We start from the raw sequence: 72,089 nt of genomic DNA, 5'->3' as shown, positions 1-72,089 counted from the left end.
CTTTGTACCTCATCACACCACTTCACGGACTCAAATATTTGACAATTGATGAAGATAAACTAAAGGGGCCTTCATTAGCTACCAACCACCGTGACAAGCTTCTTTCAGCGAAAGGCTGGTGAATTTTGGAACTTATTATCTACTTAAAAACTGCAGGAAAGCAGAAAAATACTTCAGTGAACTTTAGAATAGAGAAAGCCAGAAGCTTTGCATGGAAGCCGGGGTCAGGAAAAAAAAACAAAAAACAAAAAAAAAACACCATGGTTTGCTATCTAAGGCTGCACTTGTTAAAAATGTAGGGAAAGACAGGCAGACGGATTTATCCAATAAAGGAAGGAAAATATTATCACATTCTCATAGGCACCATCATTAATGACCGTCTGTTAAATTTAGAGGTAATTACAGAAATGAAGAGAGGGTGGAAGAAGTCCAGGGCTGTGCAGAGGCTGAACTTAGTGTGGTTGCTGGGCTGCCAGAGTGATAGCCTCTGCTCTAGGATAAAGTCAGGTGCTGCACTGAGCAAGTGTCTTGAGAAATGCATGGAACTTTGCTCTGGCATAAACCCCAGCAAATCCTCTGACTTTCAGGGACCTCATTGCTCTACTAAGCTATGCAGACCTTGTGCCAAGGAAAACAAGTGCTAATATGACCAACGGGCATCAGGGAAGAGTAGGGAAGATGCAGATTTGAAGTATGATAGTCTGTGCTTAACTATGGTGAGATGTTGGGCAACTTGTAGCTTTGATTTCCTTATCTATGAAATGTAACTTACTAATTCATGTTGCATGTAATTTTTTGTGTGAGGAATAAATGAGAGAAGCATTTGGTACAAATATTGATCATTATTTTACAAAATGGCTGTAGCAAGAATTTTGCTCTATGTATTCATATTTAATGTGAACCTAAAGCTCCATTTCTTGTGTAACAGAAAGATAAAAACTCTAAAACAATAAACAAACAAATATAAGAAAATGTTGAAGTGTTACATTTTCTTTTATGAGACTTTGGTTTCCATTAGCTTAGTGAGCATGGGCTATCCTGACAGCCATAATGGACCAAACACCCTCAGCACCCAGAGACCATGCAACATAGAATTACCCAGGCAGGCCCTTGACTACCTTGGCCCTGACCCGACATCACTTTCCTTTCTGGTTAAATAATGTGACTGGTTAAACAACAATGGTGAGTGGACCTCTTTAAATGGGTCCTGAGTTTATTTGGGATCCTAGCGTTTTATTATTGAACATGATGTTGGCTTTTGTTTAGACATAACTCTAATTAAACATTTAAGCAAGACATTTAAAGAAGAAAACGACAACATTAAATCGTTACTAGCTTTAAGAGATGATGCATTTGTCTTTTAACCTACCTATCATCTATCCGTGGCCACATGTATACACACATACAAACACATGTGCATTTACATTAGGGCTGCTCAAATGTTCAGCCATAATTCTGATATTCTGCCCATATTGACAATTTGGTTTTGTCTTGACTTGGGGCCTTTGGAAAGCTGAATGAATATCTGAGTGGGCTGCTTTCTGGCCTTAGTTAGTGTGTAATCAGTGGTCAAATAATCATGTAGGCTACTACGATATCTAACAACCAAAACAGTGTCAATAATACAAACAAGATGTATCTTTTGAACATGCTGCAATATCTTTTAATATTCACTTTCTGTAAGGATAAGCATTCCGCATTATTTTGAACAAATGCTTTATTTTTTGTTTTATATTTTGTACGTTGATCTGCTACTGGTCACATATAAAATAGTAAGATATTTTTCCAGCTTTACTGAGGTATAATTAAGAAGCAAAAATTGTATACATTTAAGGTATACAACCTGATATTTTGATATACATTGTGAAATGATTACCACAATCAAGCTAATTAACATATCTCCTCACATAGTTACAATTTTTTTGTGCCTGATGAGGCACAAAACACTTAGGATCAACTCTCTTAGCATATTTCAAGTATACAATACAATATTATTAACTATAGTTTTTAAATGATGCAATAATTAATGATTATGAGTTATTTTTATGTGAAAAAGTAATAATTAAAAGCTTGCCCATGATTAATAAAATAGATTAATAGTTATTATAAATATGAAGAGTGGATTATTTAGTTAGACCATTTTTAGACCAAGAACTGTAAATTCTTTTGAAATGCAACTGAAACAATAAAAGCATATCATAATTCCAAACTTCATAAAATTCTTTTGTGCTAACATTTATATTAGCCAAAGTAAACTTTAGGAACTGTATTTATCTTTAGCTATTTAAATTCATTTAGAACAGGCATCCTCCAAATAAAAGTGTATTTAGAGAATTTGTGACTTCTTATTAGGATGCATTAAAAGCAGAATGTCAACTTTGCTCATTCAAAATTTCACAAGAAAGAAAAATCAAAATCAATGTCAAAATTATGTACAATAGCATCCATAATGAATCATGTAAATTCCAGACGTAAGAGCATAAAGGAAGGAAAAAAGTTTAGAGAAAGCAAGATACTGCCCCAAATATCTCTAATGACCTCAGGCGCAAAAGCCTGCATGGTATTGCAAGTGTCCGGTGTTGTGGCCACAAGTGTGATCTGGCTGCGGAGACTCCTGGAAATTACTGCCCCTACAACGTGAAGTCATACTTAAAATGTGACATTAATAGTTTTTAATTACAAAATAAACATTCTAAAATAACTTTCCATAATTATTCTATAAGCCTTTAGTCTGTTTTCTGTTGGTGACATCAACCATCAGCCTTGACTTTGGCCAGTCTATATATTAAATACATACATTTATACACACACACACACACACACACACATAATATTGCTGTGGAATATCTGCTTTTTCCTTTTCTGTCAAGTTTTATTCCTTTGTTTTAAATCAGAAAGAAATCTCAGGTTTTTATTGTTTTGTTTTGTCTTATTTGTTTTTTTTTTTTTTTGTTTTTTGAGACAGAGTCTCACTCTGTCACCCAGGCTGGAGTGCAGTGGCATGATGATGTCGGCTCACTGCAACCGTCACCTCCCAGGTTCAAGCGATTCTCCTGCCTCAGCTTCCCAAGTAGCTAGGATTACAGTTGCGTGCCCCCACAACTGGCTAATTTTTTGTATTTTTAGTAGAGACGGGGTTTCACCGTGTTAGCCAGGATGGTCTCGATCTCCTGACCTCGTGATCTGCCAACCTCGGCCTCCCAAAGTGCTAGGATTACAGGTGTGAGCCACCATGCCCGTTTCTTTTTGCATTTATTTAGGTCTTCACATCGTTTTTATCCTTTGATCTCTTAAGGTACTCCTCAAGTCTATACTCTAGACTTGATTGCTCAGGGTTATTCTTTTTTAATTTTGTTTAACTTTATTACATTTTTAATTTGTATTGTTTTTATCATTATTTGTGAGACTGGTCCTTAATTTGCTTTTCTGTGCCATTTTGTCAGTTATTTAAATCAAGTCTATTCTAGATTCAAAAAAATATTGCTTTTCTTATATAGGTCTAAATGAGTACAGAAAGGATCATTTGCAAGAGGGCTTGTTACTGTTGCTTCAGAAAGTTGTTCACAATCCTTGCCAAGTTCATACTGCATACTCTGACTCTGCATTTTGGATCTTCGGTGCTGACAGAAGTCTCCATCTTCTCTGCCCCACCTCCTATTGGCCACAGGCTCTCACTGCACAACCCTGTCTTTCACGGAAGCACCACCAAAGTCCAAAGTCTTATGCCTTTATTGTTGCTGCCTGTACCTGGGAAACCTTTAACTTCAATGTCTATCTACTACAATTCTAGTTACTCTTCAATATCCAATTTAGACATTCCCTACCGTGTGCAGGTCTAATATCCCTAGTCCATCTGGGAAACTAGGGAGAGAAAAGAATTAAGATGCTTTTATAATACTACCCCACTTCTAGTGAGGCATATTCTTAATCTCTTAAGTGACAACCTAGTAGAAATTGCAAGTGGCACCAGCATTTTGTATGTCTGCCATTTATAAACCACAGAACAAAAGGGTAGAATGGAGTCTTTCTCAACATGATAACTACACAAGAGCAAAGTCAGTGTTTAGTGGTACACACTGGGTTCATTGCTATATTCTCTGGATATGGAACAAATGAGCCACTTGAGGCAATACTTATTAAGTAAAATAATAGATATGAAATGCACTGGTAAATGAATTAGTGAAGGAATGGGCATAGACCTAAGCAGCCTATTGTATGCATGAGATCAGAGGTTAAGCTTATGGATGTTGTAGTGTGTCAACAAATGCATGCACTCCCTCACCCCATCACACAAATATATATACACATACGGTTTTGTTTTAGTCTACATTAGCCAATTATTTTTCTTTTAGTATGTTTATGCTATGCATAACAGTATAAATTGGTTTTTCAGAATATATGAGAATATAGGCATGAACGCATCTTTTGAATTAGATGTTATGTTTATTAACAGAAATATATTATGCATATAATTAAAAAACTACCAAGTTAAAAATTCTCTAAATTAATTATAAAACATAAAAGAAAATAAAGAAAAACGTAGGTGAATATCAGATCTTAGGTTAGAATTAAGTCTTTATGATAGTAGCAGAAAAAAATCATGTTTTGACAACATTTAAAATTATAAAATTTTCTCTAGTATATTAATATATTTATAAATATTATGCATACAAGACAAATTAATGAAAAAGAATAGAAGGAGCAAAAATAAACCCACACAAATTTGCCCAACTTATTTTTGATAAAAGTCCAAAAGCAGTTCCACAGAGAGAAGAGAACCTTTACAACAAATGGTTCTGGAGAGAGTGAAAACTCATGAGCAAAACTGAAAATGAAAAACCAACAACAACAAAAAAACCTTTCTTAGCTGAGTCTTATACCTTACTCAAAAATTAACTCGAAAGGGTTCACAGACTTAAACGTAAAATACATAATTATAAAACCTCTAGGGGAAAAAATATAGGAGAAAATCTTTGATATCTAAGGTTAAGCATTGGGATCTTAGAACTGACACAAAAAGCACAATCTATATAAAGAAAAAATGATAAATGGAGCTTCAAACAAAGACTTCTCTACTAAAGATTTTACTAAAAGTCTGGAAAGACAAGCTACAAACTAGGAGTAAATATTTACTAAATACATATCTTACAGTGGGCTAGTATCTAGGATGTATGAGGAACTCTCAAAACTTAACAGTAATAAAAGCAACCTGCCCAATTAGAATATGGACAAAAGATACAAAGAGACTTTTCACCAGAGAGAATAGATACATATATGACAAATGAGTGCATAAAAATGATGTTCAACATTAGCAGTTAAAGAACTATAAATTAAAACCTGAAACCACGATGAGATATGCTATACTGTTATCTGAATGGCTAAAATAAAATATAGTCCTAAGGCACCAAACATTTGCAAGGATGAAGAAAAACAGAATCACTCATACATTGATGGTGAGAATGTAAAACGGTATGGCCACTCTGGAAAAGAGTTTGTCACTTTCTTAAAAATCTAGACATGCAACTACCACAAGACCCACCAACAGACTGCACTCTTGGGCATTTATTCCGGAGAAACAAAGATTATTTACACACAAAAACCGGTAGATGAATGTTTATAAAAGTTTTATTTGTAATAGCCCCCAAACTGAGCAACCAAGGTTTCCTTCATTTGGCAACTGTTAAATGAACTGTTGTACATCCATACCACAGAATACGACTCAACAATCAAAAGGAACAAACTACTAATGAATGTGACAATCTGAATGAATATTCAGAGAATTATTCTGAAGGGAGAAAGCCAATCCCAGCTGGTTACATATATTGCTCCATTTATATAACATTCTTGAAATAATAAAATGATAGACATGGAAAACAGATTAGTGATTGTCAGGGGTTATCGAGGGATTTGGTGCAGGAATATAAGTGGTTGTAGCTACAAAAAGGCAACACGAGGGATCAATGTGGTGATGGAGGTGTTTTGCCTTTGACTGTATCAAGGTTGATATTCTGGTTAAAATTTTGTACTGTACTTTTGCAATATGCTACCAATGGGAGAAACTGTAATGTGCACATACATGGTCTTTATTATTTCTTACAATTGTATCTAAATCTATAGTCATATCCAAATAAAGAGTTTGAGTTAGTTGACTGTCTAAAAACTATTATCATTTTATTGTATGTAAAACAAAATTCATAACAAAAATCGTACAAAATATGAGAGAGAAATTAGAAGAATATTGTGGTTTGATTCTCGTAAAGTTATTTGAAGGTAAACTAAACTATATTAAAGTTAGATATGGTAACTCTTAGGACAACCACTAGAGAAAAGGCAGTAGAGGAAGAAAAGTAAACTAAAAATTACTATATTAATCCAAAAAGAGGCAGAAAAAGAGTTGAACGGGGAGAATGGCTAACATGTTAGTAAGTACAACTGAAAATATTAGGTAGATTAAAAGAAAACCATTTCAAGTTAAGATGAAGGAAAGAATCTAAAGAGCTGTGAGACAAAAGCACCAGGTAACCTATAGAGGAAAACCTATCAGGTTAACAGCAGATTTCTCAGCAGAAACCCTACAAGCTAGAAGGGATTGGGGCCCTATCTTCAGCCTCCTTAAACAAAATGATTACCAGCCAAGAATTTGTATCCAGTGAAACTAAGTATCATATATGAAGGTAAGATATAGTTTTTTTCAGACAAACAAATGCTGAGAGAATTCGCCATTACCCAGACACCACTACAAGAACTGCTAAAAGAAGCTCTAAATCTTGAAACAAATCCTGAAACACATCGAAACAGAACGTCTTTAAAGCATGTAAATCACATAGGGCCTATTAAAAAAAATGCAAGTTAAAAAGCAAAAACAAACAAACAAAAAACCAAAGTACACAGGCAACAAAGAGCACGATGAATGCAATGGTACTTCACATTTCAATACTAACATTGAATGTAAATGTTAAGGACTAAATGCTCCTCTTAAAAGATAGAGAACTACACAATGGGTAACAACTCATCAACCAACCATCTACTGCCTTCAGGAACCTCACCTAACACTTAAAAGACTTAAAGACTTTACTTAAAGTAAAGGGGTAGAAAAAGGTATTTCATGCAAATAAACAACAGAAGCCAGCAGGAGTACCTACTCTTATATCAGACAAAACAAACTTTAAAGCAACAGCAGTTAAAAGAGACAAAGAGGGACATTATATAATGGTAAAAGGTCTTGTTCAACAGGAAAATATCACAATTCTAAACATATATGCACTTAACACTGGAGCTCCCAAATGTATACAACAATTATTAACAGACCTAATAAATGAGATAGGCAGCAACACAATAATAGTGGCGGACTTTAATATTCCACTGACAGCACTAGACAGGTCATCAAGACAGAGAGTCAGCAAAGAAACAATGGATTTAAACTATACCTTGGAACAAATGGACTTAACAGATATATACAGAAGATTTCATCTGACAACCACAGAATACACATTCTATTCAACAGCCCATGGAACTTTCTCCAAGATAGACCATATGATAGGCCATAAAACAAGAACCAATAAATTTAAGTAAATGAAATTATATCAAGCACTCTCTCAGACTACAGTGGAATAAAACTGGAAATGAACTCCAAAACGGACCTTCAAAGCCATGCAAATACATGGAAATTAAATAATCTGCACCTGAATGAGCATTGGGTCAAAAACAAAATCAAGATGGAAATTAAAAAATTCTTCGAACTGAATGACAGTAATGACACAACCTATCAAAACCTCTGGGATACAGCAAAGGCAGTGCTAAGAGGAAAGTTCATAGTCCTAAACACCTACATCAAAAAGACTGAAAGAGCACAAACTGACACTCTAAGGTCACAACTCAAGGAATTAGAGACATAAGTACAAACTAAACACAAACCCAGCAGAAGAAAGGAAATAACTAAGGTCAGAGCAGAATTAAATGAAATTGAAACAAAGAAAAAACAATATAAAAGATAAATGAATCAAAAAGCTCTTTCTTTGAAAAGATAAATAAAATTAATAGACCATTGGCAAGATTAACCAAGAAAAGAAGAGAGAAAATCCAAATAACCTCACTAAGAAACAAAACAAGAGATATTACAACTGACACCACTGAAATACAAATGATCATTAAAGACTGCTATAAACACCTTTATACACATAAATTAGAAAACCTAGAAGAGATGGATAAATTCCTGGAAAAAAGACAACCCTCCTAGCTTAAATCAGGAAGAATTAAGATACTCTGAACAGACAAACAATAAGCAGTGAGACTGAAATGGTAATTTAAAAATTACTAATAAAAAAAATGTCCAGGACCAGACGGATTCACAGCAGAATTCTACCAGATATTCAAAAATGAATTGACACCAATTCTTTTGACACTATTCCACAAGATAGAGAAAGAAGGAACCCTCCCCAGTTCAGTCTATGAAGCCAGCCTCAAGCTAATACCAAAACCAGGAAAGGACATAAGTAAAACAGACAGATATCATTGATGAACATAAATGCTAAAATTCTTGCTAACGAAATCCAACAACATATCAAAAAGATAATCCACCATGATTAAGTGGGTTTCATACTAGGGATGCAGACATGATTTAACATACACAAGTCAATAAATGTGATACACCACATAAACAGAATTAAAAACAAAAACCACATGATAATCTCAATAGATGCAGAAAAAGCATTCTACAAAATCCAGCATCCCTTTATGATTAAAACTCCTGGGCCAGGTGCAGTAGCTCATGCCTGTAATCCCAGCGCTTTGGGAGGCCGAGGTAGGTGGATCACTTGAGGTCAGGAGTTCAAAACTAGTCTGCTCAACATGGTGAAACCTGGTCTCTACTAAAAATACAAAAATCAACTCAGTGTGGTGCTGTACGCCTGTAAACCCAGCTACTCGGGAGGCTGAGGTGGGAGAATTACTTGAACCAAGGAGGTGCAGGTTGTGGGGTGAGCCAAGATTGGCCACTGCACTCCAGCCTCGGTGTCAGGGAGAAACTCTGACTCAAAAAACAAAACAAAACAAAACAAAAAACAAAAAACCCCCAAAACCTCCTAGCAAAATTGGCATACAGGGAATATACCTTAATTTAATAAAAGCCATCTATGACTAACCCACAGCCAACATAATACTGAATGAGGAAAAGTTAAAAGTATTCCCTCTGAAAACTAAAACAAGACAAGGATGCTCACTCTCGCCACTCTCTTCAACATAATACTAGAAGTCCTAGCCAAGGAAATCAGACCAGAGAAAGAAATAAAGGGCATCCAAATTGGTAAAGAGGAAGTCAAACTGTCACTGTTTGCTGAAGATATGATCATTTACCTTGAAAACACTAAGGACTCCTCCAGAAAGCTCTTAGAACTGATAAAAGAATTCAGTGACGTTTCTGGATACAAGATTAATGTACACAAATCAGTGGCTCTTCTATACACCATCAGTGACCAAGTGGAGAACTGAATCGAGAACTCAACCCTTTTTAAAATAGCTGCAAAAAATATAATAAAACAAAATACTTAGGAATATATGTAACCAAGGAGTTGAAAGACCTCTACAAGAAAATCCACAAAACACTGCTGAAAGAAATCATAGACGACACGAACAAATGGAAACACATCCCATGCTCATGATTGGGTAGAATCAATGTTGTGAAAATGAGCATACTGCCAAAAGCAATACACAAATCCAATGCAATCTCCATCAAAATACCACCATCATTCTTCACAGAATTAGAAAAAACAACTCTAAAATTCATATGGAACCAAAAAAGAGCCCATATAGCCAAAGCAAAGCTAAGCAAAAAACAAACCTGGAGACATCGTATTACCTGATTTCAAACTAAACTATAAGGCCATGGTCACCAAAATGCATGGTACTAGTGCAAAAATAGGCACATAGACCAATGGAACAGAATAGAGAAGCCAGAAATAAACTCAAATACTTATAGCCAGCTGATCTTTGACAAAGCAAAAAACATAAAGTGGAGAAAGGACACCCTTTTCAACAAATGGTGCTGGGATAATTGGCTAGACACATGTAGGAGAATGAAACTGGATCTGCATCACTCACCTTATACAAAAATCAACTCAAGATAGATTAAGGACTTAAACCTAAGACCTGAAACTGTAAAAATTCTAAAAGATAACATTGGAAAAACCCTTCTAGACATCAGCTTAGGCAAAGATTTCATGACCAAGAAACCAAAAGCAAATGCAATAAAAAAAAAAAAGGTAAGTAGCTGGGACTAAATTAAACTAACGAGCTTTTGCACAGCAAAAGGAACAGTCAGCAGAGTAAACAGACAACACACAGAGTGGGAGAATATCTTCACAATGTACACATCTGATGAAGGACTAATATCTAGAATCTACAACGAACTCAAACAAACCAGTAAGAGAAAAACAATCCCATTGAAAAATGAGCTATGGACATGAATAGACAATTCTCAAAAGAAGATATACAAGTGGCCAACAAACATGTGAAAAAATGCTCAACATTACTAATGATCAGGGAAATGCAAATCAAAACCACAATGTGATACCACCTCACTCCTGCAAGAATGGCCATAATCAAAAATTCCAAAAACAGCAGATGCTGGTGTGGATGCAGTGAACAGGGAACAGTTCTACACTGCTGGTGGGAATGTAAACTAGTACAGCTGCTACGGAGAAGAGTGTGGACATTTCTTAAAGAACTAAAAGTAGAACTACCATTTGATCCAGCAATCCCACTCCTGGATTTCTACCCAGAAGGTAAAACATTCAAAAAGATATTTGCATATTTATAACATTGCATTTCACAATTGCAAAATCGTGGAACCAACCACAAATACTATCCAATCAACGAGTGGATAAAGAAACTGTGGTATATATATATATATATGTATATATATAATGGAATACTATGCAGCCATAAAAAGGAATGAATTAACAGCATTTGCAGGGAGTGGAATGAAGTTAGGAGACTATTATTCTTTTTTTTTTTTTTCTTTTTTCTTGAGATGAGTCTGGCTCATGCGCCCGAGCTGGAGTGCAGTGGCCTGATCTCAGCTCCTGCAAGCTCCACCTCAGGTTCACGCCATTCTCCTGCCTCAGCCTCCCCGAGTAGCTGGGACTGCAGAGCATCGCCACCCTCGCCCGGCTAGTTTTTGTATTTTTTAGTAGAGGCGGGGTTTCACTGTGTTAGCCAGGATGGTGCTCGATCTTCTGACCTCGTGATCCGCGCGTACCAGCACCCAAAGTGCTGGGATTACAGGCTTGAGCCCACGGCCCTTCCCGGCCTGGGGGCTCTTTTTTGAGACTGGGTCTGGCTCTGGCCAGCCCAGGCTGGAGTCTTGATCTTGAATCAGCTCACTGCAAGCTCCGCCTCGGGTTCACGCCATTCTCCTGCCTCAGCCCTCCCAGTAGGCAAGCGCCCGCTCCCCACTCGCCCGGCCTAGTTTTGTATTTTTTTAGTAGAGACAGGGTTTCACCGTGTAGGATGGTCTCGATCTGACCTCGAAGCGGTCGCCCGTCGGCCTCCCCAAAGTGCTGGGATTACAGGCAGGCCACGGCGCCCGGCGGGAACTCTTATTCTAAGTGAAGTAACTCAGGAATGGAAAACCAAACATCTTATGTGCTCACTGATATGTGGGAGCTAAGCTATGAGAATGCAAGGACATAAAAATGATGCAGTGGACTTTGGGGACTTGTGGGGAAGAGTGACATGGGAGTGAGGGATAGAAGACTACAAATATGGTGCAGTGTATACTGCTTAGGTGATGGGCGCACCAAAATCCCACAAATCATCACTAAAGAACTTACTCATGTAACCAAATACCACCTGTACCCCAATAACTTATGAAAAAATTTAAAAGATAAAAATATAAATAAATTTCTGAAAGTCCTGCATATCTCAGTTGTTGTGAAAATTAAATAAAAATATATATGACAATCCTTAGAAAAGTCTTGTAGTGTATTGTATGAATTATATAACTGATGTTAATTGAAATTAAATAATCTCCTGGAAAATTTTTGTTTGATTAAAATAAAATGATTCGATTCAAAAATAAATAAATAAATAAATAAATAAATGGACATAGTTTAAAAATAAAAGGCTGGGAAAACAAAGCAAATACTCACGAAGAGAAAGCTAGAGTAGGTATGCTAATATCAGGTAAAGTATACACCACTCCTATTCACCATAGTATTGGAAGTTCTGGCCAGGGAAATCAGGCAAGAGAAAGAAATAAAGAGTACTCAAATAGGGAGAGAGGAATTCAAATTGTCTCTGTTTGCAGATGACATGATTCTATATTTAGAAAAACCCCATCGTCTCAGCCCCAAAACTCTTTAAGCTTGATAAGCAACTTCAGCAAAGTCTCAGGATACAAAATCAATGTGCAAAAATCACAAGCGGTCCTATACATCAACAGTACACAAGCAGAGAGCCAAATCATTAATGAACTCCCATTCACTATTGCTACAAAGAGAATAAAATACCTACGAATACAGCTAACAGGGGAAGTGAAGAACCTCTTCAAGGGGAACTACAAACTACTGCTCAGGAAAATAAGAGAAGACATAAACAAATGGAAAAACATCCCATCTTCATGGATAGGAAGAATCAATATCATGAAAATGGCCACACTGTATAGCCAAGGCAATCCTAAGCAAAAAGAACAAAGCTGGAGGCATCGTGCTACCTGATTTCAAACTATTCTGCAAGGCTACAGTAACCAAAACAGCATGGTACTGGTATCAAAACAGACATGTAGACCAAAAGAACAGAACGGAGACCTCAGAAGTAACACCACACATCTATAATCATCTGATCTTTGACAAACCTGACAAAAACAAGCAATGGGGAGAGGATTCCTTATTTAATAAATGGTGCTGGCTGGGAAAACTGGCTAGCCATATGCAGAAAACTAAAACTGGACCCTTCCTTACACCTTATACAAAACAAAAATTAACTCAAGATGGATTAAAGACTTAAATGTAAGACCTAACACCATAAAAACCCTAGAAAAAATCCTAGGCAATACCATTCAGGACATAGGCATGGGAAAGACTTCATGACAAAAACACCAAATCCAATTGCAACAAAGCCAAAATTGACAAACAGCATCTAATTAAACTAAAGAGCTTCTGCACAGCAAAAGAAACTAGCATCGGAGTGAACAGGCCACCTTCAGAATGGGAGAAAATTTTTGCAATCTACCCATCTGACAAAGTCTAATATCCAGAATTTACAAAGAACTTAAATAAATTTACAAGAAAAGAACAAACAACCCCATCACAAAGTGGGCAAAGGATATGGAAAGATACTTCTCAAAAGAAGACATGTATGTAGACAAACAACATGAAGAAAAAAGCTCATCATCACTGATCATTAGAGGAATGCAAATCAAAACCACAATGAGATATCATCTCAGGCCAGTCAGAATCACAATTATTAAAAGGTCAAGAAACAACAGATGGTGGTGAGGCTGTGGAAAAATTGCTTTTACACTGTTGGCGGGGGTAAATTAGTTCAACCATTGTAGAAGACAGTGTGGTAATTCCTCAAGGATCTAGAACCAGAAATATCATTCGACTCAGCAATCCCATTACTGGGTATATACCCAAAGGAATAGAACTCATTCCACTATAAAGACACATGCACACTTAGCAAAGACATGGAACTAACCCCAATGCCCATAAATGATAGACTGGATAAAGAAAATGTGTTACATATACACCATGGAATACCATGGAGCCATAAAAAAAATGAGATCATGTTCTTTGCAGGACCATAGATGAAGCTGGAAGTCATCACCCTCAGCATACCAACACAGGACCAGAAAACCAATACCACATGTACTCACTCATAAGTGAGAGTTAAATAATGAGAACACGTGGACACAAGCAAGGGAACATCACACACCAGGGCCTGTTGGGGGGTACGGGCAAGGTGGGGGAAAGCATTAGGATAAATACCTAATGCACGTGGGGCTCAAAACCTAGATGATGGATTGATAGGTGGAGCAAACCACCATGGCACATGTATACTTATGTAACAAAGCTTCACATCTGCATATGTATCCCGGAACTTAAAGTAAAATGAAATAAAATACTTCCAGAAATAAAAGAAAAATTTATATAATCAGAAGGGCATTAACTTATCAAGAAAACATAACATACCTTAAAAAAGACCTTCAAAATACATAACACGAAAATTTATAGAAATGACAGGAGAAATATATTCTGGACCATAAAATAAACTTTGCATAATTCTAATTATTTTAAATTTGTTTAAGTGTTTTTCCTGACTATAAATGAGAAATCAGTAATAGGAAGATGTCATGTAATCCCAGTGCTTTGGGAGCCCAAGGTAGGAGGATAACTTGAGGCTGGGAGTTTGAGACCAGCCTGGGCAAAATAGTGAGATCCCATCCTATAAAATATATATATTTTAAAATTTACTAGGTATGATGGCACATACTTGTAGTCCCAGCTACACGGGAGGCTGAGGCAAGAGGATAACCTGAGCCTAGGAGTTCAAGGTTAGAGTGAGCTATGATCATAGCACTGTACTCCAGCCTGGGCAACAGAACAAGAGACACTTTCTCAAAAAAGAAAAAAAGACAATTGTGTGAAAAAAATCCAAATAATTAAATGATATGCTTAGAAATAACCAATACCTGGAAAAGGGAGTAACAAGGGAAAATAGGTAACATTTTGGAGGAAAATGAAGGAAACAATCTAATTTTAAAAGGACAAAAAAATCTGAGCAGACATCTTACCAAAGAAGATATATAGAGGGCAAATAAACATAAGATACTCAACTTCATATGTCATTAAGGAATTACAAATTTTAAGGTGAGAGAGATGCTGCTACGCACCCATGAGAACGGTAAAACTCCAAATAATGACAACACCAAATGCTGGTGAGAATGTGGGGCAACAAGAACTCTCATTCATTGTGAGTGGGAATGCAAAATGGTACAGTCACTTTGGAAAATAGTTTGGAAGTGTATTAGTTCATTCTCTCATTGTTTAAATACCTGAGACTGGGTAATTTACAAAGAAAAGAGGTTTAATTGGCTCACAGTTCTTCGGGTTGTATAGGAAGCAAGATGCTGTCATCTGCTTGGCTTCTGGGAGGCCTCAGGACACCTACAATCATGTCAGAAGGTGAAGAGGGAATCAGCACTTCACACTGTTGGAGAAGGAGGAAGAGAGAGACCGGGGAGGTGCCAAAACTTATAAACAACCAGATCGCAGAATTTACTCACTATCATGACAACAGTACCAAGGAGAAAATCTGTCCCAGTCAGCCACCTCCCATCAGGCCCCACCTCCAACATTGGGGATTATATTTCAACATGACTACTGGTAGGGACACTGATCCAAACCATACCAGGCAATATGTTACAAAACTAAACACAATCCTGTTACATGATCCAGTAATCATGCTCCTTGGTAAGTTAAAAACATATGTTTGGCCTGGCGTGGTGGCTCGCACCTGTAATCCTAGCACTTTTGCGGGGCCGAGGCAGACAGATCACGAGGTCCGGAGTTTGAGACCAGCCTGACCAATATGGTGAAACCCCCATCTCCACTAAAAATACAAAACTTAGCCAGGTGTGGTAGCGTATGCCAGCAATCTCAGCTACTCCAGAGGCTGAGGCAGGAGAATGGCTTGAACCCGAGAGGCAAGGTTGCAGTGAGCCAAGATTGCACCACCGCACTCCAGCCTGGGCAACAGAGTGAGATTCCATCTGAAAAAAACAAACAAAAAAGACCTATGTTCACACAAAAACCTGCACACAAATGTCTATTCATTATGCTTTATTTCTTCATTTGCTTTATTCATTATTGTCAGAACTTGGAAGCCACCAAGTTATTCTTGATAGGTGACTAGATAAACAAACTGTGATGATCCACACAGTAGAATATTATTCAGTGATTAAAAAGCAATGAAAGCCAGGCATAGTGGTAAATGCTTACAATCCCAGCTACTCAGGAAGCTGAGGTGGGAGGATCACTTGAGCTCAGTAGTTTGAGTCCAGGCTGAACCACATAACAACATATACTCTGTCTTAAAAATAATAATAATAATAATAATAATAAACAATAAGTTATCATAAAGGAATTTTAAAATCTTAAATGTATTGCATATTGCTAAGGTAAATGAGCTAATCTGAAAAGGTCACATGCTATATGATTCCCACTACATGACATTCTGGAAAGGCAAAACTATGATACAGTAAAATGATCAATGGTTGCCAAAAGTTCAAGGGGAGGGTGGAAAAGAAGGCTAAATAGGTGCAGCACAGAAAATTTCTAGGACAGTGAATCTATTTTATGTGATACTGTAATGATGGATACATGTCATTATACATTTGTCAAAACCCACAGAATGCAGAGCACAAAGAGTGAGCCATAATGTAAACTATGGACTTTAGTTAATAATAACATATTATTATTGCCTCATAAATTGTAACAAATGTTCCTCACTAACACAATAATTCAAAAATAGGGAAAAATGAGGAGAAGGGGTGAGAGAGTATATGGAAAATTTTACAATTTTTCTGTAGATTCAAAATTGCTACAAAATACTCATTAAACAATTGTGGTATGCAATCAAACAATATTTACAGGTGAATTTCTAGAACTGAAGGCTTTTGTTGGAAAAAAGATTTTAGATCAACAATCTAAGCTTTTACCTTAAGAAACTTGAAAAATTGAGACAAATATACTATTATTAGCATAATAAATCTAGTAACATAAAAGTGTAATGCATCGTGACCAAGTGGGGTTTATGCCAGCAATGTATGGTTTATTCAGCATTCAAAAATCAATCAATGCAAATGAACCATATCAATAGACTAAAAGAACACTACATTATTATTTTAATGGATGCAAAAAAGCCTTGAAAAATGCAGCATCCTTTCATAATAAAAACTTCCAGTACCCTAATATTCAACAGAAACTTCCTCAACATGATAAAGGACATCCATAAAAACTCATACAGCTAGCATCATACTTAATGGTGAATGAACGCTTTCCTGCTAAGATAGATAAGACAGCCAGATATATCCTCTCATCACTCCAATTCAACATTACTACTAGAGGTCCTAAACAGTGCACTAAGACAAAAAGGAAGAAAACAGTTAAACACAAACAGATTGAAAAGAGAAGAAATAAAACTGTTTTTACTCACAGACTGACATGAAATCCCTAAGGTACATATAAATAAGCTACTGAAACTCACAATAATTTTAGACAGTTCTCAAGATAAAAGGTCAATATACAAAAACCGACTGCATTTCTACAAACTAACAGGAAACAAGTAGAAACCAAAACTTAAAGACTAGGACTATTATAACAGAATTTTACAAATCACTAAATTCTTAGGAACAAATCTAATAAAATTTACCCAGAATTTGTAGGCTGAAAAGCGTAAACCACTGAAGAGAAAAATCAAAAGAGACCAAAATGGAAAGATATACCATCTTCATCCATCAGAAGTCTCAATTTTGTTAAGATGTCAATTCTCCCCAAACTGATTTATATATAGATTCAAAGGCCTCCAAATCAATATTTCAGCAAGCTTCTTCTTAAATAAATTGACAAATTGTCTTTAAAAATTTCAATGTAAAGAACAAAGGGCCAATAGTATCAAAATATTTTTGAAAAAGAAAAATAAATTCAGGGAACTGACACACTGCCTGATTTCGAGACTTACTATAAAGCTACGATAATTAAGACAAGGTAAGTATTGATGAAAGGATTAATAAAATCAACGAAAACAAAGAGTCCAAAATAACCTACACCTACTCTTTTCAACAAGAGGGCCAATATAATATAATGAAGAAAGGATAGTCATTTTAAGAAAGGTGCTAGAAATTGGATATCATGTGTAAATATATGAATGCTGACTGATACTCCACACCATACACAAAAATCAGCTCAAAATAAATTTATCCCTAAATGTAAAACCTCAGACTATAAAATCTATCCTAGAAAATATGGAAGAAAATTTTGGAATTCACTAAGCAAAGATTCTTAAGCACAACACCAAATGCATGAATAATGAAAAAAAAATTGACAAATTGTAGATTACGTTCACAGCTTTTGCTCTTCAAAGTACACTGCTGAGAATGGAAAGCCAAATCATAGACTGGGAAAAATATATTTGCAAATACATATCTGCTAAAAGACATATTCTGTGTATATTTAAAAAGCTCTTAAAACTCAATAAATGGAAAACAAAATCCCTAATGATAATTGGACAAAAGATTTGAACAGAAACTTTACTGATGTTTTCTCTATACCAAAGAAGAGGCAGGGATAGCACATATGCACATGATAAGTTGTTCAAGATTATTATTAGTAATCAAAAAACAGATTAAATCCATGCTAAACTACCAGTACACATCTATTGGAAAGATTAAACTAAAACAACAACAAAAACTCTGGTAATAAATACTAAGTGCTGGCAAGGAGCTAAACAATGACACTCATAAATTTTTATATTTATATTATCATTGTAATGTAATTTTCTTAGATACTGTCTTTTCCACCACCTTTGCTGATGAAAAGGGCAGTTCCTAAAAAGTTAAACACACCGGGCATGGTGGCTCATGTCTGTGATATCAACACTTAGGAAGGCCGAGGTGGACGGATCACGAGGTCGGGAGTTCAAGACCAGCCTGACCAACATGATGAAACCCGTCTCTACTAAAAATACAAAAATTAGCGGGCATGGTGGTGTGTGCCTGTAATCCCAGCTATTACGGAGGCTGAGGCAAGAGAATCTCTGGAACCCAGGAGGCTGAGGTTACAGTGAGCTGAGATCACGCCAGTGTACTCCACCGTGGGGACAGAAAGAGACTGTGTCTCAAAAAAAAAAAAAAAAAAAAAAGTTAAACACATGATTAGCAATTCCACTCCTGGGAGAATGAAGGCAAATGTCCATATGGCTAAATATATTTGAATGGTGTGGCAGATTTTATACTTACCAAATCTGAAAACAGACCAGATATCTATCAACCAGTGAATGAAAAATTAATGGTACATACATACCAGCAATAGGATACTGTTAGGTAGTAAAGAGGAAGCAATGGCCGATCCATGCAACACCGATCACTCTCAAAAGCACTGTGGCAAGTGAAAATAGGACCAAAAAGGTGAAGGGGCAGCTGCAAAAATTCAACATTCATATCTCTTTCAGGAGCTTCTGCTTCGGGGATCATAATCCACTGGCAGCCTCTGTGTGGCCCTTTTGGATCAGTCCTCACGTTCACGCTTGTTACCTGAGAAAAAACTTAAATTTGCTTTGGAATACAACTACTGCAGATTTGACATTCTGCATTTAGAAATGGAAAAAAAATCTGTAAGGAAAGTAACTGACTATTTCTCTCTACTGAGAATAATTTGAACTTTTAGCCTCTCACTGAAGTTAATCACACTTGATCTCTTGAGAAAAAAAATGCTTTTAACATGAAAAAATGCTCCACTGAGATTTATCAAACTCTATTTTAATTGTAATTGATTTATACCAAAAGATAAAATGAGTTAATCAGGGCATGCTATTAGAAATACTAGCATGGGAAGAAAGCAGGGAGGTCGTGGGACTGGAGAGGTGGGGACCCTGAGAGGTGGTGGTTCGGAGACTAGGCGACGGGGCGAGACGAGGCCGGTAGGTGGTGGGAGGCGGCCAGGCCGGAGCCAGCGGGAGGGCCAGGACCGGAGGTCCTCACCCTGCGGTGCCCACCCCGGCCCAGGCCACCCGCGGCTGAGGAGGCGGAGTAGGAGTAGGAGGAGGAAGAGGATCTCCAGATACACTCGGAAGGCGGTGTCACAGAGCTTGGAGCTGAAAGGAATAACAAAACATGCTCTTAACCATCATCCCTCTCCCAAGAAGCTGGAGGAAAGTTCCCCGCCAGTGACAGTCATGAGAAAGACACAAGTTCCCAAAGCGAGTCTGACATCACAAGAGAATCACCTTTTACATCAGCCGACGCTGGGAATTCACTCTCTGCTTTTCCAAGTTATACAGGCGCAGGGATATCTACTGAAGGCAGCTCGGACTTCTCCTGGGGATATGGTGAACTCGATCAAAATGCCACTGAAAAAGCCTAGGCAATGTTCACAGCCGTCGATGAACTCTTGTATGAGCAGAAGTTGAGTGTGCATACCAAGAGTCTACAAGAAGACTGCCAACAGTGAATAGCTAGCTTTCCTCACCTCAGGATTCTAGGTAGGCAGACAATCACTCCAAGTGAAGATTATAGATTGTATCCTAGATCCCCTTCTGCTGTTTCAGCTTCATATGAAACAACCTTGTCTCAAGAAAGAGATTCTACTATATTTGGTATAAGGGGAAAGAAGTTACGTTTTTCATCTTCGTATGCTCATAAAGCATCTTCTATTGCCAAATCCTCCAGCTTTTGTTCTATGGAAAGAGACGAGGAAGACTCCATAATCATCTCGGAAGGAGTAACTGAGGAATACCTAGCATTTGATCACACAGATATGGAAGAGGAATTTCATGGGAAGAAATCAGGAGCAGCTACAGAGAAACAGAAATGAGGGTATCCTCCCATTGCTCCATTTTACTGTGTGAAAGAAGATGTCCTTGTTTATGTGTTTGACAATGTATGGAGCAAGGTTGTGAGCTGTATGGAACAGTTGACACGTCGTCACTGGGAAGGATTTGCCTCTGATGATGAGAGTAATGTTGCAGTTCCCAGACCCGATTCAGAAAGTTCTTGTGTGCTGAGTGAACCACATCCTTTGGTGTTTCCATGAGTGCCACAGTCTAAGGTACTGTCCGTTACTTCAAATCCAATGAGTCTCTGTGAAGCAAGCAGTCATCAGCCAAATGTGAATGGTCTCTTGGTTCATGGGATGCCTCTACAGGCAAGAAATAGCTCCCTAATGGACAAGCTCCTAGATCTTGATGACAAGCTACTTCTGAGGCCTGGTTCCAGTACCATCCTTTCAATTCGAAGTTGGCCAAATCGAGCTGTGGAGTTTAGTACATCATCTCTGTCATACACAGTGCAGTCCACCAAGAGAGGCAATCCATCGCCACGAACCTTTCAGCCGATCAGCACAAGGCATTCACATGCTGGAATACCAAGACGTGTGGAAGAAATCCTTAGAGGAGCCCCAGTCCCAGCGGCAACGGAATGAAGTGGCACAGCTGAAGTGGAACATGTGAGTACTGTGGGGCCACAAAGACAGACGACGCCCCATGGCGACTCCAGTCGAGCTCCAAGTGCGGTGGTGGATGAACCTAACTATCAGCACCCACTTTGGGAGGCCGAGGAGGGCAGATCACGAGGTCAGGAGATCGAGACCATCCTGGCTAGCACAGTGAAACCCCGTCTCTACTAAAAATACAAGAAATTAGCCAGTGTGGTGGTGGGTACCTGTAGTCCCAGCTATTTGGGAGGCTGAGGCAGGAGAATGGCATGTACTGGGGAGGCAGAGCTTGCAGTGAGCCGAGATTGCACTCCAGCCTGGGTGACAGAGAGAGGCTCCATCTCAAAAAATAAAAATAAAAAATAAAAGAACGGCTCCTTTTGGCCGACTTTTTCTCAGGCCCAACACAGCTCAATCATTTTTGGTAGAGTGACCTACTTCCTAGAATGGTCTTGATAGTTGGGGAGAGAAAAGGTAGGGGGAATACTACTTTGGCAGACTTAAAACTTTATCTAGAGGCTTAACTCAGAATAAAAGTTGAGTTTCCAACAACAACAACAAAAATACTAGCAAGGGAATACAGTTGATACGACTAGCAATGAGCGGGTATGAAAGATTATTTTAAAATTTGGAACAAAATAAATTTTAAATTGTTTTTTTTGTTTTAAAAATTACTTAGAAAATAAAACTACCTAGGCCTATATGGATTAAAATTTTATTCCTTTACATAATACTTTCCATACTCAGAGCATATCATTTTCTCTTAAAATATACACCAAGTACCACCTGTACTTTGGTCAATGACAACCATTATTCATTTGACACAGGGAATTCTGCCTTGGTTTGAGCCATGTCTCTGCACACAGGAGAAATTGCTTATTTACAATTGCTACTCAACTGCTACAGCAGCAGGAAGGGTGCCTCGGTGTGTTGTTATCCTTATTTCTCTGGGTTTTCACTCTTCCTTAATTGTTTCCCAGGTACCCATTTTTATTTCTAGGGAACCAGGCATTGCCAGGAAGGGCAAAGCCTAGGCCCCATGGTTTTAGGACTGAAGGACTTCATGGAGGCAGAATCATTCCAGTATAGCAATCCCGACAACACCATTTCTTGATTTTCCCCCACAGGCATAATAAACACCCTGAGATAAGTGAAAAATGATTAGAAATAGCAGCAAAGAGATGATGGTGAAGAGGAACTATTTAAGAAATAATGAACAAGATTTAATAGAGACACTGATATCAGATTGAACATGTATCCATATCTAGATATACTGAGTGAAATCTAATGGCTTCAAAGACAGAACTATAAAATTATTCAAAAAGGAAAAGCAGAATGTCTACAAAGGAATAAGGAACAAGTTGATAACAGACACCGCAACAGCTATCCTGGAGGCAAGGGCATAAGAAATCAATATTGGAAGATTGAAACTTACATTTTATTAAATTTTTATTTTGTGTGTGTGTTTACTGTAATTTATTCAACAAATTCTATAACCCTATTTGCCAGTGATGAAGTGAGTTTGGCCAGTCACATCAGCAGAGAAGAACATGAAACAGTGGCAAGAGCACAGAATTTAGTGTCAAAATAGTTGCGTTCAAATCTTTGCTAGACTGCTTCATAGCCATGTCACTTTGAGAAGGTCACTTACCAAATAGTTATAGACATGAGGGATTGTTGGACATAATTCTTGCCCTAAAGAATCTCTTACAAACTACTTAGGAGAAAAGATATACATGCATATAGTGGAAAACAACACAACACGGGATTGCTAAGTAATAAAATATATAAAAGTGTCCCTACTCTATAGATAAAACAACAGAGGGGTGCTATGTGTGGTTAACAAAGATAATCATTGTTGATTGTATCTATTTCTCTTGGATGTTCAAATTTTATAATTCGTTTTTAATATTTCATATTTAAACATTACAAATGAATATAGAAGAAATATAAACAATATTTTAAAAGACAAAATATCTCTTGAGCTCATTATTTTGAAGACTGTATAACTAAGACTGGGTAAGATGAATATAAGAAAAGGAAATTACAGGCCCAATAAAGCAATATTTGAATCTACCATGAACAAATGGAATTTATCCTAGAAACTTGAGGATAGGACGTTTGAACAAAAGACAGTCTTACAGTGCAATTCATCATTAATGGCCTCATGAAAGAACCATGATTACTTTTAAAAAGCAGAAAAAAGTATATGCTAATAAGTTCTTCTTAACACAAACCTATAGAAAATATTACTTTTAAGAAACTTCAGAAACATTTTCTTAAAAGTCTGAAACAAGATGAAGATTCTCTGCTGTTTTTCATTTTGTATTAGAGGCACTAGATATAAAAATAAGAACAGAAATAAAAAGAAGCTGTATAAGGGATATTATTTTTGTAACATTTACCGGTAATTCCAAGAATCATTGATAAACTATGGGAACTAATAAGAGAGAGAATCGGCCGGGTGCGGTGGCTCATGCCTGTAATCCCAGCACTTTGGGAGGCTGAGGCAGGCAGATCACAAGGTCAGAAGATCGAGACCAACCTGGCCAACATGGTGAAACCCCGTCTCTACTAAAAATACAAAAATTAGCTGGGCATGGTGGCGTGCACCTGTAGTGCCAGCTTCTTGGGAGGCTGAGGCAAGAGAATCACTTGAACCTGGGAGGTGGAGGTTGCAGTGAGCCAAGATCATGCCACTGCACTCCAGCCTCACCACAGAGGGAGACTCTGTCTCAAAAAAAAGAGTGTCTAGCTAGATAGTTTGATTACAGATCTACAGACCATAGTCAACATTTGTCCATTATCCTAGAAATAAAAGATGAGAAAAAGTAATAGTAAATAAAATACTATTTAAAACAGAAAAAGGTCACAAATGACCTAGGAATTAATTATACAAGTAATGAACAAGACTTTTATAGAGAAATTTAAAACTGCTTTAGAGGACACAGCATCATATAAATGGAACTACAGTATCATGCTCAGGAAGACACGGCAATGTTGTAAAGGTGCTCCTATGTCTGAGTTAACCTGTAAATTCAATGCAGATGGAAAAATAATTTTTAGGAAACCTTGAAAATTTACTTAAGATTCACATGAAGTAATAGAAATTATGAAAATATTTCAAATTTTTGAAAAAGAAGAACAAGGCTGTAGGGCTGTTATGTGGGGTGGAATCAGCTGCGCTGTCTAGCACAGCCTAGTACAAAGCCGTGAAAGTGGCTTTCTTTCACAAAAGAAAGTGCAGAAAGGATGCTACATTCAGAACTGAATCCTGGAACAGTTTTGAGTCCAGAAGCAAATCCATGTGCATAGGACTTTGGTATATAGTTTAAAAATAAACAGTAAAATTAATGAAGAAATGGAGTGCTTTATAAATACTGCTGGGAAAAATTAACTCATTATAGATAACTATACCATATATAACAACTGTAAGTGGATTGGGCCTTAAAGTGAAATTTAAGATTATATAATTGATAGAAAGGAACATAGGAAAATATTTTATTACCCTATCTTTTAAACAAAACTCAGAGAGTAAAGCACCAAGGGAAAATTAATGGATGTGACTAAATCACAATTAAATATTTTATTCAATGAAGGCCATCACAGATAAATGACCAGGAATAGTGATTTTTATGTCTACATCTGTCAAGTGATAAACATCTATTATATATGTAAGTATACCGTAACGCATAAAGGAATAATGGGCTGAGGATCAGAATGGACAATTTGCAGAAAGGTAAAGCCAAACATCGAATGAGTGTGTGAAGGACCTACTTCACTAGTAACTAGAGAAATGGAATTGAAGCAACTGAGAGATACCATTTGTTAAAATTGTGAAAGTTGGGTATTCTGGAGAGTTGATGGAGTGAAGCTAAACAATGTTGCTTGTGGGGATATAAATTGATGCAGCCATTTTAGATAACAATTGGCACTATTTATTGAAACAAAATGTAGATATGTGTTATAATTCACTTGTCTCATCCTTGGTTTTATACTCCTAAGAAACTCTCATATATAACATAAGAAAATACATATGGGGATGTCATCCGGCGTTTATTTCTTTTTAAGGGAAAGAGTTAGAAATAACCTAGGGGTTTGTCAATAGGAAAGCAAGTATGCTTTACAGCATAAGATCAATAACCTAGATGTTCATCAATAAGATGGTAAATATCTTACCCATAAGATGGGGTATGTTTATGATGCAATACTATACTGCAGACACAATGAAACTGACATGTAACAACGTGGGGGAATCTTAAAAATATAATTGCATGAATGAGGAAACGCAACTAAACAGATATCAAAATACCATTTATGTAACTTCACAAGCACAAAAATACTTTTTCTTCACGAACACAATGTAAGAAATGAGGTGTGGAGGGAGATACATTAAATCCATGAGAGGGTGCTCACAGGGGAAATGCGAATGGGATACCGAGTGCTTGGGAGCCTGTTACTGATTCTTCAGACACCAGGGTTATGGACTTTGTTAATATTCCTGCTTCCCCTCTGGACGCAACCGTTTTCCGTATGACAACTCAGTGTGTTTGACTCATTCTGTTAGAAAAATAAGGGCGCAGGAAAATAAGTTTTAAAACTGTTATTTTAGATTCATGCGTCCATGTGCAGGTTTTCAAAATTTTAGGTTCGGGGGTTCATGTCCCAATTTGTTCAGGGGTACATGTCCAGATTTGTCCAGGGGTACATGTGCAGGTAAACCTGTGTCACGGAAGTTTGCTCTACAGATTATTTTGTCACTCAGATACTATGCCAACAGATTTTTTTTTTTTTAATCCTCTCCCTCCTCCCAACTTTCACTCTCAGGTAGGTCCCCAGTGTCTGTTGTTTCTCTCTTTGTGTCCATGTGTTCTCATCATTTAGCTCCACTTGCAAGAACATGTAGTATTTTTTTTATTATTATTTTTACATTAGTTAGTCCTAAGAATAATGGCCTCCAGCTGCATCCATGTTCCTTCAAAGGATCTCGTTCTTTTTAATGGTTGCATAGTATTCCATGATGTGTATGTATCCATGTATCACATTTTCTTTATCCAGTCTACCACTGATGGGCATTTAGGTTGATCCCAGGTCTTTGCTATTGTGAATAGTGTTACAATGAACATACACCTGCCATGTGTCTTTAATGTAGAACAATTTATATTCCTTTGGGCATATACTCAGTAATGGGATTGCTGGGTCGAATGTTAGTTCTGTTTTTAGCTCTTTGAGGAGTTGCCACACTGCGAAAAAGCAGCTTTATTTATCTCAAGAAAACATAGTCAGTGAATACTCTTAATAGATGACATGATTTTGTACTTGTCAATTTTGGTTTTCTTTAGAAGGAGCATGCATCCCCATGTGGATAAGTGCCATCTGTGCCATAGCTTTAGCATTTTGTATCCTTGAACCTCCTTCTTAACCTAAAGATATATAACCTGAAAAGACCTAACAAATGAAAATCCTTTAATTCTTGACATAGATGAAGCTCAGCCTAATTGTTTGTGAGGACCAAAAGTTAAAAATAATCATAATTCAAATTTAAGAGTCTTGAGTGGGAGATGCCTCCACAATTACTTACTAAAATTTTTCCTGTCTTCAAGGATACATTTTTGAAAAAGAAAAATAGAAAAACTGCAAATATTGATATTGCAATAAAGGGAAGAAAATTATAGCTACTGCCTGGTAAAAGGAAGCTTGTTGTTTATACAGGACTTCAAAAACTTTGGATCTATTATCTATATATAAAGAAGAGTTGGCTGGGTGCGGTGGCTCACACTTGTAATCCCAGCACTTTGGGAGGCTGAGGCGGGCAGATCACGAGGTCAGGAAATCGAGAACATCCTGGCTAACATGGTGAAACCCCATCTCTACTAAAAAATATGAAAAATTAGCCAGGCATGGTGGTGAGTGCCTGTAGTCCCAGCTACTCAGGAGGCTGAGGCAGGAGAATGGCGTGAACCTGGGAGGCAGAGCTTGCCACTGCACTCCAGCCTGGGCGAGAGAGTGAGACTCTGTCTCAAAAAAAAAAGAAGTGTTATGCATATCAAGTCAGTGATTTCCAATATGAAAAGTAAATGTTTATAGTTTTCATCATAAGAAGAAATTTCATTATTAGCTTCCATACTTAAGGAATAACAAGAGATTTCCAGCAAACCATTTCTTATGTGTTAAGAATGATTGGCTCCCTTATGTTTTGTGGGTTTTATTAAAATTTTCTATTTTGCTGCTAATTATGTTTTCACCTTGTTTGGGACTAACATATGTAAACCGGACCCTTGTATTTACAAATGCATAAAGCATGGAAATGGGGATGGCAATGTAGTGTTTCTGATTAACAAAGGCACAACCTGACCTTACAACTTAACACTCATCCAGTTCTATGGTAAATACAACCATATTACATAGTGTGCCTCAATCTGCAGGAATCTTAGTTCATGACCATTCTAGAGGTCTTTGGATCACCTGTTGTGCTCTCAACGGTGTTTTGTTTCCACCTGAACATCCCAAGTGAAGTCATCATTGGTGTTTGTGTTTATGTCAACATCTGAGTTTTATGAGATTAGATTATGCATGATCCTCTATTTTTCTCATGCAACTTGAGGAAGATTTGCTGCAAAAAAAAAGAAAATGAAATTTACCATCTTTGCCAAATTGTTACAAGTTTTCTGAGCCCACAAAATTTGCATCATCAGTTTATCCTGCTGTGGACTTGGCTAGTAACACTATTTCAACTTCTGCTTTTCTGAAAACAAAAACAAAAACGAAAAACCAAAAACAAACAAACAAAAAAACAGAGTAGAATGAAAGAGAAGAGGGGAAATTAATAGTTGATCTCCCTACTGTTTTCAAATGCGTTCATATTACTTTAATTTTAGCCAAAAATGTAGCACTCTCCCTATGTGACAAATGATAAAATGCAAGTCCCTAAAGTCAAACATTCTCAACATCAGCCATGAAAAGATTAAGAGTTGAGATTTGATCTAGTTCTGAGTTTCCAAACCCTGGTGATACCATTGCCCCATTCTGAAAAGAAGAGATAAAGGAAAACAGATTTTTATGTTCTTAATTTTTTATTTTAAAGAATAAAAAACACACTCTCAGGCTCCACTTTATACAATTCACCCTTCTCTCTCCTGCTGATGAAATAATCCACTGCTTCAGAGACAGCAGTGTAAAAGGTCCAGGTACTACAGTGTTATTACGCTGCCACACTCTCAGGAAGGGCACTTCCGTCCTAATGGGACCTTAGGACAAGTCACTGAGTGGATCCCTGAACTGCAGAGAACTCCAGAAGTCTCACTTGTTGCAAATACTTTTCATAATAGCATTGAGCAATTTGTAATGATATAACATGCCTGATATGGTTGCAGACTTGTTGACAGATTATCAGAAAGAGCATTATATTGTTCATTTGGCTCTTGATTCATAAGTTCTTTTACACTTGGAAAAATAGAGGGTTGGAATCTCATATAGCTTCCTGCATTTTTGACATTGTATCAGACCCACATATTTGTGCAGGCCAGGTGTGCTAGGAAGTGGCAGGCAACTACATTGGTCTTGGAAATGACTAACAATTATAGATGAATTAATCTAATATACAGTCAAGGTAATGTGTATCAGACACTTGACTGGTTATTTAAACACATTTTTTTCTCTTTAAAATACAAAACATACATATTGCTCACATGAAATAGAAAATGTTTCCTGTGGTGTAGTTTTTAAATTCTTATAAAGCATTTACAACACTGTTTGACACATACTTAAAACAACAATAACAGCTACTATTTATTGAGTGCTTAATGTGTTCCAGGTACTTCATGTATAGGTGGGCATCACCATATCCATTTTACTGATGACACAATTTTTTTGTGGTTAAGTAAGTGGCAGAGCTGGGAGTTTTCATTTATTCAACAAATATTTTTGAATGCCTTGCACTAGGCATATGACTATCTGAACAACATGATGTGTTATATTCTTGTGTGAAGTATTGTATCTATCAATTATATGCATTTTATGATGTGTCAAAATATTTTATCCTGATATATACATTGGGAGCAAGAAAATATTGGTTCAGATTCAAGTACTTTATTCAAGGAAACTGGGAGGCTCATTTTATTCCCAAATCACTGGATTTTAGTTTACAGAACTCCTCTGCCTCCATTCTCTCCCTATACTCCTTACCAGAAGTGACCTCTCTCTGGGACACCCGCCAACTTCCTGTCATTACTTTAGGATTGACTCCTGGCCTCCCTTCTTCATTATTCCAAATCCAAGCCATTTGCCAACATTTTGGTCTTAGAGCCTCAACTTCTTCAGCACAGTAACTTGCAATAGCACTCCATTTCATATGGGTCTGATTATATACAATTTTGCTAAGCTTCCAAGAGTTTTTCCAACTTCCAAATCTTCAATCCAGAGCTTTGTCTTCTGGTGACATCTTTATGTGTTACTTTTCCTATTGTCTTCTGTCAGCTGAGCCTACTCTTACCACCACTGTCAAGTGGCTAGCATTAAATGAATAAACATTTCCTATTTGCCAGGAACTACTCTAAGCTCTTTAAAACGATCTCATTGCATCTTCACAACAACTTAATCTTGTCCAGCTCAGAGCTGGAGAGAGCTGGGATTTGAACCAAGATTTCCATAACTCCAAATATAAATTTCTTATTCATGTTTTAGTGCCGCTTAATTCTTAGGTCTACTTCTTACTTTATTTGCCTCCCTGCCCACCATCCGATGCTTCAGTTGTGTTCTTGCTGACACCCCAGAGTTGCTTCCTTCTTTGACTTTCCAGTGACTACCATGTCACTCCTTGGTTCTGAATAAATCTGACTTCTGCTTTCTCCACTTGCAGCTGGTAACTATTGCTGCAGAACACTGATTTTCAGATTGCATTTAACACCCAGGTTTTAAAATTAATATATTGGGTTGGAAGATGCATTCACAAAATGCCAATAGAATGTAGGCTACATTACATGTAGTGAGGCTAAAAGCTCTTTGGGGAAATATTTGTTATATATAACAATTTTTGTTACTCATCTGGGAAACATATTATAAATGAATGAGTGGTGATATACAGTGTATTTACAGGTTAAAATGCTTTTAAAAGCAACTGCTTTAAGAAAGCGTTGTGACTGAGACCATGGGTTTCACTGCAACTTTATAACATCCCACTTCCACTTGATCTCTTTTATTTACAGCCCGTTGGCTAGCTCAATACCTATTCTTACTGGTCTCAGTATTCTGTTTTCTTCAAGCCATATTTGACCCTCTTACACCAGCAGGAGGTCTTTCTCCTACCTTATTAAGAAGTTTCCAGCTGGGCGCGATGGTTCATGCCTATAATCCTAGCACTTTGGGAGGCCAAGGCAGATGGATTGCCTGAGGTCAAGAGTTTGAGACCAGCCTGGTCAACACGGCAAAATCCGGTCTCTACTAAAAATACAAAAATTAGCCAGGCATGGTGGTGGATGCCTGTAATCCTAGCTACTCTGGAGGCTGAGGCGGGAGAATTGCTTGAACCCAGGAGGCGGAGGTTGCAGTGAGACCAGACTGCACCACTTCACTCCAGCCTGGGCATAAGAGCAAAACTCCATTATCGGGGGGGGGAAAAAAAAGGAAATTTCCACTACTTTTCTCCTTTCATGATTTATTGGTATCTTCTTTCTCCCTGGGTAATTGTATGCCACAGTTCAGAGACTAACGGTTTCTTATTTACATAATAAAATGGTCACCTTGGTCCTCCATGCTCTGCCACCCATCTATCATGCCTCCTCCCCAAACTCAATCTCCCTCAGTTTCCGTCCACTGGCCTTGACTCTGCCCAGTGCAACCTCTACTTGAAACGCTCTGCCTTGTAACTGTGCCATTCCGACCTGTGTTGAATGCTATCCTTGAAAGACAAATTATCTATTTCCTTAAGCCAAAAGCCATTTCTTTCCTTTTCCTGTTCCTGTGATCTCTTTTGGTTTGTTTTATTTCTCAGATACCACTCTCTGGTTTGTCACACAGCTAAATCATGTGCACACCACCACTTCACCACTAGATTATAAACCATTAGCTACATTCCAAGTCTTATTCCTCTTTGCATCCCCTTTAGTGACTTTAGGAAAATGCAATGCCCAATCTGGGGTCTTTTGGGGCTCTAGAAAACAGACTTACATGACTGCTATGGGCTAGGCATGGCTCTTGAAAGGATACAAGCCACGAAACACGCAGCACGCCAACAGAGCAGCATCAGCCTTTTCTTTTTAGTAAGAAGGATCCTTACGGAAGTCAAATCTCTGGTTAAGGGCTATGCTTTTGGAGCTCTCCTTAGGTGTGAGGAAAGGAAACTAGCCCAGACAAGTACAGGAGCTCCATATTCCAACTAGGAACCAATATTTTCTGGAACAGTTCCTAGTTTAGCCTCCAGGGTCCCTGAAAAGGTCATGTATCTTCCATTATAAGAGTCACCAGTATGGCATACACCTCGTTCCTTTGTACCTCCTTTTAGTTGGATACAATTCCCCAGTTAGGGGTCACTTTCACCGTAAACAATGTTACCTACTAACAACTGACATCCCAACTCTATCAGATATCCCGGCAGAACAGAGAAAGTTAACCCAAAGACAGTGCCAAATGTGCCTGTAGAGGAAGAGGCACATTTTTGTTTGTTAACCCTTAGCCACAGAAGAGAACTAGCATCCACTGAGTGTCCTTCATGGTAGGTTGTTTTCCATATATTGTCTCTTTCTATCCTTACAATAATTCTATAAAGTATTCTCCATTCATATTTTACAGATGAGGAAACGGAGGTCCAGAGAGGTTAAGTAACACCCTAGATTACATTTTAGAGCTAGCAGGTTACAGAAATAACCATCTGTCTGGCTTCAAAATATTTTTCTAGCCCATGCTGCCTAATTCAGCAGCAGACAGAAGGCATGCAATAAATATTTGTTAGTAATAACAGTCTTTATCTTTGACTAGCTTAATGCCAGCATTGCATTATTTTGAATGGGATTTTTTGTTCCCCCAGATACAGATAGGTTTATCTTGGAATGGTTATTTCTGAAGTCTAGGGTAATTAAAATAGGATATGATGTCTATTTTCAAAATGGCCTCACAGCAAGTAAGCAACAGAACTAAAACTTTCCGTCAGTTTCTGTCAGTTCAATTACTCTGAGCCTTAGTTTCTTTAGATAATAAAGGGATTGGATTTGATCATCTCCAATACCTTTCTCATCTTTAATATCCTGTAAAAAGAAAGTCTGATTATCTTTCTGCTGTACCTGGCAAGCCTAGGCAGCCAATTAGGAAGCAAGGATAAAGGTACCTAAAATGTCTACTTTCTTTTCCTTTTTATGTAATGAATGGCTGTGGCCAGGACCCTCTTGTTTCTGGGATAAGTCTCTTATTTGAACAGAACATTTAACACAGATGATTTTCAAAGTATGTGGGGTTTTTGTCTATCAAAAAAGAAAGCACACACTCCAACCAGTGAAACGAGAGAAGTGACCTCTGGAAAGCAACCAGCATCTGAAGGGAGTATTTTAAGCACATTCAGTGTTCATTCTAAACGTGTATTACCTTCACTGTATAAGAGTCTGGGGTTTATAAGTGAGGAAATACCATCTTATATGCAAAGAGGATCACACAACTGTGGCAGAATAGAAATTACTTTCTCAAATTTTCTAAAGTAAAATCTCAAAAGAAATATCTATTTCTATGAGACCTTATTGTCATTCTCTCTAAAGTCACTCATCTAGTTATTTTAAATTGGTTCTGAAACACAATCATACATTCAAAAACCTAGTAACAGGCTCTCTTGAATGCACTAGAGCAGTAAATGTTAGTTTCGATTAAACATTAATCCAAAGGATATTATTTCACTCTCTTAAGCCTCATTGAGGTTCATTATTAGAAAACATGCCTTCAATATCTCATTTTACATTCTCACTCTAAAACTGTATCATGAATGTAAATTTATTTTACGATCCATTCTTAATTCAAGAGTTTATACTCATAAATTGGTTAAAATATTTTAAAATTGCACTTGTTCTAATTACTTCAATAGAACAGAAAATATAAATTTAATATTTTTGGTATTTTTCTCACCATAAATTAAGCTTTTATAACTTTTAGCAGTTTTGTGGGATAAAATTAACCAAGATTTTTCTTTAGGATTTCTTCAGTCGCATCATGCGTGGAAAAGACTTCCCCAAGCTATGGTTATATAGTCAGATACATATTATTGTATTCTATTATTTTAAGAAACGTTTAGCACTCCTTAAATAATCCATCCAATTTAATATATGGAAATTTTCTGAAAAAAAAAAATTCTGGCCAATGGACTTTCTACCACAACATGAACGCAAACATAAGCAGCAACTTTTGCTATTTCAGACATTTATACAGACATCTATTGTTGACCTAGGTCCTAATTGATCTACCTGTACGATTGACATACTGCTGTCGATGGGAATGCCTGCAAAGATTATTGAATATGCAAATAACTAGCCAATAAAAAAAAAAATAGGGGACAGAGGGTGCATCCCTGCAGCCCCGCACGACAAGCCCCACGTGACGGACCCCGCCACCTTTCCCTTTGGTGACCCCCGGCTCCGGCCTTGGGGTGGGCAGCGGTTAGCGCACCAAGACCCTCGGGAGCCCCGCCCAGACGCCTGCTGCGTTCCCAGCCCACCCGGGCTCGCCAGCCGCGCTCGCCCATGGAGATCCTAAATGAGCTCCACAGGGGCAAGCTCCAAGGACTCTTCCCAAAGACAGCTGGATAGGGCTGAAAGGTGGGAGAGAGGCTCAAAAACACATACCCTGTTGCCTGTGTCGGCTTGGGAGTGGCCCAGGACAGGGGTCAGTTGTCAGGCACTACTCAAACTAGGGATGAGTTTTGCCCCTGGTGCAGGGACACGCACACAAGTGTGTGGTTTAAGCATGTAAGTGCCAGTGTGCTGAATTCAATGCACTCTACACAACCGTGGCCACAATGTTGCTAGCTCTGTTGCCTCCTCTACTAGAGATTCTTCACACTGGTAATGCCAAAATGCATGATTCCCCTTCTCAAATTTGGAGTCCCAGCGAATCTGTTGATCAGGGTATCTCCAGGCTTTCAAACTGCCTGAGGACAGCCTGAGTGTCGTCTCTGGCGATCTAGCCCAGTGACTGCAAACTCTCAGTTGCGTGATTCAGTGTAGTGTTAATTGAGGCCAAGGCAAACATCTGTGGTTAAGATGAGCAAAGGCTGTTTTACTATTTGACACTGCCCAGACCTGTTTCTAAAAATCAGAGGCATAAGAGACACAAAGCCTCATTTTCTCTCTCACAATATATGTGCGATGGTTGAAGTCATGCAAAGCTGCCAGCCTTGGGCTCACATTCAGATTCCCTCGGCTTGGCAGGAGAAGTCCTCAGTTCTGGATATTTCCTATGGCCCAGGCCCTTGGCTGTGTGCTGGAGAGAGATACTCATCAGACACAGAATCTACACTCGAGGAGTTTTCTTGCAATATATGGAGCAAGGGTTTGAGCAACTCTGGAGGCCCCCTCTAACATGTTCATTTAGGACAGAAAATAATCAGTAGACTATTTCAAACTAGGAAACACTGATTCCCATAAAATTCATTCATCCTGCACTGTTTAAGACAGTGTTCAACATTAATTGAAGATGGGATGATGATTTTCTTTGTGCCATCCCATAAAGTCTACTTTTTTTTTTTTTTTTTTTTTTGAGATTCCTGTCTTGCTCTGATGCTCAGGCTGGAGTACAGTAGTAGCAGCATCACACCTCACTGCAGGCTTGAACTCACACACTCAAGCGATCCTCCTGCCTCAGCCTCCCAAGGAGCTGGGACTTCAAGTGTGTGCCACCATACCCAGCTTTATTGTCTGTATTTTTCTGAGAGAATGGAAAACAAAATTTGAACAAGCTTCTAGAAAAATTATGATGCATTTGGCCAATTCAAAATGATGCATTGTCTTAGAATCTTAGACTCTTAAGTGCTGGTATTATTTTTTTTTTCAGAAGATTGATTAAATATTCACTTTGCCAGTACTTACTAGCCAATAGATTTTTAAATTATATTATGCATGGGATATCTCAATTTCTTAATAATTTAAAGAAACTATAACTCTTTTCAATATATATCCTGTTGAATTTTGAAGAGTTGGGATTTGGAGGTTTTATATAAAATAATATTTTTTCATTCTTAAAACTAAAAAGAAATTATTATTTCAAATAGTTTTATGGACAGTAATGATAATTTGAAATATACAAATATTGGATTTTAATTTGGTTTTGTTTTGTTTTCGCCAGTGTAGTATATAAATATCATTAGTGCAGTTTTACCAAATTTCAGTATACTACTCTCTTGACCATCTGTTAAGTGTCTATTTAATGCACAGCTTTCCCTGAGTTCATTTAAGAACATTCTGAATAAAAGTGTTTACAGATAACAATTAGAACGGGACTGAGTGAAGTTTACTGTGAAAATCTGGGAATTTGGATATCGGTCACTGGACAGTGAAAATGGAAGGCTTGTGCAACATGCTTCTGGCCTCTTCTCTGGGTTCATAGTAGGAACCGAAACTCTGGAGACTGCAATTAAACAAAACATACTCAATTTTTCACCAAAAGAGTATGATTACATGCACTCAAATGCAAGCTTACAACTGGCTAGTTTGCAGCTTTGAGAAGTCATCTCAAAATGGACTAATACTCCTCTTAATGCTGCAGAACATCTCTGGCCCATTTCCCCTACCACTAAAGGATATTTATTAAGGGCCTCACACATATGCGATGACACTCAGTATTTTGCAAAGCCTATTGAAACACTCATTGGAGGCATTTTGTTGTTACCACTGCCCTTGGGGACTTTGATTTATGCTGTTTAGCCACTGTCTTGCTGTTTGGATGTTTACTAATGACCATAATCATCATTGTTTCCTCCAAATGTTGCCCATAAGCCATGTTTTGCTTACTAGAAACTTTTCTTGAACTTACTACGTTATTGCTTCAATGAGAGGTTTACAATGGAGTTAATTTATTTTAACGTACCTACGAAAGACATTTTTTAATTCTATGTCAGTTCCTCGCCCAAATTTTCATAGCTTATCTCTGATGTGATTTCCTGCTGACTGGATCCTCCTCCCCGGTCCTGACTCAGTAAATAGTCATAGAGGATTTCTGAGATCCCTGAGTCCAACAGAACTTTAATTTGTATTTAATCTCTTCAGCAGAGCTGAAAAGGCTTTTTAGAAAAACCTTGAGTACAACTACTCACCAAAGACATTGCAAGTATGGCAGGTTTAGCAGTTAAAATTCTTACTCCACAAAAATATACAGATTCAAGTGATGCAACATTATTTACTTCTTTTTTCTTTCCTTTTTTAAAAAATAAAATCTGCCTCTGAGTTCCTATCCCTTTTAGCATAAGCAAAATTTATCATCACTTATTTGAGGGTGCCCTCTTTTTTTTCTGTTCCCGTTGCGCAAATGTCTCAGAGACTATACAAACTCTGGTCTCTGATCACAGTGAACACTGCTGTTCTAATGTTTGTAACAGGCACAGTTCACTGGTGATGGGCACTGGAAGTCAGGATCCTAGACCCCCAGGGTGTAGCTTCCCTAAGGCCATCTCTTGGCGTCCAGCCACCCTGAAGCTATCTCCCTCTGAGGCCCGACCACTCTCCTGCGGCACCATTAGAGTGATGGGCCATGACCCTGAGGCCCTGTATTAATTCTCCCCAAGTTTATGGACTACCACCCCAGCTTTCTTCTGCTGTTGTCTCTTTCTTTCACGCCCCCCCTCTTTTTTGCAGATAATTCACTTTATCTCCCCTCAGTGTACCCTTCAATATACAGTCTTTATTTGCATTCTGGAGTTGAATTAGGAAAATATGTTAAACCAGTTTCTTTGTTTTGTCTTATTTACACCTTGGTAAACAGCGTTGTTCAAAACAACTTCACGCAGAGCATGCCAGTTGTCCTCAGACCTAAGACTCAGCAATCTCCCCTCAAACTCCTGTGCCTAAGTTCATGATTTCTAGTTCCCTTCTGCTTTACCTTTACTAAGGCTTCAGGAAAAAAACCTTTCTTCTCTGCACGCCTTTTCTCCAGTTTCATTGGTCTATGTCTTGTTCTTTCTTCTTTTAGCTATCCCTCGAAATGAGTGTCTTTCAAGTCTCATATATTGAAATCCTTGCCATTGCCCAGAAAGTAAACAGAAGTAGTTATGCATATATCAGCATGTCATAGGAAAGTATGTGTGTGCATGTGTATGCGTTGTATATGTGTGTTCATGCATTGATTCAACAAACATTAACTGAGCATCTACAATGTGCCAAGTTTTCTAACCCCTGGGAATAGATGAGTGAATAGGTAGAGTCCTTGCTCTCAAGGAATTTACAGTGTTTTGGGAGAAATCAAAGACAAAGAAATGATGAATTCCCAGCCACAGAGATAATCAGGGGTGCCAGGGGAGTCTTTGGAGTGAGCCTCTCCCAGCCCAGGGGAAATTCCAGAAGACTTTCAGAAGAAAGTCAAGACTAGGGTACATTCCAGAGGATCTCGTTCCAAAGGAGTGAGAAGAATGGTGGCGAGATGTCTATTTTAGCAGAGCCATAAATATGTGGCTAGGTCAACACAGAGAGAAAAGTAGCCTTTCAGAAAACTCCAAGTGTTTCCTTAACACATGCTGCTGTGAGACTAAAGGGCAGGGCAAGTGATAAAGGAAATTTCCACTAACCACTTACAAGACCCAAATGCCCCCCCGCCCCACCTCCAAGAAGAACTGAGGATGTAAAATCTTCCCTGTGATGCAATTTCTTGCCTTCCCTCCTTTGGGTGAAATCTTGGACCAGTTCCAGACTTTTTCTAGAAACTTTCAGGTAATAACAAGTCCTGGAGTTAGTTTTAGTCATAAGAGAGATCCATTTCAGTAACTGAGATACCAAGTCCTGTCCAAGAGTCAACACTGTGAACTTCATTTAGCGCGTTTTCCCTCTCTTCAGTAGTGGCTATGGTGGGTACTCACAGCGGAAGATGAGGGTGTGGTTTGCAGTTTTGAGATTTGTTTCTTTCTCCTCATCCCTGCTGGCCTTACTGTGGACCCCAGCATTGAAGAATGGAGAAGTGGATTAGTTTGCCCCAATCTGGCCGTGGTACATGCTCAGGGCTGACCCTTACCAGGGCGCTGTTAAGTATACCTCAGATTGGCGCCCTGAGCACATCTAATTGCACCCTCCCAGCCGTGGGCAAATCTGTCCCAAGGTCGGCAATTGCCTCTTCTTTTTCAGTCGAACACTCCTCCTTACCCCCACCACTTCCTTCCTAGAAACTCTCCTGGATGGGATTTAAAAACGGCTCCTGGTCAGGGCTTCCCCTTGAGTGGCAGGTCTGGTCAGTGCCACACAGCAAACATACTGGCTCGACTCCCTTTCCATAGCGGCACAGCCAGCCCCCATGGAAACCAAATCTTTCTCTGCCTGACAGCCTCAGCCTGAGTCTCCACTTCTTCCCCTGGGGTCAGATATCAAGACACTGTGCCTGGAAAAATTCAAGGGACAGATCCATCAGCATTCTTTGTGGCCATTCTTCAGTATGAGTTTATGGGGGACACACTCCTCTTTCTCAGCAAGGAATACCAAAATTACCTCGCCACTTCAAGACATTTCTTCAGAAAAGTCTTTTTTCTTTTCCAGAATTCCAACATTTTTAGTCCGTTCATACCAGTGCTGAACTAAGGTTCACAAAATTGGTATTAATGCCTGCCTTCTTTGTAAGTCAAGTTCCTTACTTTAAAAGATAGGAGAAATTTCCCGTCTATTTTTCTTTCTTGGCTTGTTAAATCACAAAGAAAACAAAACAAGAAACCTTTTTAAATATCTTGTTATGCATGACATGTATATAAGAAGCTTCAGCTTTATCTTGGTAAGGGAGGGACTGTTAAATGTAATAGTCTTGAGTGTGTTAACAAGGGCATGAACCCTGATCCAACAGGCATATTCTTGATGCTCTCTGTTACTTCCCCCACCCCGATCCCTCCCAGCAACCACCCCTAAGAGGAAAGGATGAGTTTCTGGTTGTCAGCTCCCCGAATGCTGCCCCCAAATAAGGGACAGTGTTAATGAAATCAAATTAGACTGGGATAAGGAAGGGAAGTGGAGACTCGGACACAGCATGCCACAGTCTGAGCCTCCAGCATATCACCTTCCTTTCTTCTCTTTATTACCTTCAGCTCAGTTGGGTCAGGCCCATGATTCATCTACAGCTGGGGTGAAGGTACAGAAATAGGTTGGGGTTTAGGTGAAGTGAGGAAGTGGTGGGCATACTTTGGACCTTCAGATCCTTCATGCTCTTGTCACAGCTACCTCATCTGGCCCCTATATGTTCTCTGGATGTACCTTCTCTGTCAAATCACATTTCATGTCCCTTTCTAGGAACCAAGGAATAAAGAAAGCTGCCCCAGGCACTGCCCTTCGGGGAAGAGAGACAGTGGCCTGGCATGGCTGACAGCACCACCACCTTTGTGTCTGTGCTTCTTCCTCCATCTGTCCAGGAGCCTCCCTTTTTGGGCCTCTGCCATCAAATCACATTTCCCTGCATTACTTTTTTTCCTGCTCCATCTTTAGTTTTCTTCTTCTATGTTGCTATCTTTTTTTGGCCATCATATCTTTACATTGTCTTTCTAGACATCTGAAAAAAATTGACTTCTCTGTCTTCCTATTTCCTTCTTCCTAGTTTGTCTGTTTGCCTCTTAGTTTGTTCATTTAATATCATTTTTAGACAGAAAGGGATGATTGGAGCCTGAATGGCCAAAGGGACTGAGGACAAAGCTCTGATTTTTTATCTTGCCCAAATTCCTATCCTAAGGGGTCTGGGGAGTCATGCCCTATAAGCCATAAATCTCATCAGATGGGTTTTATTTGACCCTGTGTATCGTGACTTACTTTCCAGTTTGACTCTGGCATAACAAGGAAGAAAATCAAAGTATTTTACCCCAAAATATATTTTCTTGCTATACCTTGAAATTGTCCTGCAAAGTCTCTTGTGGGAAAAAATCCACATTCTATAGAGAATCCCCTTTCCCCTTTGTTTTCCTTCCTTTCTTTCTAGATCCAGGAGATAATCAACTAAGAGCCAGGCACCCTTTTAGGTCTGATAAAAAAGCATTTTACAATCTGCTCTCTGTCTCTGAAGTCTGCTATCTGCACGATTCCTCTGCACAATAAAACTTGGTCTGCACAATCCTTTACCTTAACCTAACATTCCTTTCCATTGATCCCAGGTCTTCAGATAAACTCAACCAATTGTCAACCAGAAAATATTTAAATTTACTTACAGCCTAGAAGCCCCTGCTTTGAGTTGTCCCAACTTTCTGAACCAAACCAATGTATTTCTTAAATGTATTTGATTGATGTGTCATGCCTCCCTAAAAATATATAAAACCCAGCTGTACCCCAACCACCTTGGACACATGTTCTTAGGATCTCCTGAGGGCTGTATCATGGGCCATGGTCACTCCTATTTGGCTCAGAATAAATCTCTTCAACTATTTTATGGAGTTTGGCCATTTTTGTCAACAGGGCAATGTGAGAATAGAAGGAAAGGGACAGGGCACCATTTTGCCACCCTAGAGGCAACTGGTTCAACCAGGATCACCCTGCCTTTGAAAAACATGTGGAAATCTCATTTTCCCACTTTCTCAGATGCCCCAGCCTCTGCTTCTCCCACTGCCATCACTTGCCATGAGAAGAATGACATCTAAAGGGGAGTTCCCTGTTCATCATCCTGACCATCTGGCTCTTTCTTCTCCACCTGGGAATAGAAAGAAGTTATCCACTGTCACCTTCTTGAACTCCACTGTGATTTGCAATTCTCGTAGGATGACTCCTTAAGGGACACTCTGCTCCCTGACTGATTCCAGCCTCCTTTCCCGCAGTCCACTCCTCCCTACTCAAAAGTGACATTCTCAGTGGGGGAAAACAAATTCTCAATTGAATTTGAGTTCTCAACACTACCAGGAGTTCAATATAAGATAAAGCTCAATAAATATTTGCCAAGTAAAGTGATTTTCATCAATGAGTTTAGATAAAGAGTTCTCAAGTGTTTTCATGTATCTATTAAGTAAGTCAGCGGAGAGTCAAGTAAAGCATGAAGGAAGGATAAGAAAACCTGAAGACAAAGGAGAGAGACAAGTAGATAAGCACTGGGACTGGTGGGTTTTTTTAGGACATGAACCCTAAAGCTGGAGCAGTTTCTCTGAAAAGTCTGAGACTGCTGTGGGTTTTCTACAACTCTGTGCCTGCACTGCTCTGGGCCCTACAAAGGAACGTGTCTCCTGCAATAAACTCATCAAGACCAATTCCAGGTCCCAGCTGAAGGAAAATCTGGGCCTAGCTTTTACACTTGGTTCAAGAGCTTTGACCTGAATTATGATGAGACCATTTTTCTAGCAGTGCAGATTTTTTTGTGGTTCCCCTCTCTCTCACCCATATCTTGTCATGAAGAAACCTGGTTCAGGCTACAGTTGAAGTCCTCTGAAGTTGAGTTTGCCCTCAAATAGTAGTTTAGTAAAATTCCTGAGAAAGCAGATATCCTCGTGTGATTTACTCAGTAGATGTTTACTGAAATGGGAAGAAGGTTGTATTCTAGGCCTTATGGTGGATGACGGCAAAGCAAACATAACAAACTTCTACTGTGAAGAGCTCTTCTTTGTGGCCATTGTATCAAGGCTAAAAAGTCAAGGAGAAACAGTCCCCAGCACTTCAGTGCTCTTGTTTTGAAGACTTGGTGAATATAGCAAAGCATCTTCTAACTTCACCTGTCTCCCGTCCCTCCTGCTGCCACTGGAAGAGGTTCTGTTGGGATGAGCACAGAGGCTTGGCTCTCCACTCCAGAGCACAGGATTAGGACCTTACACCAAGCCAAAGGCCAGTGATTGCAAATGAAGCAAGCACTTCATTCCCTCACTGTACTAAGGTGAGACAAGTTCCTGGGTTCAAGAGCACTTCACTGGATGGTGTCTGGTGGATACTAGACACCTCCTCCTGCCCTAAGTAGGGCAAGGGACAATGATGGGGACCTAGACCTTGGGTAGCATCCAAACCCATCTGCAGAAGCATCAGCTCTGAGTTAGAATAACTTATTTCAAAAGCTGAAGAGAGAAATTTTCTGGGGATATTTCAGTGGCCCCAAGCAATCTAATTTCATCCGACCACATTTTTTACTCCTTTGCTTCCATGTGTACCAGGAACCTGCTTGGGAGTGGGGTTTGTGATGACTGTGGGGCACATTTCCAGCCTTTTGCGTATCTTTCTGGCCTCCACACCAAAGGCCAGAACCCCTTCTCTCTTCCCTGTATCTTTCAACGCTTCCCTCATTTACCTTTTCTTTGCATTCCCTCATCTGGCTCCTTTCTGAGTGCTTTCCTCTATGGTTTTGTCTTTCTGCAGGAGCTGTGAATGTGTGGAGAGAAGCATGAGCATGCTAGGGACAGATGGTGGGCTCACCGGGACAGAATATTATAGCTAGAGTCCCGCTTCTGCCCTTTGCCCTCTCTGAATCCCTCCAGGTCTGTGACATGGACACCTCTGTTCCTGCCTTCTGCTGGCATTCTCTATCTGTTGCTTGCCCCCAGTCTCCTTATCACTGCTCTGCACTCTGGATTTTCTCCTAGGGGAAGCAACCAGTTCTTTTGTTATTTTTCTGCTGCTGTCACTCTTTGTTATTTTATTTCTATGTCATGTTCTTTGAATGTATCTCTTTGTATCTTTCTATATAGCTATCTCTCTCCCTACCTAACAGATTCTCTTTCCCTAGTGGGGCCATTGTGGCTCATCCATTTGACTTTTTCTTTCATAAGAAGAACAGGACCCTGGGATGGCTCTGGCGGGGTTAGAAAGCAGGGGTGGGGTTGGACATCAGTGAGCAGCTTCCGGGCTGGGGGACCTTGTGCCCTGGAGGTAGTGTTTCACTCCTTGGGTTCCTTCTGGTCTTGCCTTTTCCTTGATCACTCTTTTTTCACTTTTCCAGTAGCCACCATTTGGTTTGGAGACATGAAACCAAACCTTCCGACACTCACCCCACGGGCTGTCTGTCTGCTTCTAGCTGGGAACTCTGATAATGAGGTTTCCCTCTCCAACTGTGGACCCCATTATTAGAAACACATCCAGAAAGGCTGACTCAGTCAGGGGAGTATCTACTCTGTCAGAAAGTTCCTTCCCAGGAACTTCTCAAGCCCAACCCCAGCCACTCACAGACTAGAGGCTTCAAGGATTTTTTCCATTTGCCATCTAAGAAATGGACTCCCTATGTTAGCTTACAAACTGAACTTCACCTCTAATTGTCTTGGAAGCTACTAGACGCGATTTTACAAGATTGCTTTTAGAGGAAAAAACACGGTTTCTCATTCATTTTTGAATACCCAAGACTTATTAGAGTATGTGCCTCGCACTTGAGCTTCCATAGGTGTGTTTTGAATAACATTAAAATAGTAATGTCCAGTTCCTAAGGTGCTTTATGGGTATGAGTGACAATGATATCCAAGAGTCCCAGGGGCAGAAATGGTAAAGAATCCAGGATATAAAGGTCTGGACAAGAGTGGGGAGAGAAGAGGAATATAAATCCATGAGTTCTAGAAGGAATTGCATATTAGCTTGTCAGGTAAGGCATAGCTTCAGTGTGTCAGAACATCTGCAACGGAAGAATTCTAATAGATCCCAGGCAAGTGGAAGTCAGTGAGTTAGTGGTGGCAGGAATTCCCAGACCAGGCTTTCCCAAGCAGGTGTAGCCAAAACTACAGATCAAGACAAGTCCCATGAGACCTTAATGAAAAAAATAAAAGGTACATATTAAATTTATGGATTAAAAAAAATCTTGTGAAAAAGAATAGAGTCCACAAACGCTCGCTTCAAAATAGGCATTCTCATTTGCAACACAAAGTCCCATTAGTAAAGAGATGTGGGTTTCCCAGGAAACTCAGGGCTCAATATGAGTAAAGTCTCCTGACACAAGAATCAGTCCAAAGAAGTTGACTGGGAATGAATTGGGAGTGATCAAAGCCAAGAACCAGGAAGATGGGGAGTAATCCCAAGTAAAGTGAATAATGAAATAAAAGGGTGATGACTGGTTCAGACCACCAGAGCAAGGCACTCTTATTGTTTTCAGAGACGGAGTCTCGCTCTGTCACTCAGTTTGGAGTGCAGTGGCGCAATCTCAGCTCACTGCAACCTCCACCTCCCAGGTTCAGGCAATTCTCCTGCCTCAGCCTCCCGAGTAGCTGGGACTATAGGCACACACTGCCATGCCTCTATCTATCTATCTATCTATCTATCTATCTATCTATCTATCTACCTACCTACCTACCTATCATCTATTTTATTTTTCATATTTTAATAGAGACAGGGTTTCACCATGCTGCCCAGTCTGGTATTGAACTCCTGAGCTCAAGCAATCAGCCCACCTTGGCCTCCCAAATGCTAGGCAAAGCATTCTTAACAGCCTAATTTTGCTTTGTCTTTCTAAAAGAAGCTCTACTAATAGGTCGTTTGATAATTTCCTATAGCGTAAAAATGAGGTTATGCTCAAGCTTTTGTTGGAAAGTCATTCTTTCTCCTACCTTGGGGCATGCAGCTCACCCTACTTCCTATATGGATATACATCCCTTCCAGGAGTGAAAAAAAAAACTCAAAGTTTGGCCCTAATTGTTATTGCTCTTCCTGGGGACAGTAGGGCCCCTTTAGTTTTGGGAGTGCCTATTTTGAAGGGAGAGTTTGTGGGCTTGGGTCAATCTAATAATTTTCTCTTCAATGCTGAATCTGGGATATGGCCTGGCTTAGAACCAGGTAAGGATGAAGACCTCAAGGGAACAGCCCAGAGGATGGAAGCCTAGTAGCTGGCCTCACAAGGACTTGAATTCCTTTAACCACTAGCCACTCCCCTAACTATAGCCCTCTTTATCTGCCCCACGCCCTTGCCTCCAACCTACACACACATTCCAAAGTGCGAGCTGTCAGAGGGCTAACCAGGAGCAAGCCCTAGCCCCTCCCTTTGGCAAAATGCCCTCTTTTCCTTTCCTCTCCTTTTAGGCAGCCTTATCGAGGCTCATTCTACATGGAGTTCCTCTCCCTCAGAAACTTATGCTGAGGATCAGAAGGGGGAACAGGCAAGTCAGACAGTGATTTGTTTCGAAGTGCCTCTGACCATCGTGGTCTTTCATTTCCATCACAGTTCTCTTTCCAGAGCAAGACTGGACCAAGGTATGCATTCCTGGACAAAGGTTCCTGGATCCCCATGTCCTTGACCCAACTCTGATGCCCCAGACCCCACATCCCCCTTCTCTTCCCTACTCTCCCCTCCCTTCCCCTCCTGTCCTTTCCCTTTCCCTCGCCTCCCCTGCACTCCATGTCTGTTTTCTTCAGGACTCTGCTGCTCTCTGCTCTTGCTTACTTTGCCTTGCTGCAGGACATCCTGGATATCCTGCAAGAGCAGGAAGCAGAATTCGTCTGTGTTGGTCTATGTTAAAAATTTTAATTGTCTACAGCATGACAAAATAGGTACCATGAAGAAAGAAAGGCCTATGGACATTCCAGGGAGAGCAAAGCAAAAGCAACCTCTTTCACCTGATCTATTGCTTGAGTTCAACCTCATTAGACAGATTGTTCTCATTGCTGCCTTCCTTCTTTCTTGGAAGGCTCCACAGACAGGAAAGGGATGGTCCACAAGGCACAAATTCCTGACCCATCATTTCCCTTCTCTTGGTTTCCTAGTCTCCACCTGGAAATAGCAAAGAGTTCCTGATCCAAGCACTGTATTTCAGTCACCCAAGACCACAATCTTGGAAACCTCTGCCCTCCCTGGGGAGTGAGAGCCTGTTTCATTGTCATGTGCTACTCTGAGGACAGGCCAAATATCTCCAAATGCATTTCCATTAAAGAGATTGCCAGGCCTTGCAGTCTTTTACTATGGCTGCCTTGATGACTCTAGGGTTCTCTCCTAGGCATCAGGGCATGGGGACATTATATTGCATTTAACATGGGGCCACAGGATTGCACACTTGATTGTCTGTATGCCCCCTTCACATTGGGAGCTTACTGAAAGCAGAAGGTTCTCACAGGGCAAGGATGCAGATACTTCTCTAACTTAGCAAATTCATCAATGGGATGTGTGGGCTATCCTAGAGGAGTAAGTCTCTTGAAGTTAGCTGGAGTCAAAGGGCACTGATGAAGGAAAAGCCTATCAGAACCAGACTAGTCCCGGCCCTAGACTATAGGTTAGGGTATCTTGGTTATTTAATTATTGTGATTTGGACATTCTTGATAAGTCTTCTGCTTCTCTGAATTCCCATTTGCAGGCGTAGTTTGTTCTCCTTCTAAGAGAGTTCTGCCTGGGACCCGCTTAGAAGGTTTCTTGAGGCTGCCTGGGCTTTGGAAGGGAATAAAGTGATAAACATTCTGGGCTGGGCTTTCGCAGAAGTCAGGAAATCACCTGACCATGAATAACCACCCACTGTCTGAAAAGTAGTCAGCCCCTGACCCTGGTTCTTTTTCATTTTGTTAAGAAATGTCCACTACTAAGCTTAAACTTTCTTTGGGGAAGAAATTCATCCACATGCCTTCGCCTTTCTGCTTTTGAGAAAGTTTAAAGCTCTTTGGAAAGGAAAGACCAGATAGGAGGAGGAAGGACTAAAGGGCAGAAGGTGGGGGACTTCCCAAACAAGCACAGAACTGTCCACCAGGCCCATTCAGGCTGGAAGTGAGCTATGACCAAAACTGTCCAGAGCCTGCAGGGCAGAGCTGTGGGTCCCTGGCTGCTGAGGGGTAGCTAATGAGTGCAGCAGCAGGAATTGGGTCTCTAAAGGCTGAGCACTTGTCTCAGGTACCCTGTGTGCCGCCACCACCCTCCGTCTGCATATTTCCTCCAAAAAGAATCCCTACAGATGGGGCCAAGGATCAGCTAACCTGGTGACTTTGGGAATTGCTTGACTCAGAGGATAGTAGCAGTGTCATGCCCAGCCAGGTCTCTGCTCTCTCGCTTCTTTCTCTCTTCTCTTCAGTCTTCTTAGTTAATTTGGGCCCTACACCTGGCCAGAAGGTAGCAAGATAATTGGTAGCCACGGAGATGAGCCACTCTAGATAAGGCAAGTAACCTGTATCTCTGAATCACAGAGAATACTGGTGGTTCTGTCTCAGGAGAGACCTGTCTATCCCTTGTCCTTCCTCCACTGAAAATCTCTAATGACTCAATTTCTGTCTTTTTAAACCATGAAATTTAGAGGAATCTGACTCTTCCCCTGGAGGACAGCCAACCAAAGGCTCACTATGCCCAACGATTTCATATTTTGGTCTCTGTACTTCTCTCTTCTTCCCCTATAGCTATGGCTCTCTGCCCCTCTGGGTGCCTTGTTTCCACTTTTACTGTCTCTAATTTTGTCTCTGATCATATCTTCCCCACTACTGTTTTTGTTCTCTCTTTCTCAGGGGGCTTTATCTCCCCCTGTCTCAGTCCACAAATATAACCCCAGAACCTCTGTCTCTGTCTCTCCAAGGTCCCGAGGTCTCTAGGCGTTTGAGTTAGATGAAAATGCCCTCCTTTGGCATTCCTTCTTTGTAAAGAATGTGTTGGGGCTCCACAAAGAGTGAGAGCAGAGGAGGGTTCTGACCCCACGTCACTCCTATCCATCCTCAAAGCTGAAGGGAGGACACCTTCTCTCCTCCCCATGCTATATCTAGAAAATTGCAATGAAACACACGCATTACAGAATTTACCATTTAATCATTCCCCAAACCTGGCTTTCTAATCACAAGGAAGCAACATGTGAATGATACCCTTGAATGATACCGTAGCCTCACCCCCGCTCCTCTTGGCCCCCTTCAGGATCCCCCGAGACTCCCATTGGCCATCATCTGGGCTGTCCCATCTTCTTAAGAGCAGCCCACCACCCTCTGCCCTTCAACTGGGAACACAAAAGGAGGCAGCTTCCAGACACAAGCCCAGCCCCTACAGCACTGACCTCCCCAAAACCTGGATCCTGGGGCCTTCCCTGCTCCACCTCCCCTAGTCCTGTGCTGGTCACAGGAAGCATCTGATGCTTGTTCCTGATAAGCCCATATGACACCATCAGAACCCTTAAGAGATGGAGTTTCCAGAATTTCAGGGCACTCTCCACATTGGACATGTAGCCCTGAAGATTTCTCCTGGTCCTTAAAATGCCAGTATGGCATAAAGGCAGACAATGAGATTTGACATCCCCAAAATCTGGATCATGGGGGATTCCCTGCTCCTTCTCCCCTAGTCCTGTGCTCCTTTGAGGAAACCTCTGAACCATGTCCACCCAAAGTAGTGTCTCCTGTAAGACCATGAGACCTTGATGGGCAGAGGCCTGCTCACTCCTTGCCACCCCTAAAATATTTTCTAATTGAAGCTGTTTTCTAGTAACATTTTAGCTACCTTTACAATCTAAAGTTATTTTAGTTCCCTGTGAGGTACAATAGAAGAGATAGGCTATGAGGGCTTGATATCTGAAGTCTAAGGAAGGCCCCAGCGAGCATCACCAATACCCCCTCCCCATGAGGACCATATCTTTCCTCAGGATGCAGTGAGCTACTTAAAGTTAGGGACTATGTGCCACTCTCTCGTATCAAGGCCTAGTTAATAGCTGTTCGTATTTTATGTCTCGTATCAAGGCCAAGTTAATAGCTCTTCAGTGGACAATACATCAGTGAATGGAGACATGACTGTGGAGAGTGGTGGAATGAGAAAGGAAAAGAAAGCAGGCCGGCTTTGTTTGTTTTGGTGCCATGTACTCAGGCAAGTCATGAGTGGCAACTTCTGTGAGACTTTGGCTTGGGGTCCAAGACGACCTGAAAGTGGCAGGTCACTCACGGGTCAAATACTCAAAGCAGCTGATCCAGAGCAAGCCACCTTGGGAGCCAAGCTGAAGAGCAGCCCTCAGCCTAACCTCGTGGAGCAGACTACTGCTGCTTGCTTCTTGAACTGAACTGTGATTTGACCATTTTTCAGGCACCCAGATCTCATCCTGAGACCCCCCTTTTTACAACCACAACTGCCGCAGGGGAGCTTGTACCATCTCTCAGCTCTGGTCTCTTTGGTGGGCCCCTTCATAGGCAGAGCTCTCTGGGCAAGAGCAGTTGGGGAGCCTCACTCCACTTGAGGGGTCCTCTGGGTCCAGGACCAACCCTTCTCCCTATCCATGGGGTCTAGGGGTGCAGAGAGGGCCGTGTGGTGGCACTGACTCTCAATGGCAGGGCTTCCCAGGGACTGGCTTCGGGTGCATATCATGCAACTGCTTATCCATGTAGTTTGCCCCAAGGGAGGTGGGCAGCTGGGGCACCCTCAGCCCGTGGCTTCTTGACTTGGCCACTTCTGTTTCTCTTCATCTGCATTCTATCCCCAAGAGAGGCATGTCCCCAGAGTTAGGGGCAGAAGGACGAAGCACAGACCATATCCCTGAAGCCTTCAGGCTCAATCCTCTTTGGGCGAGGTCCAGCCAGTCACCTCTTCCTGTGCTGTTAGCCGTGTCCTGACCTCACTCTGACTCTGGTTTCCTATGGGACACTCTCTTCTTCCTCTCCTCTCCTTCCTTCTTTTTTGACACCATGAGGTTTTTCATCCTGACTCTTTGCTCTGCTCTTGCTGTGCTCTTTCTCTTTCTTCAGATATAATCTCAGCATTTACTTTTCTGTTTCTGCCCATTTGTCTCTCCTGAGTTGGGAGTCCTGTGGACATTTCAGACTTATCAAATAGCCCTCTGTTTGGATGCACTCCCCAGCAGTGATAGCCCAATACAGGGGCAGCAGGGAGTAGGCAGGCTGTCACTCCAGCTGAGTCATCTTCCTCCTTTCTCCTCCTCAGGCCAGGCTTTCTGGTGGCGAGGAAGCACCACCTTGGTGATACTCCAGTGTCACTCCACCTCTTCGTGGCCCCTTCCAGGAACCCCCTTCCCCCGCCAGCCAAGACTGCCTTGACCATCATCTGGGCTGTCCCCATCTTCTTGGGACCCATCCTGGACCTCTGCTCTTCAACTGGGGACACCAAAGAGGCAGCTCCCAGTCACAAGCCCAGTCCCTGTAGCACTGACATCCCCAAAATCTAGATCCTGGGGGCTTCCCTGCTCCCCCTCCCCGAGTCCTGTGCTGGTCTGAGGAAACCTCTGAACCATGTCCTTTATAAGTCCATAAGGCCATCAGAACCCCTTCAAACCTGAGGTCTCCAGCATTTGGGGGCATTTTCAATGGCTGTCTTTGAGACCCCTCTCGCTGTATCCTAACTCACCAAGTAGTTTTCTTTTCCCTGATATCGGTGCTGCTCAAGGGAAGGACCCCAATTAATAGGTGTGAGTATGTTTTGATTTTAGACTCTAAATTCCCGAATGGGCAAAGAACTTTCTGGTTTCCAACTTCCTATCTGCCTGGTGAGAAGCAACAAATATTGACTCCCCTGGAGGATTTTTTGATGTTAACTTCCTCCCAGTAGCTGTATTTACCCATGAGAGCAGGGACTAAGGGATGTGTCTACCTGAGCCATCCGCCTGCATCCTATATTTCTCTCTTCATTCTCGGCATGTCAGTCTGCCCTTTCTCACTACCCAGGAAGGTACTTGAATGCAGGAACTTAGTCTCATTCATTTTTATATCCCCTCTGCCCAGCAAAGCTCAACAAATATTTGATAAAGCAATGAGCTTACAGATGGGTGAATTCCTAAACAAATATCAAAGGAGAGTGGCAATAGGGAAATGCAAAGGGAAGTGAGTGGTGTGGTGTCCTGTCCAGGACACCACCCCTGCCAGGATGCCCGGCAGTTGGGTCTATTGAACTTTGATTTACCTTGAAAGGTTTTTAATGGACCTTCCCCACAAAATCCTTTTCTGCTGGCTCTCTACATGTGTGAGCATGATCCAACAGCAACACCACAGTTAGATGCTCCAGAGCCCTGCCTGAAGAGAAATCCTACATCCATCTCCTCCTGCTTAGTAGGAGAGCACTAAGCAATTTTGGGAGCCATTTATTTCCTTCCTTGGGATCACACTTCTTCCCCAGATGTCTGATTCTGGTTTTCATCTGCAGCAATGGCCTTCATCTCCCAGGGCACTGGGACTTGAGATAGCAGAGTTGGCCAGCAGGAGGACTATGTGAGGGCTTCTCTGGGTCCAAAGTGAGTTCCCCTACCCCCTGGGATTGGAGGAAGGAAAAGTGGAGGTGCTCCTGCTAGGGTTTTGAGAGCAGCCTCATGGGGGCTTTTGTGAGGGGGGCATGCCTTGGCACCCCCCTCTCCTGGCTATTCTGTGCTGTACCCACTAGGCTTCAAGCAGCCTCCCCAGAGGAGGCAGCCCAATCTCCACCTGGGAGCCGTTTCTGAGTCTCCCTCACACCTGAGCTTCCCTGGACAGGAGACCTCAGCTAGAGGAGTCCAGGAAGACCTCAAGCCTGTCCCTTTCCCCTAGGCTAAGGTACTAGATGCTCAGCCCTCCACCATTATGGGGGTGTTTCCCGGCCATTCAGCTGATCACTGTTAAGCTATCATTTCTCTCTGGAAAGGATGCCCAAACCCCATCCCTCTACTCAACCTTCCTGGGTTCTATTCCCTTGTTTCTGGGGCAAGGCTTTTGGAAGGGTTGGAGGGAGAGGGGTTGAGGGGACAGGAGAAGGACACTTTGAGCTTTCTGCCTTCCTCCTGTCCTGCCTTAGCTGGCCCCCTTCAGTTCCTGTCTCCTGCCTCTGACTGGAATGAGAAGAAAATGTCTTGCACGTCCCAGGTCCACCCTCCAACACTGGCTGGTCCAGTAGGCTGTTTCTTCTGCACTTTGGCCCTGGTTCCTGATTCTACCTTCCCCAGGTCTCCACTGTTCCACCCTTAGCTTCCTTCTCCTTGCCACCCAATTCTTCTTGGCTTCCCGCCACTTCCCCTCTCTTTTACCTCCCTGCCGCTATCTTGCCAAAGGCTCTCTCCTGTCTGTGGTTCTACTTGATCTCTGCAATTTTTTCCTTCCCTCCATTCACCCTGGACCTTTTGCCCTCATGATTTTTCCTTTCCTCTTGTGTATTTGTCTCTTGATGACCCATTTTCCTTTCAGAGAAACTGAAGCTCAGATAGGTCGGGGGTAATGGCCTACATGGGAGAGTAGGACTTAGTAGACAAGGCCTTGCATCCTTGCGGCCCTGCCTTCTGTCTCGTCCCTCTTCCTTTTTGTCTTGGTCAGCCGCTCAAAGGCTCCAGTTCTGTGTCCAGCAGGGGAGCCCCTTGGAGGGTTCCAGAGTCCACCACTGCACACCCATCACCTTTACCCACTGCCTTGCTGTAGCAAACCTGCAGCCACTCTGTATATTGTATATGTATATTTATCTATCTGTATATAGATATACAATTTCAAGAACCTACTAAAGGAGGAAGCCTCACTGCTATGCAGCCGGACAGGTTATCAAGTGGGTCTCTTTGAATCCCTTTTCATTTCTAGGAGAGTTAGGAACCATGAGGTGCCCCCCCTGCAGACCCCAGAGCTGCTGCCTTCCCCAGGTGTGCAGGAAGTTTGTAGGAGACTGGGCCCCTTGGCTGCCCAAGCTGCCTCCCCTCCCCCACCCGCCCAGTGGCAGTTGCGTCCGTTGGGGCTTCCGGGGCAGCCCACAGGGTTCCAAGCATGTGCTAGCAGTTGCTTTTTAGAGCACCCACTTCACTTCTCCCATGTAGTTCCTGAGTGCAGGACTCTCCTGAAGAAGGGGCTTCTAAATGGCCAGCCCATGCATCTTGTTCAGACCAGGCTGCTCCATCCCTGCTAAGCCCAGGGATCCACTTGTGTGTCTTTCTGGGATCATTGTCTTTCGTGGCAGCCTGGGCCTCAGGGAAGGAAGGGCACGAGGAGCAGCCCTGGCTGGGATGTCAGGGGCCTAGGAAAATTCCTGCCTCTACCAAGAAATTGCCCCCTCTTTTCAGAGGCTGCCTTGTCCTAGATATCTGAAGTCCCGCCTTTGCAGTTTCCAACTCCAGATGTAGGTCTGGCTCCTATTAAGCTACAGTTTCTTTGTGGGAAGACAGTTATGAAATTGCGGCATTCCTAAGTCTCTTAATGTGAATTGTCAGAGCCCCTTCAGACCAGTGACTGGGGCCGGGCATGAGAGGCAGGTGGTAAGGGCAAGAGGAGCAGCCCCTGTGCGCTTGGGCAGGCTGGAAGGGTTGGAGATAGGAGCTGAAAACACCCCAGATTTCCCAAATGGGCTTGAAGAGATCCCAGCCCTGAGGTGCCTCCCACTCAAGTCAGAGATGAATTTTTCCCAAAATCCAAGTCTGTGAGGCTGGGTCACAAGCCTCTCACTCAATGTGGGCTCCTGATGCTGACGGGGCGCCCTGACATCCCTGTGTTCTCTCCTGCAGAACCTCGTCGTGACATTTCCCAGAAGCCATGACATGTCCCTGCAGCTGGAGGCCTTTCAAGCATGGCCCAGGAGGCCTCAAAGGCCTGATGCAGCCTGCAAAGGAAGGTAAGTAGGTGGCAGGGCTGAGTCTGTGCCTCAAAAGCCAACACTCCAGTTACTTGACTTCCTCCCTTCTCCATTTCCTGAACCTGGATGGGTGCTGCCAGGGATGAGACGGAGGACCCCATTCATTTGTTAGGAGATCCAGAGTTCAGCCTCTCCAGTGCCTTGGCTGCCCCCTTCTTCACTCCCAAGTGCTGCTCGTGCATACTTACTCATTGCTCCCTTTCCCTGAGACAGTGCCTATTCTCCTTTAAGAAGTATAAACCGGAGGAGCCTCTTTGGTGATAGCTGCCCACTACTGAGCCTCCTCCCTTCCTGCAGCCTCTGCCCTCTCCAAGCTCACTCTGGCCTTTCTTATCCTAGGTAGCCTCCTGTCCTTTGTCTCTATTTTTGCCTTTGATCACAACTTCTCTCGTGTTGTCCCTTTGGAATGGCAGCATCATTCTGCAGCTTCTCGGTCAGCATGGGTTACAGGTTTGTGATGACAATGATGCATGCTGTCCCCATAGTGACTTGATGGGCCTTGGACAATCACTCATGTACCCAAATGTGTTCTCCAGATAATCTTTCCTCTGTGTATACAAAGAGAGAACGTTTAGGGAGCACTGTTCTCCTCACCCATTCTCTCTGTTTTCCTCTCCGTCATCTGAGATGTCTTTCTCTATGTGCCATTCTGCCTCTAATTATCCTCTTTTTCTTTGTTTACAGAGAAGAGCTGTTCTCATGGAAGGATCCAAAGGGCTCAAAGGCGAAGGGTGCCATCTGCTTCTCCGCTGATTCAGAAGATAAAGAGGAGAAGTGTCCTGTTTCATCCATATTGCTGGTCCTGATTTTTCAATAGTGTCCCTTACCCTGAAGCTCTTCCATTGGCCATCATGGGGTTAGCTAACAGCCCAGGAAACTGGTCTCTTTTCCTTTCCCCTTACCACCTGGAACTCAACTGGAAAGGGCAATCAGATGACTCTATATCAGGCCCCACCACCTGGTCTTTGAAGTTTCTGTCCTACCAGTGCCACAGCTCCCTTTTCCACTTCTGAGCTACCTCCAAAAAAGGCCATCCTCAGCAGCCTAGTTATACTCATCCTGGAATGCTGTATTCTGGATGTCTACTCAAGGCCAAACCCCAATATTGCCTTTTTTCCCCTATTCAAGGCCAAGGCTAAGCTCTCTTCATTGTCTCCATTTCTCTTTCTCTAGAGCTCCTAGAGGGCCAGACACTGTTTCTCATATATTTCTGGATCCTTGGAGCTTAGCTCAGAGCTTGGCATACATGCCCAGTGTGAACTTTTCTGAATAAAATAATTTCAAATGCTGTATACAAGATAACTTTTTTTTTTTTTCTGAAATATATAGAGCTAAAAGCAGCTGAAAGTAAGCTTGGGGGCCATCCTGGTGTGCTCAGGGAGAAAAGTGAGGGAGATGAGGGCCGTGAGACAGGCATGCATGTGTTCAGAAGGGGATTTAAGGACCAGTGTGCCTACTGAGGCAGAGTTAAGAATCAGCACACACAATGCTGACCTCCAGGGCACTTCATCAATTTCAGATTCAGGGACTGTTATAGATCTTGAAGCAACCTATCATGGGTGGTAGTTGTTGCAAAAACACTGGAAAAAGACAAATTTCATCAGACTATGATCAAAAAGGAATTTCTCTGCCTAGGTAAGACTCTAGGAATTGTTGTGCGAATAGAACTGAGATTTCAAATATTTATCAACCTACTGTCTCTATGCACCTTTATGCTATACTATTCCATTTCCATTTTGCTCAGAGAGATATATGGGCTAGGTTTCTAGTTACAGATTCAAAAGCAAATATCTTAAAAGCTATTTCTGAATCTCCAACTGCACAAGTTTCCAGGTAAGATTAAAAATGAGTGAATTAACTTTTGCAGTCAAAAATTCTGTGTGTCTGTGTGCTGGTGCAGGGACATGCACACGAGTGTGGGATTTAAGCTTGTATGTGCCAGTATGCTGGATTCAATGCACTCTACGCAACTGTGGCCACAATGTTGCTACCTCTGTTGCCTCTCCTACTAGAGATTCTTCACAATGGTGATGGCTAAACAGAGTACGATGTTGAAAAAGCTGTGAACATCAAGACCATGGAAAGAAAAAAAGAACATAGAGATCGATGAGCAGTGACTGACATGGAGGGCCACTGAGGGCTGTGGAGTCAGTGTCTTCCATATCTCCGTATCTTCCCTGTTGTATCCCTCTTCCCTATTCTCACTGCCAGTGTTTGGACTGGGACTATCGGCTCTTCTGGAGCCTTCTAAACCTACTCCCCCATCACTCTCCACACTTTCCCCAGATTGGCCTTTCTAGAACTTGCATATGACCAAATGCCTTACAAGCTGCAAGCCACCTGGGACTCTACACTGCTCCTGCTCACTGCCATGCCAGTCCTTATTTTGTCTCCTAATTATCCTTCAGGTCCAGCTCAAGTCTTCCCTTTCTTGTAGGAATGATTAGTTTTATGTATCAATTGGGCTAGACTGTATTACCTACTTATTCAATTGAATGTGGATCTACATGTTGCCAAGAGGGTATTTTGCAGATGTGTTTAATGCTTACAATAAGTTGAACTTTGATAAAGATGATCTTGGATAATCTGGGAGGACTTCATCCAATTGAGACAGAGTAGAGATGGGGCTTGCTTCAGCTCATCACCACTAGAGCATTCTTCTATGTATTCCCACTGATCACAAAACCCACATGACTACCTCACTGCTAAGAATTTCAGGAACTGGCCTTAGGAGATAACCAAGGTTGTGGAGTGTCCCACCTTTGGAAAGAATGCTGAACAATTGATTGACAGCCTTGTTGTTGCTGGTCAGACCACCAAGTTGCCCAATATTTAAGTTAACCATAATTACCAGATACTGCCAACTTGCATACTGTACCCCCCGCCCCCCACTGATTTTGCCCAGTCCAGCCTACACACCCCACCCCTGATGTCAGTTCCCATGCTTGCTTAATAAGAAAGTTCAACTGGCACTTTTCAGAGAGTTGAGGGAATTCTCCCTCTGTCTCTCTTTGCTGCCCTCCTTATGTCCGGGCATCAGCTCTAATAATGTCAAAAAAATAAGTCATTTAGGAGTTATATACACCAAGTGTTGATGAATCCAGATGATGCTTTTTCCAGTTTTGCAAATGACAGTATATCAATTAGGTTTTCCAGAAAATACAGAACCAGTAAGGTAGATAAATGATAGATAGGGTGATGGATAGATTGGCTAGATAGATAGATAGATAGATAGATAGATAGATAGATAGATAGATAATAGACAGATGATAGATGGGGTTTTATTTCGAAGAACTGGCTTACACAGTTGTGGGGTTTGGCTGGGTAAATCTTAAAATTGTGGGACAGGCCAACAGGCTAAAATCTCCAGGCAGGAGCCGATGTTGAAGAATTGGGGTAGAATTTCTCTTTCTTCCAAAAAATCTCATTTTTGCTCTTAAGGCCATTCAGCTGAATGTGTTCCTAATCAGGGGTTCCTGGACTCTCAATGCAATATCACACTCTCTACATCATACGCTCTAAATTAATATTTGCAATGATGGCAGAGCAAGCATGGATTTTGTGGGTCTTAGTCTACAAAGTCAGGGGTATCGGAAGTATCACATTATTTTCTTTCCACTTCCCTCTGCGCATCTCTGCACTAGAAAGGCAGGACATTTTGTCTCAGTCACAACAGAAGTCGTCCCCTTCTCAGAGGTGTGCAAGGACTTCTGGATCTCAAGGAGCCCTAAAGTATTGAAAAGACCCCTCCGGCCATTTGTCTCAGGAGATTGGCATAGTTTCTCCAATGCTTATATTCCAACACACATGACTCCATGGTCAGTGGCCTTGGATGCAGAAGTGCTGCTGACTTTTGTCATGTCTGGGGCTGTCCCTGTGCCCTGGGGTCCAGACTCACTGGTGAACCACACAACTTGCCCTCTCTGTGGGCTCCTCACCTCTACCAACACCAAACTGGCTCCACCTTGCATGCAGGGTCCACTGACATTTTCTGCTTAATTGTCTAGGTGGAGTTTCTTTCTCCTTTAAACCAGTTAAGATAATCCTTCTCTTTCCTTTTCTGGAACAAGGAAGCATCATCTCTTTTAGAAATTTAAGCTTAAGCTTTTACAAAAGTCAAAAGAGCTACTGATTTTAAGTAGGTCGCTGCAACAATCCCTGCAGCAAGAAACCCCAAAGAACCTGAAAGATCAAACACAGATTGCTTAATAAACTGTGGCGATATACATGATTATTCATCCATCTTCCCACTAAAACATCCATAAGACATTTTAGAATAATAGCTATAAAGATGGTAGTGAGATCAAGTGAACTTTTCTCTCCACGTATTTGCCCATATTTTATACATGTTTTATAATAAACATATTGTTTTGGTAATGTAAGAAACTATCAAAAGAAGAATACAGTCAGAGGTCAAAAGAAAAATGTAGTCAGAGGTCAAAAGAAAGTGGTAGAGTCCAAAGACTCAGGACCAAATTCCAGCTTTGCTACTTACTTGCTTGATGACTTTTAAACCTCAGTTTGCTGAACTGTTAAAGTGAGATAATACCAAACTTTTGTTTATTGAATCAAATCAGCCAATGTGTATCAAGTTCTTGGTGTATCCCAGTACCTAGTATATCTTTAGTACATAGTCACAGCTCTTATCCCTGCTGGACTGTGAGTTTGAGGGCAGAACTGGGTCTCTTTTTTCCTCTATCTTCATCATGGAAGATAGTCAAAAGTTATTCGTTATAAGAATGAACGAATGAAGAATTTATTTAATCCTAGATCTGTCATTCCAAAAGTTAGATTATTTCTCTGTACTGAATATATTAACCTAAAGTCCCTTTGGGGTCTGCATGTGTACATGTTTTTTAAACAGACTGGCTTTTTTGTGTGTGTGACAAAATTCCTGGAGAGACTTTGACCCACAGAAGATGTTTCATGCCACCTGCCATAAGTCCAAATGTATTAGTCCATTCTCACACTGCTAATAAGACATCCCCAAGACTGGGTAATTTATAAGGAAAAGAGTTTTAATTGACTCACAGTTCAGCATGGCTGAGGAGGCCTCAGGAAACTTAAAATCATGGTGGAAGGGGAAACAAACATGTCCTTCTTCATATTGCGTCAGGAGAGAAAATCAATGAGAGAATGAGTGCCGATGGAAGTGAGAAGACCCTCATAAAACCATCAGATCTCATGAAAACTCACTATCACAAGAACAGCATCAAGGAAACTCACTTATGATTCAATTACCAAGTTCCTCCCAGGACACATGGGGATAGTGGGATTACAATTCAAGATGAGATGTGGGTGGGGACACAAAACCAAATCATATTATCAATCATACACATGTTCCACTTTGCCCTTAAGTTTTTATAATTTCCTAATTATCTCTGCACATATATCATATCTCTGTTTATAACTCTGACTCCATGGCAAGGTTACTCATATATTAACCGTGGCTTTTCTGCTTGAGATTTGACATCAGTACTGACGAGGGAATGAGAGATCATAATCAAAAGATTGAAAAGTGACCAAAACCTAAAACACACCACCACCCGGTGTTCCCAAGCCCCACCTGGATGGTCCATTCAGCCTATTAAAAGCATATACTCTTCTCTAAATTTTTTGAAAATGTGTATTATTTACCTATTGCTGTATATGAAATTAGTACAAATTTAACAGCTTAAGAAGACAGATATTTAATATCTTACCATTACTGTGGAGCAGGAATCTGGGCATGACTTATCTGGGTCCTTTGGCTAAGGGTCTCTGGTGCCACAGTGAAGGTGTTGGAAGGGCTGGGGTACCTTCTGAGACTCAACTGTGAAAGAATCCACCTTCAGGCTCATGTGTCATGGGCAGGATTCACTTCCTCACCGAGAGCTGTTGGCCACCTTCAGTTCCTTGTTATATGGGCTTCTTTATAAGGAGGCTTACTTCCTCAGAGCCTGCTACCAGGGAGAGTCAATAGACTCTGCAAGCAAAATGAGCAAGAGGAAAGTTACAGCCTCATGTAACATTATCCCAGAATTAATATCTCATCACCTGTGCCATATTCTAATGCTTAGAAACAAATCACAGAACCACTCAAGGGGATGGGATTGCATAAAGGCATGAACACTAAGAAGTAGGGATTCTTGAGAAGGCCACCTAAGAGCCTGCCAACCACAGAGTCCAGGGGGGATGATTTTAAATTTGTGTTTGGTCAAAACCAGTCCATCACAACTCACACTCTGATCATAGACAAGTCATAAGGAAGTGACAAGATCAGCCATAAGTAACTCATCACCACCTTGTGTTATATGAATGTTGCTGAGAATACTGTTCTTGTCACTGTTCAGTGCTCCTAGATGAGATTCCATGGACCAACCACTTTGAAATTTACTTTGAAGGGAAAAATTCAACTTCCCTTGAGAAAAAGTTTTAATTTTTATCCTAAGATTAATAACCATGACTCTTTTTTAATCTAGTTAAGCCTGGGGCCTTAACTATTATAACTGTAACTCTTCTATTTTCTATTTCACATTTGTTTATCGACCCCGGATCTTCCTTTTTTTGCACATGTTTTATTTTAATTTATATTTTATAGTCATGTCATTACATCTACACTTATTGGAGGCCATCTAAATGGGGTAGGGCATAAATTAAGGGGGACTAAATTTGGGTGGGTTTCGATCTCAACATTTAGTGTGGTCAACACAGAGTAGAGGTGAATTCCTGAACCTCTGTCTGCACATTGAGTAAAATACCTAAATGTTCTGTATTTTACCTACTCTCATTATAAAGGAGAAGGTACATTGAAGGTAATTTTTAAAATGTTGTTTAAAATACTTTGAAAACAATCATCAAAGTGAATTGTAGGTTAAAACTTATGTTTTTGGTTGGTTTAGTTGAAATTGGGTTTTACAGAAGAGGCAATAAGTAGAATCTTTATTTGGACATGAAACAAAGCCAGGATCTACAAAATATAGCATTTATTCATCAAAAACTTACTGATGATTTATCAAGGGGCACACACTAGATGACACAAAGATGAAAGAATGTACAGCCCCTTATGACTTTTGGAGAGATCATGACAATACATCATGACATTAGGCCATCGAGTCTTCAACTGTAGACACAAGGCATGATGAGATCCTAACAACTACTTAATTTTAGGTTCACAGTTTACAAGGAGTTCTCAGAGTCACAAAAGATAAAGATGAGAGATCCTGGTGAATTTCCAGCACAGAGCTCAGTGCATGTACATCTAGCTCCCAAGATTCATAGCCTGAGGGGATCTGTCTGTCCCTCAATTTAGACAGTCACTAATGACTAATTGAAGTTCAGCATTTCTTTCTATTATGAATGAAGGCAGTGAGCTGCACTAACATTAGCATTAGCCTTACTTGTTAGCAATAGATATTTTTATATCACTTTAAAGTTATAGATATCCCAAAATATAGTTTATGTTCATCACTACTTCAAATCATAGTAGTAATTAGACTAACTGCTGTATCTTCTTATTTAATCTATTAATAAAAAAGCACATATCTTGTTATATCATATTTTGTAATTATATTTTGATGACTGTATTTGAATATAATTGGGTTTCCTCTATAATCCCATCTACTTCATTTTGTGTAGTTAGAAAGGTGATCCAGAGAAAGATGCATAGGCTTTGACTGAGAGCACTGATGAAGGAGGGACAAAGTCAGCACAGCCCATTCTGCAAGCAAGACTCTGCCTTCCTTTCACAAAGTTCTGTGGAGGAAAGAGGCAGCTTGGGGAAGTACAAAAGTTTGGAGAGGTTAATTTCTGGTCACTTCTGGGGTTGAATGCAGGTTCTGCTTTTTGTCTAGCACAGGTCTTGACTCAATAAGAGGTTGCATTGTCTCCAAAAGTTTTATTTTAAAAACATTTCAAACCAGGTGCAGGAGTGGATGCAATGTCATGTGCGGTGGTGCATGCCTGTAGTCCCAGCTATTTAGAAGGCTGATGCAGGAGGATCTTTTGAGCCCAGGAGTTTGAGACTGTATTGTGCAATGATTGCACATGTGAACAGCTGATGCACTTCACCCTGGGCAACATAGTGAGACCCTGTCTCAAAATAAAAATTTCAAATTCACAGAAAAGTTACACGAATAGAACAATCAGTATTTATACAGACTTCACTGAGATTTATGGACTATTAACAATGTAATTCTTTTGCACACGCATTCTCTCTCTCTCCTTCTCTCTCAAATTTACTTATAAAGTATATATTCTCAAGTCCTCCATGTCCCAATAATGTTACTTTGTCTTTGCAGCTTCTTCACCGTATCTTCCTTGAGTCCACTTGGCCCTCTCTCACTTTACCCTTTATTTCAGGCGATGTCCTTCAACACCGCAAGCCCCAGATCTATGGCTCACCCACTCCTTGTCTCTTGCACTCTGACCATCATGAACCCCTGCATGTCCCTCCCTCTGCCTCTTCTCTTGCGCTTCCCCACTGCCTAAGCCTTTCCATCCTGCCCTCTGGAATTCACAATCCTTCATTAGCCATACTCTCTATGTTCTCACTTTCTTCTTATCATGTTTGCTTTTTTAAGTAGGTGCAGAATCCAATCAAGAACCATGTATTGCCTAACTCTTGAGCTTCTGTCAATCAGTAAGTAGTTCTTGAATAAATGGCGTTAGTTCTTTGAGCCTTAGTTTCACATTTCTTAAGATGTAAATTAATGCCAGTAATAAGTGTCATACATGGTTGTTAACAAAAGACACATGAAAGTAAGTACAAGTAGTTATTATTCTAATTTTTATTTAGAGAGTTGAAGGCAAGGTTCAAGTTTTACTCATCTTTTTATCTTCAGTACGTAGTATGGTGCCTGGAGTCCAGGCTGACCTCAGTGTTGTGACTGATTAGACTCAGCCATGCATGAACGTAATAGCAAGACCACTTCCCAGAACAACTCGATTATTAGAACTCACTTTCTTCAGTAATGTGGACACTGCAACATATATATAACCACAAACCAAAGAGTTCAACTGTTTTATTTCATTTAGAATTTTATTCAATAAATTTTTTTCTAAACTTTTTGCTTTCACTGTGACATCAGAATTGACTCTAGAGAGTAAATAAATTATGTTTTATTTCTATAACTTTTTCAAAGAACCAAACCCAAATCAAATTTCTGATTAATGATTTAAATACAGAGAATTTATTATTAGGTCTCCCTGCATTCCATTCTTATCTGTAAAAATATCCATCATTACATAAAATACCTAGAGGTTTTATGACATTTGCTCTATCTATTTATAGTTGTCAATTCAGAACAACATTTCATTCTAGTTTAGATGGTTTTCCCGGTGTACCCCATATTTGGATGGATATATCCACCATGTCTGATGTTGGGAATCCTAATAGTCTAATATTTTGTAAAAGGGGAAGAGAGAGGGAAGGAAACTAACATTTATGAAGGATCTTTACTGTGTCATCCTCTTTATATACATTTTCAACTTTACGCATTGAAAAGATCTGGTGCAGTCTATATTATTGCCCAAGGGGGAAAGTGAGGCTCGGACACTGGGACATTAACTGAAGATCTTGTGGTTGGAAGTTCTGCTGATTTCCACAGCTCACACTTTCCACTCTTTCATTCTCTTCTCATGCCGTTTACCATACTCCTAGGAAGTGACCAGAAGTGTCGGTTTCCCAGATTCTCTGTCAGGCTGAGCAAATTGTGTTTTGTACAGTTTCCCACCAAGCCACTCTGCACTCATTACATTTACTCATGCTGTAGTAAGTATTGATTCAGATAACACCTTTGCTGTAATCCAATAATGTCCAGTGTGTGGGTTTTAGCCTCACTTTTGTCTCAGTTCATTTATCGTACAGAATTATGACCCCAGGAAAACTAGTGGTCTCCAGGAGGAAAATTATTAAACTAAAATTAACAGACATGAGAAACTTCTTAAATATCGTCAGCATTTGTCATTTAAAATTGTCATGTTTATTCAATATTGGAATATGTACAAGGTGATCTTGGCTATACATTGTACATTGTGGCCTTTCGCCTCATCGATACCAAATAAACTATATTGTATGGTAACATTTTAATTTCATATAATTAAACAGTATTAATTTTATAAAAGCAAAAATGTTTTTAAACCTGCATTAATCATCCTTTTAGAAGAAAATAAACAATGTTTCTCTCTCATTATGTTGTTACCTACTAATTAACGGGATGAATCAAATTTTCCTGTTTCTTTAGATTTGCATGAGCTTAAAATACCTTTTCATCTACATTGGGTAGAATGTCAGAACCAGCTTTTGGATTATTTTAAAGCTTGGTAAGATCACAAGGCTTCCCTGAAAATATGTCCTATCTTGACAGTGCATTAAACCTTAAGAAAAGTTTAATTAACAAATGTCAGAATGTGTTCCTTCTTAAAAAATGTGATATATTAACAATTCCTTCCTATCTCCTGAGTCTAACAACATCTTAACCCATAAATTAAAAAAAAAAGAGACATTTTATATCTCAACATGGTTTTGCTAACCAAAATTTGATGTTTTAAAATTAAAGTACATATAAACTAATATAAAAAAGTTTTAAGAATTGAACTGCTTCAGTTCGCTTTTAGATATACATTCTTATTAATTTACAGACTATTAGTTTATGTAATTTTATATCAATAGATGCTAATTCTAATTGTAGTTTTACATAGACCAGCTGTGGCTACAAAGCTAATTTAAGATATTGTTTAATATCTCTGCAATTTACCTTTATCTCCTGGAAAATAGAGATAAATTATCTACTTTACATATGTTTTGGGGCATAGCAGATGAGAAATATAATTATAAATACCCTGGTAACTCTAAGGGGACATGCTAAAGGTTTATTTTAATTTTTTTAGTTTGTATTTTTTTTCAAATGATGTAGAGGTGCAAGAAAAAATAAGGAAAAAAGAGCAAATCAGCCATATTTTACCTTATATCTTATATCTCTTGTCTTTAAAGGTCTTTGTTTTGTTCCAGTCCGTTTTCTCTGTTTAAATAGAAATATGACCATGTGTGCATTATAAACAAAGAACTATAATACTGTTTGTGTCTCACTTTTCCACCTAATAATCTCCCAAATTATTAATAATAATGGCCTATCCACATTCCACATGCCAATTTACTTCATCAAATTTCCATTTCCATATTTAGCTTATTTCTATTACTTTACTGGTATAAATAATGATATGATGATTATCTGCACAAAAGTACCTTTGGATACATATCTGATCATTTCCTTAAGATAAAGTCTTAAAAGTAAAATTGCAGAGTCAAAGAGGACACAAATTTTTAAAATTTTGCTATATATTTCTAAATTGCCCTAAAGAACGAGTTTTTTAAATTTATGCTATCACCAGCAAAGGATGACAGTGCAGGCCCCTTGCACACCCTTGTCGACACCAGGTAGTTGCATTGTTTTCAATCTTAATACTGTTATTATCATTTTCATTATCCCTGGTGTCTTACTTTCTTCTTCTTTTGTATGTGTGTCCTTTTTCACTAAGTGAGGAAATGCGGGTTGTAAAACAGGAAAGTGGCACTCTTTGAACTAGAATTCCTTTCTCTAGAGGCTCAAAAAGCTATTTCATAAAGAAATGTTGTTCCAGCTCTATAATTTTAAGCATCCCAATCACCACTGGCCCCTTGTAGGCCTCAGGCCTACAAGGATGTCTGGGCAGCCTAAGGGGAACATTAATATATGCGGCGTTTCCTTTTTATTCCCTTTGGCGACCTGTGCCTTTGGGATGTCTTTGAGGTGTTTGATGCTTTTTGTAGCTAGAGTTATTGATCAGGGTAGCACCCGGGAGTGCTTGCGATGGGCAAGAGAGGCGATTTTACCTGAGCTGGCAGCCTATGTCGAAGGAGTCTGCTCACACTTCAGATAGTCTCCAGAGTCTTGATGCTCCTGACAAAACTGATCCCAAAGGAAAAAATCCTTTATCTTGGTTGGAAAATCAGGCAACCTGATACTTAATGAATGAAAGGAAAGCATTAGGTGACACGTTTACAGTCATAAAGGATTCATTTGATTTTGCAGTCACCCTACTCTGCTATTAAATTTTAAGCTCAGCTAATGACATTTATAAGAATGCCTTAGAAGCATGTGTCCTCTAAAACCACTGCAGTAACCAGGAGTGCAGGTCACCATGTTTCCCACCTCTTCTTCTGAGAAAATGGTAGTTCTTGCTCTTGGGTGGGGCACAGGACTACTTACCTCTGGTCTATTAATTGTGAGAAGAGGTGACCGGGGTCACTTCAAGGCATTTAGCTGCGCTGACCCTCTGGCGTTCTCCCACTCTGATATAGTGAGGTGACAAGACATTGCAGGTCCCCAAGAGAAGACAAGAGAGCAGAGCCTGTAGACAGCCACAACGAGCCGTGATGCAGGAATGAGAAACAAACCTATTGCTGGAGACACTGAGACTTTCGAGGTCGCTTGTTGCTTCCCCATCTTGATTGATTCAGATGTTTTGAAGGTTCATTTTTCCGAAGGAACACTTACTAGCTGTAAAACCTACAAAAAATCACCATGGAATATGGAAGAAGAATTGAAGGTCTGATGAAAGAAACATTTAACACACTCTTAAAAGCTGAATTAGTTAAAGCAGTTCCTACTCTCATTGTTATCAGTGGCTTTTCTGCCAAGTTCTATTTCTAATCAAAATAAAATTTGGTATGCCAAATTTAAAAATGAAAGGAAATAGTGATAGCACTTATTGAGTGCCTGTTAAGTGCCAGATACTGTGCTGGATAATTTATATGTCTTATTTCACTTATGGCATCAGAGTAACCATGAGAGGCAAATGACATTTCTATTTCAGGGAAGGGAACTGAGATGAGTGAATATTGAGGGACTTTGAACCCAGCTTGATCTCACTCTACTGCCCTTGCCATTTTTCCCCTCATAAGTGCTTAGTACTTTGATTGCTTATGTATTAATCTAAATAGAGAAGATATTCTATTACTTACATAATTGAAAAATATGTAACTTTTTCTCTTCTGGAGACAACAGAAAGCCTAGTTCAATTCAGATCCAGAATCTCTGTACCTAATGACACCATGAACTCTGCTGAGACCAAATGACAGTAGGACAAAAATAACATGTTTCTTGGGACCTTCTCTTTCAATAAATATTTATATTTTCCCGACCCCAGTAGTTACCGTCTCAGGTTTAGATGCAGCCTCTCGTCCAGTTAAACCCTTAGTTAAATGTCTCAGCAGCCAACTTTATTTCTACAGGAGTTGAAACAATTTTTATTTGCAAACAGAGGTGCCAGTTGGAAACTGCTACTAACAGAAGCACTGTTAGAGCTTCCTCCTCATTCCGGACAGTGAGTTCACTTCTCTAACACACTTGTCAAAAATGAAGAAGGAGCAGATGGAGGAGGAGAAGGGAAAGGGAGAGGAAAAAAGAAGAATCATACATTCCAGTTGAGGTTGTGAAATTCTTTGTTGTAGTGTGTGGAGCATTTTCAGTTTTCTCCGCCTACCATCTCTGTATCTGTTCATCTTCCCCAAAAGTGGCCTACTCTGCCATCACTGCTCAAAACTGTAGGGACACAGCACATCGGGAATGCAGATCCTTCATTCTAACCAGCCAAATCTTCAAAGCCCTCCATTACATCTTGATTATTCATAAGTCAGCCTGTCTCACACTATTCTTTCTCAGAATAATAATATAAATAAACACATATTTCCATGTGGTATCTTCCAAATCACAAAGTCTGACTTTCATCTTCACTACATACAAGATTATTTTTTGTCTTTGTTAAAAACCCCAAAGTTTAGAAAAGCTGGGGAACTCCCTTCTTCCCTAAAGTTCTCCTTATCTGTAAGACCCTCTTCAGGTCAAAACTCCTCTGAGAATCTTCTCTCCACCTTCTCCATCTAGATTAGCCCCTCTCTCCTCCTATCTGTATAGGAGCACATAGTACCCTCTCTGCCCCTTATTGCACCCAGATATTCTTTTAAGCATTTGGAAGAGTGTGAATGAGTGGAGAGAGAAACACTTTGAAGGCAGCCAGAAGTTGAGTTTGAAGCCCAGCCCTGCCATGTAATGGTGACACTTTGGACAAGCGGCCTCTCCCTCCCACACCGTGGTCTGTTCGTCTGTAAATGGAGATGACAGAAACTACTTTGTTTGATCGTTATACAGATGAAACACGGGAATGCACATAAAAGGCTTTGCCCAAAGCCTAAGTCAAAATTGGCCAGTCTGTTTCCCTCCTCACAGTCCCTCGAAGGCAGAGACCTCATCCCTATCCCTTTTCCATCTCATTCTCCACAGCATTCATAGAATGCGGAGCACATAGGGGAGCCCGCAATCAATATTCCCGGAATTGAATCATATAGAGGCCAGTCCTCAGACACCACCCTCGGAGAAAAACCCGTCTGTGGGGCAGTCAGCATCCAGACCTTGCTTGTCAATCAGGAGTGTCCTTTGAAGTCCAGAGGCATCTTTGATACCGAGGAGCCCAAACTCAGCTGGGACATGGGGATGTGTCTGCATTGTGCCAGATTCCAGTAGTGCTGGGAAAGAGTCCTGGAGCTGCCCTGAAAACGGAACCCTTCTTGGTGTCCATCCTTTCATGTATGAAAAAACACCATGGGTGATTTTATCTGGGATAACAAAGTATCTATCTTGTAGATTACATCATTTGGTTAGGAAAGGGCCGGTTGAAAGAATATTCACTTAAAGTTAAGAAGTAAAATATGTTTTCTGCTGCTGACATGAGTTTTGTGGGGTTTTTTTTTTTTTTTTGCTTTGTTTTTGTGTTTTCTCGTTTCCCTGTTGATTTTAATTAATTTTGCCCTAGATTCATGAGCTTTGTAAACTTGGAGATTTTTTTAAAAATTTAAATAAACGAAAAGAGCCTTCAAGTTTTCCCCAGATCACCAGGCTTTAATATTAAATTACTGTTTTCCAGCAGGATCATCTGCAAAACTCTGATTTTGTTTCTTCTTCTGTTCCCATCCTGATAATTGTGGCTGAATTCCCTTGTCTTTAATATGCCATATATTCTCCACCTGGCAAAGGATTCAGACAGATACAGATAATAAATACCCCGTAGACATACAGACAGAGAAACTGCTGTAATTGCTTTCATAATGACTCTGAGACATCAAAGGAAGGCAAATAATGGTATTTAACACTGTTTCCATTCTTTAGCTGAAATGTAATTTTATGGAGTTATTGTCAGGCAGCGCGGTGAACGTACAAGTACAACTGTCATATTCCGCTCATATTAATTAGCTGCCCACGAGAGGGCCAGGCGAGTAATGGCAAAGTTCTCCTCATTTCAGATGGTCTGATATTCAGACAGAACCATAAGTACAATAGCTTGATTAACATAGTTGCTTAGATCAGGTTTTCCCTGGGAGTGTGTCAATTGGCATTTTGAAGAATCAATTAATTAGCACTCCAAATAATCCATTCTTGGGTTAATGAAAGTGTTTTGTGCAGCTGCAAAAAATTACATGAAGAAAAACTCAACCTTTCCAAAGTGGCGATGAAAAAGATTTATCTCAGAAAACTATGCTGTCCATTTCAAAATGCCACCGAAAATGTGTGTTTCCTTTTAAAGCCATGGAATTGACGTCTAGGATTCTGACCACAACGCATTCATTTTGGCTTAGAAGAAAGCAAGTGGTGGATGTTATGATGACACGAAAATGAGAACTTTTATTTTCACTATTTTGTCTTGTAATGGTGTTACTTAATTAGCGTAAGTCATGGCCAATGTTTTGCATATCATTATCCACTATTTTAACCAATTACTCTTTGAAGACAGTGTGAGTATTAACATTTTTCAAGTGCCAGTATCACACAGATATTCCTGCTTTTTAAAGTTTGAGATTTAATTCTCCGACAAATGAGAATTACACATTGAAGGGGCAAATTTATTTTTAATCAAAGCTGTTTAGCTTAGAGATACAATACATTGTTAACACAAAGTTTACATTATCGGAAAACCAAACTGTGAAAATCCTAGACACCTTTGCCATCATTAAGACGATACTTTTGGCACACCTTATCAATTCTTCCTTTGACTTAAAAAGAGGGCCAATGTGGTTGTCTTTCTCCTCTCTCTTGAGATGCAAATTTTCAGAGGAGCTACTTTTGCGGAAGGGTTTTCTTATTTCTGATTGATTTTAATTAAGTGTACAAATGAATAAAATAGTTTATTTGTTTATTTAAATCTTCCCAGCATAAAAAACTTGGTGTAAAGTATAGAAGGTATTATATTTCCACATTATTGTCTTCTTCAGAAACATCCACATTTATCAGCTTCCCTGATGTAAGTCATTTAAAAATTATGTTCAAGGGCCTTGAAATGGAAGGTATACAATAAGTATGCATTAAATTAAGGTAAATGAGTCATTTTATCAAATAAAAATAATTCAGAATGAAAATATGAATTTTATCATTTGTGGGATTGGTTTGACATTTTTTAGTAGTGTGAAAAATGTGATTTGTCATTACCCACAATTAGTAAATTCTCAGTTCATTCTGTTTCATAGATATGACTATGAATTCAGGTAAAAATCAGCAGATTTAAAACAGAACAAAACACACGTTTTATCATATCAGACAGGATTTATTTCCTTCCCTTTATCCTAGTTTGGATATAGATAAAAAAACGTTAGAATTCAGATGAGGCTGGAGTGCATTTTGCTGCCTACTAATTTGTGGATGAGAATTGTAGAGCTAGTTACGTGGGAAAATTACGTCTCAGAAGGGCGGAAACATTTAGCATACGTCAAAATCAATAACACACACGATAAAGGTAAAAATACACAGGATTAAATAGAAACAGGCTGCTCATGTCTTTCCATTAAGATGAGAAATTCCCCCAAACTTAACTGTTTCCTTTCAGGCTTAATGAAGCCGATGATGTGGGTGATGAGGAAGAACCTCTGTTTCCGGGGCTGTTGAGGGACGCACCCCACACCTCCCTATTCCTCCCCCTTCAAGGTGAAGAAGCAATGGGCCAGGGATTGTTTCCTAGGACATTGGAATGGATGCTGCTAAAATTCAGCATCACCCGTTTATTGCTTATTCTTCATTTTTAAATTCTCGTAGATATGTAAAATGGCAAAGTTTCATTGTCGCTGCTCGCTGTGGACTTCAGCCAGAAATGAGATCTATTGCTTATTTTGCTAATCAGCTCTTTCCATATCTGCATGCTCATTTTCTGATAGCTGATGAGGCGACAAGGTCATTGGACGTACAAGTACTTATTTAAAAACAGACATGAGAGTGAGATGGAGGTTAGTTGGGTCTATCAGAGCTGTCAATCAATTAATGAAAATTATTGAGCAAGGACACTGTGGGGGAAGTGAACAGAAGGAAGGAAAATGACCATGGAGACACAACATAGGGAAAACGACAGAACTGACTAACTGTGCTCACGTGAGTGCTAAAAACAGACATGCTCACATCCCAAGTGAGAGACAGCTCTGAGAAACACAGCGAGTGGAGTCTCTGCCACTCTAAAGCCTCAGAAGCTGACAGCACAGGGCTTTTGCCCAGAGGTATACCCTGAACAACGCCTTTTCTCAGACGTGGAGGGGAGAGGTGTCATGCTGGATGGGATGAATATTTTATTAATGTGCTAAATACCTGTGGCCAAGCTTTCAAGTGGTTTAAAGACATTGTTATTCAGACCAAAATTTGGACTAAATGCAGGCCACACAAGTACAAATAGCCCCTTTTTTCAAGGAGGGGAAATAGGGGTCCCTACCTGTAACTGTACAACAGACATGGACGGCAAAACGAAGCTAGGGAATGCTCTGTAAATGGCCACTCTGTCACTACTGCTCACCATGTGCTGGTACATTCCAATCATCAGCACAGGCGAGAAATAATTCATAACTTCGTCCTTGGGGGAAAGAAAGGAGGGATAAAATTATATATAAAAGAGTAGAAGGAGAGAAAAAGGAGAGACAGCGAGCCTGAGGAATGAGGGAAGAAGGGAGAAAAAATTGCTGGTATGCTGGTGTGAATGAAAGATAGTGAGGCAGAAAAATGAAAAGGCTGCAAAGTCAGAAACGGGGAGATACTGACACCAAATCTCTGCAAAGCGTTCAAAATTCTCCAGCTGCCACGCTTTTAATTTGCTACCATTCTAATTAAAATGCAAATTAAATTTATAATTAGCATCAGCGCTTTCTAAAGAAACCTCCTTGTGCGCTGCACAAACATATGGGACGATGCTGTAGTGTAAAGTTTGTAAAACAGAAGTAATGCACAAAGTGGTGGTGGTGGGGAGTGGAGGATTTTTTTTCTTTTCCCTGGGAAACAAGTTTTGTGCTGACTCGGGGTTGGCCTAAAGGAATGGCAGTGGTTCTTAGAGGAGGGT

At 40.3% G+C, this 72,089-nt stretch overlaps 1 protein-coding gene, 2 long non-coding RNA genes and 1 pseudogene across 7 annotated transcripts; 2 read left to right on the top strand and 2 right to left on the bottom strand.

Moving 5' to 3' along the window:
• Window positions 1-19,513: 19,513 nt before the first annotated feature.
• Window positions 19,514-20,093, bottom strand: LOC108586815. Its single transcript, XR_001904626.1, has 2 exons — window positions 20,002-20,093; window positions 19,514-19,869 (listed from the first exon to the last, which is right to left on the bottom strand). It is a non-coding gene; the product is annotated as an uncharacterized LOC108586815 (long non-coding RNA).
• LOC103886064 lies at window positions 19,834-21,639 on the top strand (annotated as a pseudogene).
• Window positions 21,640-23,881: 2,242 nt separating this feature from the next.
• LOC103886062 lies at window positions 23,882-52,776 on the bottom strand. 4 transcript variants are annotated; one of them, XR_004184992.1, is made up of 4 exons: window positions 52,600-52,776; window positions 47,162-47,283; window positions 27,672-27,819; window positions 23,882-25,766 (listed from the first exon to the last, which is right to left on the bottom strand). It is a non-coding gene; the product is annotated as an uncharacterized LOC103886062 (long non-coding RNA). The 4 variants fall into 4 exon arrangements; XR_002523225.2 differs by lacking the exon at window positions 47,162-47,283 and having other exon boundaries at window positions 52,600-52,763; XR_004184991.1 differs by having other exon boundaries at window positions 47,162-52,762.
• Window positions 52,777-52,891: 115 nt separating this feature from the next.
• LOC101025862 (spermatogenesis-associated protein 8) lies at window positions 52,892-55,006 on the top strand. 2 transcript variants are annotated; one of them, XM_017960945.3, is made up of 4 exons: window positions 52,892-53,204; window positions 53,587-53,693; window positions 54,054-54,164; window positions 54,399-55,006. In XM_017960945.3, the coding sequence occupies exons 2-4, from the start codon at window positions 53,615-53,617 to the stop codon at window positions 54,518-54,520; spliced, it is 312 nt and encodes a 103-aa protein (XP_017816434.1). In that variant the 5' UTR covers window positions 52,892-53,204; window positions 53,587-53,614; the 3' UTR covers window positions 54,521-55,006. The 2 variants fall into 2 exon arrangements, with proteins under 2 accessions (XP_017816434.1, XP_017816433.1); XM_017960944.3 differs by having other exon boundaries at window positions 52,892-53,208.
• Window positions 55,007-72,089: the final 17,083 nt, after the last annotated feature.

This window comes from Papio anubis, chromosome 7, assembly GCF_008728515.1.
Source record: "Papio anubis isolate 15944 chromosome 7, Panubis1.0, whole genome shotgun sequence".
Taxonomy (NCBI): domain Eukaryota; kingdom Metazoa; phylum Chordata; class Mammalia; order Primates; family Cercopithecidae; genus Papio; species Papio anubis.
The sequence above is the reverse complement of the archived record's forward strand: the minus strand, read 5'-3'. Positions and strand labels throughout refer to the sequence as shown.

Coding starts and splice junctions, on each gene's coding strand:
- LOC101025862 (XM_017960945.3), top strand. CDS start 53,615: ATGACATGTCCCTGCAGCTGGAGGCCTTTCAAGCATGGCCCAGGAGGC. Junction 53,694..54,053: donor GATGCAGCCTGCAAAGGAAG/GTAAGTAGGTGG, acceptor TTCTTATCCTAG/GTAGCCTCCTGTCCTTTGTC. Junction 54,165..54,398: donor TCGGTCAGCATGGGTTACAG/GTTTGTGATGAC, acceptor CTTTGTTTACAG/AGAAGAGCTGTTCTCATGGA.